The following is a 72,089-nucleotide window of genomic DNA, read 5'->3' on the forward strand; positions in this document are numbered from 1 at the left end:
TACCAAGAGCACACATAAAAACAACCAAATGGATTTAGGAAGTCAGTACAGAATATGAATGAGAATTTCCATAAGGAAATAGAGAAATTAAGAAAAAAAAAAAAAAAAAACAGAAGCCTTGGATATAAAAGGCTTTAAATCTTTTAAAAAAAATAACTAAAAATTGTTTTATAACATAGAAAGGTATGAAACACTTCCAAATTCATTTTATAAAGCTAGTCTCACTCTGATACCAAAACCAGATATAAACACCTCTAGGAAAGAAAACTACAGACCAATATCCCTGATTAACTCAATGGAAAAAAATCCTTAGTAAAATATAATCAAATTATCTTCAATTAGTATTTTGAGAAGATTGTACATTGACCAAGTTTGTCTTATCCCATGGATGCAAGGATGGTTTAACATACATAAATCAATTGATGTAATTCATCACATATATGGAATTAAGGACAAAAATTACATACACATTAGATGCAGAGAAAGCTTTCAAGCAGTTCAGCACCCTTTCATGTTAAAAAACACTGAAGAATCTAAGGATAGATGAAACCTACTTAACATCATGATAAAGGCCATATAAGAAAAACATAGTGAATGGGGGAAAACCGAAAGCATTTTCTTTAAAATCTGGAACAAAACAAGGATTCCCCTCTCACCACTCCTATTTAACCATAGTACTAGAAATTCTAGGTATAACAATTAGACAAGAAAAGGAAATAACAGAGACAAATGTATGAAAGGAAGAAGTCAAGTTATCACTGTTTGCCCATGATATGATCCTATCTTAGATGATCTAAAGAATTACATCAAAGGACTGTTAGAACTAACAAAACAAATTCATTTGGTAGAAGTTTACAAAATCAGCATACAAAAATCAATATTTTTTACACCAATAATGAAATTGCTGAGAAAAAAGTCAGGAAAGCAATCCCATTCACAATAGCCTCAAAAATAATTTAAGACGCCTGGGAGTAAATCTAACCTAGGAGGTGAAGGACCTCCACAATGAAAACTATAGAACATTAAATATATAAACTGAAGAAGGCACAGAAAATGGAAAGACTATCCATGTTCATGGATAGGCAGAATAAATAATGTTTAAATGTTCATACTACCAAAAGCAATCTATAGATTAAATACAATCCCCATCAAAATACCAATGACTTTCTTTATTGAACTAGAGAAAACAGTCCTAAAATCCATTTGGAAGACTAAAAGTCCCAGAATAGTCAAATTAATTCTAAGCCCCAAAAGCATGCCAGAGGCATCACAATACCTAACTTCAAATTATACTACAGAGCTATAGTAACAAAAACTGCATGGTACTTGACATAAAAACAGATGCATAGACCAAAAGTGCAGCAGAAGACACACAAACAAACCCACACAGATACAGTCATCTGATCCTTGATGAAGGTGCCAAAAACATGCATTGGAAAAACTACAGTCTTTTAAACAAATGGTTCTGGGAAAACTGGTTATCCATATGTAGAAGAATAAAATTAAACCTTATCTCTAACCCTGCACAAAAGTCAACACAAATGGATCTTAGACCTTGGTAATTAGACCAAAAACTCTGCAACTACTAGAAAAATGTAGGATCAACACTCCAGCAAATAGGCACAAGCAATAACTTTCTCAATAAGACCCCTAAAGCTAAGAAATGATGCCAGGAGTTCATAAATAGGATGGCATCAAATTAAAAAGTTTCTGCACAGCAAAGAAACAATAAGAATGTGAAGAAAGAACCTGTGGAATGGGAGAAATCTTTGCTAACTACTCTCTGACAGAGGATTAATAACCATAATATATACAGAACGCAAAAACTTAACACTAGAAACAAACCCAGTTTATTAACAGGCAAATGAATGAAACAGACACTTCTTAAAAGAAGAAATACAAATGTCAATAAATACATGAAAAAAAAAGTTTGACATCACTAGTAATCAGGAAAAGGTAAATCAAAACCACACTGAGATTTCAGCTCATTCTAGTCAGAATGGCAGCCATCAAGAAGGTGAACAACAACAAATGCTGGAGAAGATGTGGAGAAAAAGAAAAACTCTTACACTATTGATGGGATTGTAAATTAGTATAACCCAATATGGAAATCAGTAGGAAGGTTGCTCAAAAGACTAGGAGTGGAACCACCTTATGACCAACAATTATAATTATACTAAAGAGGTAAAGTTGTCATACTATAACAATTCATGTATACCCAGGTTTATAGCAGCACAATTCACAATAGCCAAACTATGAAACCAGGTTAGGTGTCTATCAATGGAAGAATGGATAAAAAATGTGGTGTAAATTCATCTATAAAGAAAAATTAAATTATGACATTTGCAGTAAAATGAATGGAATTTGAGAAGATTAAATTAAGCAACATAAGCCAAACTAAGAAGGTCAAGAGTCATGTTTTCTCTCATAGGTGGAAGCTAGAAAGGAAAAAGGAAAAGAAAAGTGTGGGGGAGGGGAGGGAGGGGTCTCATGAAAATCCAAGGGAAATCAGTAGATTAAAGAATATTCTGGAAAATGAAGAACAAAGTGGTGAGGAAAGAATATCTAGCCACACTCCATATTTAACAATTTTACAAACTCAGTGTCATCAGAACAATTTGGCTCTGCATGAACAGACAAACCAATGGAGCATAATAGAAAAACCCCAAAGATATTCAAATGCATAGCAACTTGCTCTTCCTTTAGTGACTTTAATTCTTTCTTGGACATCCTGACACCAAGTAAAAAACAGAAAATTAAAATCCTAATGGTAAAAATTACATAAGGTACAGCCTATACAAATACAAGATCCACTGATAAATTTTATAGATAGAAAGATCTTTTAATCAAGCAATTGAAATATTCTATGTAACTATGAAGAGAAACTTCAAAGTAATGTGCAATTCTTCCATAAACCAGTGTACTGACTTTGTGTAAAGATTCATAGTAAAAACTGCTTTTAAAACCACATTTCAGGAAGTAAAATTGTTAGAGGTGTCGAAGTATAAAAGATGCATGACCCCAAGATGGTTAAGAGATAAGAAGGGGGAGGATTCTAGGCCAGAATGTGCCTGTTTCAAAGACAATTCAAATTCTAGCCTTTAAAACAGGGAGTTTTTGTTTCAAGTCTAGCCTTTGTTAAGCTTGTGTGGTTTATTCTGTACTATGTTGGGAAACTTAAATTTTTGTTGGAAACATCTAGTAGTAGATGGCTAAAGTAATGCCTTGTTAAACTTTGATGTCTTGAAGAGTATGTTGAAGGTTCATTGAGTGGGGCGGGGTGGGGAGGAGAAAGTATGCAGAAAGAAGCATTCTTTGCTTCTTAGATTAGTTCAGTCTGTCTAGCCATTATCATTTGTACATTTTAGTTAATATTGCCAGGTATTAAAGGGTAAATTCTAATGCCCCAATTTTGTTAGAAGTAGCAAAATAATTCCTATATAAACATCATTTTGTTAGTTTTTAGGAAAAACTGTCTTCTGGGAATGACCTTTGTTAATCCACCTCTTGGAGCTAGGCATAGTCCTGAACTTAGTCACTGGAATGGTGAAGAGGGAGACAAGGAAGGGTGAGGGGAAGTGCTTTTTTTCAAGGATCTCCGTAGCCAGAAGACATTTTTGGATTATAACCATAGATCTATATGTACATTTTTGGTAAAGTATTCAAGTTCATTGTGCACAAAGTTCATAATTTATTTCCCAACATCTAAGCTTTCTAGATGTTCTGAAGTGACAGTGTATCATAAAAAGTAAAGCTAGTGAATTAGCCAACTTGTAAGAAAAGATGCGTCTTCGATATGAATTGTTTTATCTCTGGGCAGTGTGTATCAGGACTTGTTCATCAGGCTAGCAGCAGAAGGGCACACAGAAGCACACGGGGAAAGGTGGGAGCAAATGCTCAAGGATTTACATTCTGATGTGAGCCACTGGTGTGTGTGCATCTTCTAGCTGTACTATAGGAATACTTTAATTCACAGGGAACATGCATTCTTGTTAATATTTTAGAAGTAGAAATCTGATAATGAACACTCTTAAAAATATGCTTGGTATATTCTGTTGCTTTAGCTAATTTTAAATTGACCATTAAAGTATGCATCATTTGAATTGTAACTCTGTCGATATGTCTATCTAGAGGCCTGTTAACATTTCTGTCTTCAGTGAAATTTTAGTCCCCAAGAAAGTATTACAATTTTGTTCCAAGAAATTGAGTTTGAGTAGTTGTTTCAGTCAGCTTTTCATTGCTGTGACTAAAGGACCTGACCAGAACAATTGTAGAGGGGGAAAAGTTTATTTAAGAGCTCATAGTTTCAGAGATTTCAGTCCATGGACAGCCAGCTCCATTCCTCTGGGCTTGAGGTGAAGCAAAACATCATGGTGGCAAAGTGAGGCAGAGAGAGGCAGCTCACTTAATGATCAGAAAAACACAGAGACTCCACTCACCAGATACAAATATATACCCCAGGGACATACCCCCTTCAGCCACACCCAACTGGCTTTTAATTACCATTTGGTTAATCCCATCAGGAGATTAATTCACTGATTGGGTTAAGGCTCTCACAACTCAATCATTTCTCCTCTAAACCTTCCTGTATTGTCTCACTCATGAGCTTTTGGGGGGACACTTCACATCCTCCAAAAGCTTTTATGTGAGCTTCTACAGACTGTGAGTCCTACAGTCTAACCTTTCTACTGCAGAGTTTTTGGGGGACCCTTCACATCCAAACTGTAACAGTAGGTATTCTTGATTGTCAAAAATACCCATGTAGCTTTGGGATTTTGAGTTGGTGAATATTCATGATGTGTGGAAAAGCCTGATGTACATACAATACCAATTACACAAAATGGGATGTTATATATGTATATTCACAACCTGGAGAGATATATCCAACTAAGCTGCTTCTGACTATATGACTTTGTTTTTGCTCATGTTTTTCTGTTTCTTACAATGCACATATTAACTTTTAAAAAATAAAAACTATTTTAAAAACCTGGGTCTGGGGGAGCCTCAATGACTTCACACCCCAAGAAGGAGGAGGATTCATGATAGTAGGCAGATGTTGTGGGCTTAGTGTGAAGGAGTCTTAAATATCTACTTCTTTTCTGATCTGTAATAAATAACTTCTTCAGAAATGCAATCAATTCATGACTTTCATCTTTCATTATTTGTTAGTACCATATACACAAAATAACTAAGATAGAATGTAGTATTCTTTCTCCTTTTTAATACCCTTTATCACACACATACAGAGAGAGAGAGAGAGAGAGAGAGAGAGAGAGAGAGAGAGAGATGTGAAGAGGGGGAGAGAGAGAGAGGAATGGAGGAGGAGAGGGAGAAATGAGGGGGGAGGTATCTTTTGCTCAATAAATATCGGTCTTTCTTTGTTTTCTCTATCATTTTCTGCACAATTTTTTAAATCTTCCCAGTGCTCATGGTTGCTTTCTTTTAAACTATAGTGAAAAATAACTACGTAGCACAAAGAAAATTTAAGCCAAAAGAAGAGCAAAACTAGAGAGTGTTCCAAAGTACATGGCAATTGTTCTTCTTCACCAGATGGGGTCTAGGGAACACTGAGTCCATCCACACAATAAGGCCAGCAGTGGTTCACAGGAACTAAAATATCTCTTTGTAGTGATATGAAGGGATCTTCAGGATTGAGTAGGCTTATTCTGTGGGATTGTGTGAATGTGCGTGTGTGTCTGTGTTTCTGTGTGTATGCAGTTGGTACACTTGACAAATAATCTTTTTATGATTTTTACATCTATGTTAACAAGAAATTTAGCACCTATTTCTTTTCTGGTTGTATCTTTTTCTAGTTTTAGAATCAAAACTGTTATCATTTTTGAAAATGAGATGCACAGCTTTCCTTTAGTCTGTTTTTCTTTATTCTATGCATAAAATAGGAATCCCCTCTTTCTTAAATTTCAGTAAGAATGACCCATAAAGCATTCTGGGTCTGGAGACTAACTTTTCTAATGCAGTAGGGAGAATTTTTGAATGCTAGACCAAAGCTTATTGTGAACAATTAGTGCTCACAAAAAAAGTCCACAGGGTGTGGAATCTAAAATATAAAGATCAAGTAGCCTGCCTGAAGTCAACTGGTAAGTGGCAGGGCCAGAGTTCTTAGCCAGGTCAGAGGCCCCAGAAGTGTTCTAAGTCACCTGCTAGCCAGCTTCACTGTGCCTGTCTGATAATGAAGTAGGACAGAGGAGGCTGGACACTGAGGAATAGCTAGAAGCAGATTTATTGGCTGCAGTCAGGTTTGGAAGGGGGGCTTTTTCCCCTCCAAATCACCTCTCGGACCCTCAAGTTCAGAAAGTCTTAGAACTTTATACCCAGTGTGTAAGGGAAGGGGCTCACAATCTGTAGAAGCTCATGTAAAAGCAGCTTTTTCACTGTTTTGGGCACCCAATTCAGTTCAAGGACACTGGGTGAAATCAGTGTCTGGGAAAGGGAGAGTCCCCCTCCCCTTTCTTCTCACCAGCTGGCTCCCCCAGGACCTGACTACAGTCCTTTGAGATGCAAATGCCTCTGTGAAGGTTCCAGACCCAGGTTGGAGGCCTTGAGTCCCTTATCACATTCTGTCTCTGCAAACACAGCCTCCTCCTAAAAACTCTGTTGATTGATAGTCTAAGAACAATTATACTAAACAGAATTTTTTGAGGGTCTCTGGAGAGACTTAATTATGACAGGGGTTTTCTGGGTGGGGATCTCTGGCCTGCTTCAATAAGGTTTTGCATTTGAAATCAAGTCCATTTGGGTAATTTTCATTCACATCTAGAAAAATGTCTAAGGACTGGCAGGATGGCTCACGCCTGTAATCCTAGAAGCTCCAGAGGCTGAGGCAGGAGAATCACCAGTTCAAAACCAGCCTCAGCAAAAGCAAGGTGCTAAGCAACTCAGTGAGATCCTGTCTCTAAATAAAATACAAAATCCTGTCTTTAAATAAAATACAAAATACAAAATAGTCTCATTCCCTGAGACTAGGGATGTGGCTTAGTGGTCAAATGCCTCCAAGTTCAATCCCTGTTACCAAAAAAAAAAAAAAAAAAAAGATAGAAAAATGTTTCATCTGGTTTTCTGACTTTTGAGCATGAAGTTTTTTTTTTTTCTTTTCTTTTCTTTCCCCCCACCCCTGGGGATTGACCCTGCAAGTGCTTTACCACTGATCTGCATTGCCAGCCCCCTGCCCACACACACACTTTTAAAATTATTTTTATTAGGATCTCAGGAAGTTGCTAAACCTGGCTGCAAATTTGGGATCTCCTGCCTCAGCGTCCTAGTCACTAGGATATAGGTGTGCACCACTGTGTAAGGCTACATTTTGTTTTCTTTTTCTTTTTTAAATTTTTTTATTATTCATTTATTAATTTATTTATTGAATTTTGGGTTCTCATTTCACAGAAGAAATAAGACATAGTAGAAAACACAGAAGTTTGGTCCAATGGGAAGAGTATCTGTTGGGCTCAGAACCAGAACAGGGCCAGGCCACCGCCCAATGATGGCGACCACCCCTAGGGCTTTAGGCTCTAGGCTTCCTGTTCTTCTTCCTGTCTAAGAGAAGGGGCCCAGGACAGAGCCCACCAAAGGGCCATCACCGGCCCAGGAGCCCAATAGAAAACTGACCACAGATATGCCAGTCATAACCACGCACTTTCCGTGGGGGGTGATTTAAGTCCCTAAAACCACACTGCTGCAGATGCAGATGCTTCCTCCTCTACTGTAGCCTGTGCTGAATAAACTGATCTCTGAGGGACCTAGTGTGCTCCCTCACTGAGTAGTTGCGGTCTTCAGAGGTCTTTCAGTATCCAGGACTCATTCCTTCTATCTTTCCTTGAAGATCACTTAGATCCCTCCTCTTCAGAGATAGATGCCTCCTACTGTACATTTTACAGTCATCCAAGAGAAAATATTCAAATTCTATGACCCCATCACATATTGTGTTACATGTTCTGTCACATTGTTTGAAGAAGGAGAGCCAAATGTCCTATGTTCAGTTGCTGTTCACATAGAACCCTTCTCCACTTCAGCCTTCAAAGTTCTCATTTGAATATTTGCTACCCCAACCAAGATCTGCCCTACAGTGACTCCACCTGACCTGTGTCCTAGGCTTCAAGGCTCACCACAGCAGGACTCCTCTGTTGTTTTCATCATATCATTAACTTTCCCACTTTCTTTAATTAATTGCTTTAATTTTTAGTTTTGTCTTCATTATATCCTTTCTTCCTTGATATTTTTGTTGTATTATCTGTGTACTTTAGCACTCAACACTCTTATTACCATTCTTTATTCTTTCATAATAAATGCTTTTAAGACCATAAATTTTAATGCCTTTACATTTAAGTGCATTCATTATTGAGCCCTTTATAAGTATTCCATTGGTCCCGTTTTGAATCATAATTTTTTTGAAATTTTTAAAGTTGACAAATGAATCACTTCATGAGACCGTTGTTATCAGTACATAATTTTATTACATATCAGACATGCACTTTTCCTCTAAGCTACACCCCAGCCTCCTTCTACTTCTTACTCAACTCTGTAATAGAACTCATCTGAGGCAATAATGCTGCAAGGAAAAATCTCTTAGCTGCATGCCCTACCCTGACAGTCCTCTATTACAATATGCTTAAGGAAAAAAAGGAAAGGTTTGGCAAAAGATATGAAAATCTCCAGAAATTTCATCCATAAAATAGGGTCAACCCTCCAGCATATAGGCACAGGTAACAATTTTCTCAATAGGACTCCTAAAGCTAAGGAAATAACGCCAGAAGTTAATAAATGGATGGCATCAAATTAAAAAGCACAGCAAAGGAAACAATTAAGAATGTGAAGAAAGAATGTACAAAATGGGAGAAAAGCTTTGCTGTTCTGATGGAGGATTAATATTTAGAACATATAAAGAATTCAAAACACTTTACACCAAAAAATCAAATAACCAAATTAATAAATGAGTCAATGAATTAAACAGACACTTTCCAAAAGAAGAAATACAAATGGCCAATAAATATATGATAAATGCTCAATATCATTAGAAATTAGGGAAATGCAAATCAAACTACACTGAGATTTCATCTCATACCAGTCAGAATGGCAGTCAACAAGAATACAAATAGTAAATTCTGGAGAAAAGGGAACACTTTTACACTGTTGGCGGGATTGTAAATTAGTGCAACTACTATGGAAATAAATACAGAACTTTCTCAAAGAACCATCATTTGATCCAGCTGTGCTACTACTCAGTATTTATCCTAAAAAATTAAAGTCATCATACTACAGTGATGCATGCATGCCCATGTTTATAGAAGCACAGTTCACAATAGCCAAACTATGGAACCAGCCTAGGTGTCCATCAAAGGATGAATGGATAAAGAAAACGTAAGTTATATACACAATGGAGTTTTATTCATCCATAGAGAAAATAAAATTATGGCATTTTCAAGGAAATAGATGGACCTTGAAAATAGTATATTAACCATAAGCCAAACTCAGAAGGTCAAAGTACAACTATAATGCATCAATGAAAAAATGTGGAAAATTTTTTGATTTTTTTATATACCAACAATTTATAAAAACACATTTAATAGACCAAGTACTCATTTTTTCTTATGGAATTTAAGAGACCAAGAGTGCTTGTATGTATATTTAGCAATTGATTTTTTGGTATTTTAACTTACAAATAACACAGATGTTTTCTTCTAACAAATATGTTTATAAATGTTTATCCCATTTATATAAAATCTAATTAACCCATTTTTAACAGCTCTTTTATATTAACCTAAAAACCAAGATATCAGACAAGCAGAATTAATATTTTAAGATATTTTTCCTGTCCCACCCCATAAAAACCCTAAAAGCAATAGACAGTATACTTTAAACATCTTTCTCTGGGCTGGGGATGTGGCTCAAGTGGTAGCGCGCTCGCCTGGCATGCGTGCGGCCCGGGTTCGATCCTCAGCACCACATACAGACAAAGATGTTGTGTCCGCCAAATACTAAAAAAATAAATATCAAAATTCTCTCTCTCTCCCTCTCTCTCATTCTCTCTCACTCTTTCTTTAAAAAAAAAAATCTTTCTCCCTCCCTCCCTCCCTTCCTTCCTTCCTTTCTTTCTTTCTTTCTTTCTTTCTTTCTTTCTTTCTTTCTTTCTTTCTTTTTTTCATTATGTGGAGCTGAGGGTCGAATCCAGGGCCTTGCATGTGCGAGGCAAACACTCTACCACTGAGCCATAACCCCAGTCCCTACTTTAAACATCATAGATATCATCCCAAATGTTTAGTAACCTAGACAGAAAAAAAGTGCATGTGAATAATTTTAAAGTGTCTTTACTTTGTCTTACCAAAAATTTAAATTAATTCATTTATTTAAGATTTATTTAAGTGGGCTGGAGCTGTGGCTCAGTGATAGAGCACTTGCCTGGAATTCCTGAGGTCTTGGGTTTGAACCTCAGCACCACATAAGTAAAAGTAAATAAATAAAATACAAAGAACCATTGACAACTAAAAAATATTAAAAAAAAAAAAAGATTTATCTAAGTCATGTGAACTAATAAGTCATTGGATTTGTATCTTTTTAAAAATTTATGAGTACTCATTTATTTATCAGCCAATTTGGTACCATGTAGACACAATTATATGTAAACAAACATATATAAAAATGACAGAAAATAAAAATTGCACTTAGATTCATCATTTGTCATTTTTTCAAACCAATCTGTTGATGCAATTACCATAGTAATAAACAATTCCTAATTTTAAACCTGCCCTTCCAAAGATATAACTTGGTTGAAACAAAGCGGGATATTTACATCCCAAAGACACAGAATTTAATCTAAACATCATTGAGAAAGGTAAAGGCAAATGTCCAGTGTAAGTGAAAATTTTAAAGGTGAGATTTGTTATGCAGGCTTAAGATAACATTTTTCCCTATTTGAAGAGCTGATCAATAGCACACAGCATTTTTTGTAAAGGATTAGAAAAATCATATACTGGAGATCTAGTTGATAAGTCCTTCTGACCTAACCTATTTTCTAGTCAGATGTAGCCCTTCCAAGAGAAAGGCAAAGGGCACTTTCCAGGCCCATCTAACATGAGAAAGCCTGCTGTAAGCTCTCCAACGCTTTTTCTTCCTGCTTTAATTTATCACAGGTTTTTAGTCTTTTGAGAAAGATTTGTTTAAATTTTAAAACATGTCCCATTGTATCAGAATTTATATATCTTTTTGTGCTTTTATTTTACTGCCTAAGGACTCTAGACCAGCCCATAAGAAAACCAGTTTAAGATATTAAATGTTCCACATTTTTTAAGTACTTGCATTTTGAGGCATTGCAATCATCAAACATAAAACCAGCTGGAGTACCAGATTTTTTTTTCCTCCAAACACTCTCCCCCCTTGAATTTGTTTCCCATTTTAGCAGAGGTCCCCTTTCTCCCAAAATTGCAACCTTCGGAGTAAGTGGTGGATTTGTGTTTTGAACTAAAATGTGCAAGTTTGCAATTAGGAAAAAGAGACATAAAGCAAAAAGGCAAATTTACCTAATGGAGTGTGAGGAGAAAAAGACAAAATATGTTATCCAACAATGTTCTGACAAAGTTTATGAAACAAAAATATATTCAAATTAACCAGCTCAGAATAAACCAAGAATTGTCAGTCAAACAAATTTCCAGTAGAGATCGTCATTGCCAGCCATCATATTTTTTTTTCCTTTATCAAGTCAGTCTACATAAACACACACTAACAGATAAATAAACACATAAAACAATTACATTAAACTAGCATGCACTTTCAGATAAATAGGCCATACTGTACAAAAATCCAGCACAACTATAATGCCTGCAATCCTAATGGCTCAGGAATCTGAGGCAGGAGGATTGCAAATTCAAGGCCAGCCTCAGCAACTTAGTGAAGCCCTAAGCAATTTAAGGAGACCCTGTCTCAAAACTATTTTTTAAAAAAAGAAAGTAATTTTAAAAGGTTAGGGATGTGGCTCAGTGGTTAAATGCGTGGGTTCGATTCCTGGTACTAAAAAAAAAATATTTCAACAAAATCCTCCCACTCTCCATTCCTATGCAAATCATAACTGAGATCTCCCAAAACCAACCCAGTTTCTCTGTGTACCTTAGGTCTACTTGGCACCACAGAAGAATCCTAACTTCTCTTTCAGACAAATGGGAAAAGCCCAGAGGGGTTCAGGAAAGAGCCCCCAACAAGGAAAAGGAAGGACAAGGCCTGTCATGCACTGTCAGGGAGAATTTATCAGGGGTCAGACTTCAGGGGCCAGAATCCAGAAGTTTGTTTCTCTGCTTCAGTAAATGATGGTATAAAGCAGCCAATGTCATTCCACAGTAGAAAGGAAGGGAGAGACCCTATAATAAATGTAATTTCAGCAGCTGCATGGGTAACTCCTTTTCTGCCTCTCACTGGGAGAAGAGGTGTCACAGAAGAAGGGTTCATGGAGTTCCCAGAGAGAAGAGAGAACTGGACTTTAAGACCAACAGGATCCTTGGCATTTGTGATGGAAAACAACTTCAGCACATGCCTGTCAAAGGCATAGACAGAGGTTTATTTAGGAAAATAGATACACAGACAAGGGAGAATGTGGGCAATCTCCAGAAGGAGAGACAGTCACCCACTGGTGTGGGATGTTAATATTTATAAAGGGCCAGTGCTGGGGGCTGGACAACTGGTGGAGACAGGGTGGAGCTACACAATTTCCTGGCAGTTTTTCCTTTGGGTATTTCCCTCATTTTACAAGGGAATGTGCCAAAGGGCATATTACTCAATATTTACAAATGTGCTTTCCCATCTTAAGGACTTGTGGGTCTTTAGACTCTCTCTTTATCAAAAATCCCTATTTCATGCCCTCTTCTTTCAGGTCTGGCCGGCTGTAAGTGGATAATGTTCAAAGAGCATGCTCTCTCCTGGCTCATCTCACCTAAATTATTATCTGACTCCCATGCCAGAGGCCTGACTCTCTGAATCCAATAAATAAGATCTGGCCATTCACCCTAAAAAAACAAATCAAAAAAGTAATAATGAAAAGCAAGAAAGAAGCCAAGCATAGCAGTGCACGCCTATAATCCCAGCAGCTCGGGAGGCTGAGGCAGGAAGATCGTGAATTCAGGCAGCCTCAGCAACATAGCGAGATGCTGCCTCTAAATAAAATATATATTTAAAAAATGGCTGGGAATATGGCTCAGTGTTTAAGTTCCCCTGGGTTCAATCCCCATAACCAAAACAAACATGAAAGGAACCAAGGAATCTTAATCAGTGTATCTGCACAGGGAAGACAAGGGAACACATGTCGTTAGCCTCATCTAAACTGATAATTATATCTTCATTTTTGAAGGACAGTCTACCAGGAAAGAGAGTTTGTGGTTGACAGTTTTAGTCTTTCAGCCTATTCCATATGTCATCCCATTGCCTTCTACTTCAGTGGTTGCTGATGAGAAACTGGTTATTAATCTTAATGAGAACCCCTTGTGTGTGGTGAGTTTTTTCTCATTTGCTTTCAAGTTTTTCTCTTGTCTCTGCATAGTGTATCCTCTGCCTCTTCCCACTAGGACCATGCTCCACGAGGCCAGCATTTTTTGTTTCTCCTCTAATGAGATTCACAGATGCAAAAAATACTGTCACATATCTGACACACAATAAATGTCAATTGAATAAATGATCACTGTAGGGCACCTCCCTCTATCTTTATTGAAGGAGTCTCAGTCTCCGACTCCCCATGGCAGATGCAGCAAAACTGTCCTTACACTGACATTGGGGATGCCTGGGCTTTTCTCACAACCGCTGCCCTCCCACTTACACTCCCTCCCAAAACAGCCCTCCTGCTCCTGCTCTACACAGCGCATGCTCACACTTACACCTTCAGCAAAGAAAAGCCCTTGACATTTGGGTCTATTTCCCAAAATGTATATAAATAGGAATTATACTCTGTCCTATAAACCCTTCAGTTTAGACAGGAGCCAGCACTAGGATTACTAGAGCTAAAGGCATGGAGAGGGGTAGGCCAGGAGAGCAGAAAAAGAATTTCAAAAGGAATTTACCTAAAAAAAGAAACAATAGGATCTCTCCCCTTGACTAATCCTAGAATCTATAATTCAATTTTTAAATATTTGGGGAAAGAAGGAAAGAACACAAACAAGGAAGCAACCTTGTAAGGAGGGTAGAAGATCATACTGTGAAAACTCATCTCTTGATACCACAGAGACTCCTGTTTGCAGGGGCCTTATGAGAACAATGACAGGAAAAACTCCTCTTGCTGCTATCAAAAATGAAGGACACTAGAGGACAAGGAGACCAGCATCATTCCCAAGAACAAGAACAGACACAATCCTCTATGAGAAGCAAGAAATAAACACAAAAGTCATGGGCTGAAGACCACACCAGGGGCTGAGCTTAGGCTGGCCTAGTGTTGGAGCAGGCCCCAAAATGGCCATAATTAGGCTCCCTCACCTAGGCTTCTGGCAAGCTCTGTTGTGCTTTTAGTGTGCGACCAAAACCATGAATCATCTATACTATGGTCAGTGTAATCAAAGTCAGAAACACTCTGATTCAACATATATACTCAAAGTCATAAACATTCTGCTTGTGAGCACACACCCACTTATGTGACTAGTTGGCAGTGTGCCTTTGTTGTTGGCCTGCATATAAAAAGAGCCAAAGGAAAAGACTTGGGGGCTAAATGGAACTAACCAGGGCTAAACTGACAGGGGTAAAATGGAACTGGCTGGGGGCTAAAGCTGAAGCTGGAGGCTGTTGTCACCTCTGAATGAAGCATGTCTACTATCCTAACTGCTCCTTGCATCTTCTTCCACCTGTTGGGATACTGAATCTGTTTCCTGAGTCTGAGCCCCTACCCAACAACCTGGCCACAGAAAGCCCTTGCTACCCATGGTCCTGGCAATTCCTGTATCTCTGAGATCACAGATTGTAGAAGTTTTACCAGAGGGGCAAAGAGAAAGGAGCAGGGAAGATGACCAAAGTCCAGCATTGCCTGAGCACTGGCTGGGCACAGTCCCAATCACTCTCTGCTCCTCACAGTCTTCTGTCCCCACCTGCAACAGACTCAGCACAGCAAAAACAGACTGTGGATGGTTCTCAGTGCTCCAATTTATTTCCTTCCTCAAATTTCAGGCATCTTTTTCTTTCATTAAGCAATCAACCCCTCATTTCAAATAATCCCAACTGTTTAAAAATCAATTTTATATTTAGATTCTTATTTTCTGTACAGAAATAAAAACTTGAAGATCAGTGTACTCAAGTCAGTGATGGAGTCCTCTAAGTCATACCTTTGTTGGAACAGGAAAGTTGACTGTGGAAAAGAACATAGGTCAGTACTGGGATGGGGTCTTGGTGGGTAGGGGTGCTCTGTTCTCCCCAGCGTCTCACATTATGCCAACAAGGACACAGAGACATGTAGACACTTTGCAGGAAGAGAATCCAGGAGTTCTTAGAGCCACAAAGAGGAAGCTTAAACAAATCTTCTTTCAGTCCCAAACAAAGCAGCTGTCTCAGACTATAGAACAAAATAATCAAGAACAAATTCAGGTCAAGTGCTATTAGTGGCAACAGCTGAACAAAGCTTCACTCACTCAAAAGGGTCAAATTCAGAAAGTCCTGGAACCCAGTTTGGTCTTCTCTGTCCCATCCCCTCTCCTACATCAGGCCCTGCAGAGTCTCACCTTTATGCCGTGAGAGACGCATCAGAGCCCTGGAAACTGTCCCTCCCTGGAACAGAAAAACAACTAGATATATTCATAGGGCAAAAGAGAACTGGCTGAAGGAAGAATTATGGGATGGGTGATATTCCCCATGGACTTCTGCCTATGCAATCCTAAGGGTCATCCTTTTTGCCATACTTACTTGGAGCCTGAGTGTAGCTCCTCCCTTTTTTTCTACTTGTGAAAAGAAAACAATTTGTGAGAGGCCAGCAAGGAGGAGGGCCATGAAGGCCCTTTAGGAAGCCCCTAGTACTAACACTCAAAGGATGTTCCAGAACATGACTTCAGACCCAGGAAATGACCAGGAGGCATGGGGAAAGGAGATTACAGGCACTGAGCCAACTGCTCTCCCAGAGGTTTGCCCTCAGCAGGGACCTTCCCTTCTGACCTCTGACTGCTGGGAATCAGGTCCCCATCACAAAGATCATCAGGGTGCAAAATCTGTCTTTTATTTTTCATGTGCTTTATGATAGAATGTCAGCAAACAGCTCGAGGCTGTATAACATGTATGTGTGGGTGGTACTTCCTATTAATGAGGCAGGACACACTTCTACCTGGGGCCTGAAATAAGAAAATTCAGACCCAGATCCTCCCCTACCTCCTTTTTCCTCCACTTCATCACAACAACCACCACAACTCCAATGGCCACAGCTATGAGAAGAACCAGAACCAGGCCAACAATGATTCCCTTGGTGGAGACGGAGGGCTGAGGGGGTGGCTCTGTGAAGCCAACAGAGGGGAAGGTGAGGAGCTCTGACCCCCAGCTTTCAGCCCTGACCTGCGAAGAGGCTCCAGAATGGCTCCTGATTTTCATGAAAATAAGCTCTGTGCCCTCATCCCCTCCTTACCCCATCTCAGGGGAGGGGCTCCAGCAACCCCTCATGCTGCACAAGATATGTGAATTTCTGCTCCCCTCCTGAAGGCACCACCACAGCTGCCCACTTCTGGAAGCTTCCATCTCCTGCAGGCCTGGACTCTACAGGCTCCATGTCCTGAGTCTGATCCTCCCCATCCCGCTGCCAGACCAGAGTGACATCCTTAAGTTAGAAACCCAGGGCCCACCACTTCAGGGTGACAGCTCCTTCAGGGTTAGGGTGTGAGTCACATGTGTCTTTGGGGACCTGGGAAGAAGAATGACAAATTTTAGGTACTCTGAATTCTCTGTGGGTCACTCCAGCATCACTCAAGTGTCCAACCTGAGAATGAATAGGACAACTGGTATAGGGGAATGCCAAACCCCAACACTAAACAATACCTGCTCTGCTAAATCTGTATTTCCTACCACCACTTGAAGCTACATATAGCCACATGCCTGTTACCATCAACTGAACACGAACAGAAGTGAAGTATCAACTTAACATTTCATAACTGACAAGGATAAACTACTTGTAAGTGCTACTACTTCCCATGCTGCTGTACCTGAGTTTCAACTTGACCATGCAGATGAAGATAAAGAACCACAAAATGGAAGAAGCTATATCCTTAAATAACTGTGTGGAGTTGAACTTGCTTCCCATGTGAGATTTAAATAAGCCTCAGTGTAAACCACAATATTTTGGGACCCCACGTTATAATTGCTTTGCCTGTGTGTTAACTGCAACAATAGACTTCTGAAGAAGCCGTTGAAAATTGATTTGATAAAACAGTTCTTATACCAACTCTTTGCTGGAATTTACTGTGTTTTGAATAGTAAAAGATATACTTATAAGCCAAATACAAACAAACCACAACAACAAACCCCCACATGGTAGCCTACACACAGGCAAAAGGAATAATCTATTTCTTAGAATCAGGGCAGGAAGCTCCGGTTATTTGAGGGGTTATAAAGGGTCCTGACTGGGTGGAGGAGGCTGAAAGACTGAGAATCACTGCAATCAGATCTCCAAAGACATTGGGTGTAGCACAGAGAACAAGGCCTGAGAGAGGTCATGATTTACAATCTGTTCCCAGAATCAAAGGGAACCGCTGATTGGTTATTTCAGGAATCTACTCTCTTTTTCACAGTCAGATTCCCAATTGTCCTGAGAGAAGAAAAAGTGGGCCCTGAGGTGAGTCATTCTCTGCTACTGGATCTGAAAACCCAGGAGCATTCTATCTCCCCCCTGTTAGATAACTAAAGAATAAATGTTTTTAAAAAAAGAAAGAACTAATAAAATCATTCCCAGTACATAGGCAAATAAAATTTCTTCAGATTGCTTGCTGAGAAGATATTGCTACATTTAATTCCAGTTTTCCTGGTTTCTGGGTGGACTAGAAATCTATATCCCATTGAAACCACAACATTATTGCTCAGGCAAAAACAGATTCTGCTTGGATGTCATCTGTCCATAGTTTACAAAGGGTCTAACAGCTGGAAGGTAGCTGACTTTTTTCCAATGAAATCTCCCAAAGCAACACCAAAACTGAAGTTTCAGTGGTTGAGTGCATGGCTCCAGGGCAGAAACATCACAAGGAAGAACATGACAGAGGAAAACTTCTCCCCTTGTGGCAGCCAGAAAGCAGAGAGTGAGGAGCCAGGGACAAAATGTAATCCCCAAGGGCACACCACCACTGGCCTACTTTCTCTAGTCAAGCACTACCCAGTGATTCATTCAAATTATTAATTCACCCAATGGATTTATCCACTGTTGAGGTTATGTAATAATTTAATCATTTCATAATTTAATCATTTCACCTCTGAACATTACTATATTGGATATCACGTTTCCAGTACATGGTTTCAGATCCAAATCATAACCGTGAAATTGCCTTTTCTTTTCTTTATCACTCATTTCTAGTAGTTAGAACATAGAAAACTGTGCTTGTAGTAGTCAGGGTTCTACAGAGAATCACAACTAACAAGCTGTGTATCTACATGTATTTCTGTCTATCTGTTGAAGGAGATCCTTTAAGAAAATACATCTTCTTTGGGGGAGGACAATCTTTTTCTTAAGGTCTTCTATTGATTAATTGAAGCCCAACCACATTTTGAAGGGTGTCCTGCTTTACTCAAAGACTACTGACTTAAATGTGGATTTCATCTCAAAATGCCTTTACAACATCCAGACATGTTTGACAAATAACTGAGTATCGTGGCCCTAACCAATTTGACAAATAAAATTAACTATCACCAGTTCCCCCAACATCAATTTGGCACACAGAAGCATCTCCCTAAATCACAATGTACATCTAAATAAAGAGAATAATATACTTCCACCTAACATGATAAGACTCTCCTGCATACAACTGAACTACACCATCCCTTTCCTAACACAGGATGCAAAGTCCCTCTGTGATGTCCTCTCCTCCTCCCCTTGATAGACATCCCAAAATGCAAAACACTAAGACATACACTTAACAATGCTTAATACTATGATAAACAGTCAAAATTATTTATGTTACATATAAAAGCATGAGATTCAAGAAAATAAGTATATTTGATTAATAAATACATACCACAAACATATTCATAAAAAAATAAAGAAGATATGCAAATGAAAATTACAGTCCTCTCCTCTGAAAATGGTCATGTGTTGCTGCTGGTACTCATAACTATCTTCTTCCACCTCCCATTCCATATTCCCTTCAATTCAGCAAGTAGTTCAGCTGCCTGTGGCATTTCTCCTGCTGTGGTGATGCCAACCTTCATTCCTGAAGGGTCCTGGCCACTCTTAGTCCTGCCTGGGTTAGGATGATGTAGTTCCCATGGACATTAAGCACAGGGGATGTAACACTAAGAGGCACCCTAAGGGACTCCTGTATTCCAGACATTCTCTTCCCTCCCTCCCTGGGGAGCAGCTGTCCCATGTCCCCCTAGCTGCCAGGATCCATCACCCAGGCCCACCAGCTAACTCCACTCTTGGGCTCTTGACTCAAAGCAAGATGAGCCCAACGTGGCCAGTGACAGTTACCCTTTCCAATTCAGTGAACTCATTGTTGTCCCTTGATGGAAGCATTTCTTCTGTGAAACTAAGATCTCCAGGCCAGCAGGGCATAAGGTCATGGGGACAGGAAGCACATACATTGCTAGTGGGTCACTGGGGGCCATAGTGAGAGTTGCCACACCCATTCCCATTTCTTGATTCCTGGACCCATGAATCCTGGCTGTGGGGGAAACAGTGCCACATGTCAGACACTAGTTCAGAGCACGTGCAGCCTCCTGAGGGACCTGGCCCCAGCCTGCAAGGTGTCTCCATGTAGCTGCCACTGTCATGGAGTCTTCAAAAGGCTACGGCACCCCTCATCAAGCCAGCTACCTCAGGAGGAGGGAGAACAAACATATACATAATCCTCCATAGAAACTAAGGGACAGGAAATACAAAGGATGAAGGGGGACAGCCTGATCTGGCCACAGGAAGCCATTGATGCCTAGGGTCTGGCTGACGGCAAAAGGCTCTGGTGATGTCTGTGTCCCAGTGATCACAAGTCCTGGTGGGACAAGGTTCTCCCGAGTGACAAGGACAAGGGAAAACAGAAGATGACCAAGCTAAAGAGGGACCACATGAAAGCCCAGCATGGACTGAGCACTAACTGGACACAGCCCTGTCCATACTGGGCTCCTCACAGCCTTCTTCTGTCTTCAGCTGTAGCTGACTCAGGACAATGAAAACAGGTTCTAGAAGGTTCTCAGTGTTTCCATTTATTTCCTCTCTCTAATTTGGAATTTTCTCTGTTTATTAACCAATCTATCCATTGGATCAAGATTTTGAAAAATATTTATATTCTGATTCTTATATTCAGGATGGAAGTAAGAAGTTGTGGCTCAGTGCACAGTGATGTTGAGAGAGGGAAGGAGTCATCCCAGTGTCACCTCTGCTAGAGCAGGAAAGGTGAATGGGCAAGGGACGGTGCAGGACAGGGGTCCTGTGCACTGGTCTCACTTCTGCACATTATGCCAATAGGAATGTGGGTGGCTTAATAATCTATGACAGAAAGGGACTCCAGGGTTCTTCTAGTCACAAATGCTTGAACAAATCTTGTGTTGCTCAGTCCCACACAAGGCAGCTGTCTCTGCTACAGAACAAAAGTGTCATTAACAGAATCAGGGCAGTTGCTTTAAGTGGCAACATTCTGAAGAACCCAGCACTCACCCAAAGATCCAAGAGAATTCCCACAACCTTCTCCATTCCCCTCTATCACACCTTCTACCATTTTAAGCCCTCCAGAGTCTCACCTTTATGGAGCTAGAGAATATTGGAGTACTGGGCACTGATGTTGCCTGGGTCAGAAAAACAACAAGACAGAGTCAAAAGCCAAAAGATATGTGAAGAATGAATAAATTATGGGGCAGATGAGGGACCCTCCTTGTTCTCCCATCTACACTACTCCAAGGGTCTCAGGGACAACACCCTCTGAACAGTTATGGAATAGCTCTCTCTTTTCTACCTCTGAGAAGAAAACAACCTGTGTGTGCCAGGGAGGAGGCAGAGCTATGAGGGCTTGAGGATTCCCCCAGGCCTGGATCCCAGGGAAGACTCCTGATCTGTAACTGTAAACTTTAGAAAGGATCAAGAGGCATGAGGATAGGAGATGCCCAGGCACTTAACCAACCACTCTCCTGGAGGTCTGTATCCAGCAGGGACCTACCCCTTTGCCCTCTGAATGCTGGGATCAGGTCCCCACCATGACAATCATAATGGTGATCATTTTGTCCTTTATTTTCCTTGTGCTTTACAATAGAGTGAGTGTCAGCAAGTGTGTATGGATGGTGCTTCCCATTAATGAGGCAGAGCTCACTTCTACCAGGGGCCTAGACCAGGTACACCCAGAACCCTTGACTTCCCTACCTGTATTCCGCCACCACCTCATAACAGCCACCGCAGCTCCAGTGACCACAACTACAAAGAGAACCAGGCCAGCAACAATTCCCATGACAGGGATGATGGACACAGCAGGTGACTCTGGGAAGGGAAGGGAAGGTGGGTGAGGGACCCTGACCCCTAGCTCTCAGCCCTGACCCTACTGAGGGTTTTCAGAAGGGCTCCTGCTTTTCCTGCCAACAGGCTCTGTGCCCTCAACCCCTCCTTACCCCATCTCAGGGTGAGGGGTTCAGGCAGCCCCTCATGTTGCACATGACATGTGTATCTCTGCTCCTCCTCAGCAGGCACCACCACAGCTGCCCACTTCTGGAAGGTTCCATCCCCTGCAGGCCTGGTCTCCACAAGCTCCATGTTCTGAATCTGGTCCTCCCCATCCCTCTGCCAAGTCAGGGTGATCTTCTTAGGGTAGAAGCCCAAGGCCCAGCACCTCAGGGTGACATCTCCTTCAGGGCTGAAGTGATGGGTCACATGTGTCTTTGGAGACTCTGAAGGGAAGAATTAGAAAAATAAGACATGTAGGGGCTGGAGCTGTAGCTCACTGGTAGAGTGCTTGCTTAGCACATATGAGGCATGGGTTCGATCCTCAGCACCACATAAAAATAAATAAATTAAATAAAGGTATTGTGTCCATCTACAAGTAAAAATATTTTTTAATAAGACATTTTACATTACCTCCCATGGCCACTGAACCAGTGCTCATGTGACCATACTAAAGTACAGACAGGACAATGGAAGTGAGGAAGGAAAGCAAAACCCAAGCACCAGCCTGGACTCGAGCTTCTGAGATAATCTCCTTTTCCTTGGAAAGTTGTAGAATCAGACTGACCAGGGAAAGATGCCCCAGGTCTCTAAGAGGGACTTCAGGTTCTGACCTGAATGGAGGCCCAGAGATTCACAAAACCTGGAGTCCAACCCCAAACAATTTGAATGTGGAGCTGAGAACAAGGCCTGAGAAAGTCACCTTGTGGTACCCAAGGCTGCTGTCAGGGTCAAAGCAATGTGCTCTTAAGTTTGTTCAGAGATGTTCTCCCTCCCCATTCCAAGACAGACTTGATGCCTTAATTGTCTTGAGAGGAGGGAAGGCCCTCTGGTATTCTGTTAGCAATTCCATTTTTGTCCAAACTATGTCGGACTCCCTCATCCCCTGGTACCTGTGTGCAGCAACTTGTCCTTCCCTTTCTCCAGGAATCTGCGGAGCCACTCCAGGCACTCCTCCTGCAGGTAGGCCCTGTAGTGCTCTGCATCTCCTGAATCCTCCCATTTGCGCTGGGTGATCTGAGCAGCCTTGTTCCAGGCGGTCCAAGAGCGCAGGTCCTCATTCAGGGAGATGTAATCCGCACCATCATAGGCAAACTCCTCATATCCACGAAGGAGGCTTCCATCTGGCCCAAGGTCACAGCCAGAAATCCACTGGAAGGTGTGAGAGCCTGCACACACCCCCACCCCCCACCCCACCCCCACCCCCGCCCAAGGTCAGACTGGCTTTACTCCAGCTTTTACATCTGGTGCTTAACTCTGCCAGCACAACCCGGAGCCAGGGGACAGGGTGGATGGGTCTAAGGCTTTTTCTGCCTAAATGGAAAATGAAACCCCAGGGAATATCCGCGGGGTCTGAATCAAGAGGCCAAGTGGTGTCCGGGTGGTCTGGAAATGAGACACAGTCTCTGAGACTGTGGTGGACCTTAGCTCCTACAAAAGAGGTGGGGGCATTTGTCCCCTGCCGCCTGGTCCCGGGTCACTCACCGTCCTCGCTCTGGTTGAGGTAGCGGAGGGTGGAGCGCAGGTTCCAGCGCAATTTCTGCTGGTGGGCCTCAGCGACCTTGGTTTGCGCTTCCCAAAACGCTGGCGTCTCATACTCCATCCGCTGCGCGCGAGGCTCCACCCTGGGACTCATGGCGTCGCTGTTAAAGCGCAGGAACAGTGTGTCGTCCACATAGCCCACCGAGGTGTAAAAAGCCTCTTCGTGGCCAGGTCGGGACACGGAGGTGTGGAAATAACGCAGGGAGTGGGACCCTGAGGACAGAGAGCAGCTAGTGCGACCTCCTCCGGACCGGGGGTCCCTGGTTGATCGGGCCGTGATGGGAAGAGGGGACGCGGGGACTCGTGAGACCAAAAGGGGGCAGAAGGACCAGTAATTTAGGTCAGGACAGGACGAGTCCGACATGGAGGAAAAGTTCAGGCTTCACAAGGTAGAAATGCCGCTTCCCTGAATCTGCGACCCCGCTGGGCGGTCGGTCCCCTAGATCCTACCCACAGAGGCTGTTTCCCGTGGGACCCCGAACTCACTTGCCCAGGTTTGGGTCAGGGTTATAGGCCCCCAAAGCAGCAAGAACAGGGTTCTGAACTTCATGACTCACACCCCATAGACGGGGAGAATCCGAGTTCCTGCGGGTGTATGCAGCTTTTGTTACCAGGAATCGCGGCAAGGACTCTGATTGGCTTCTCTAGGAACCACTGGTGTGACAGTTCTGGGCTAAGAGATGAGCAAGTGAAGTTCCCAGGAGGTGGGGAATCCCCAGAATCTGGCTTCCTCCCCACACCTGCTATAGCTAGGTATTTGTTAAAAATCTATAAAACATACCGAAATCTGAGAATTCTACAACTTTAAAATTCTTTGCTCAGCTTCACATCCTCACCTCCTGTTTCTACAGCCCTGCTTTCCAGACTCTCTCATTCCTCAGGCCCTGCGCCCTCACTCACCTCCCGTGACTACTCTCCCACCTCTGTGAGCCATCCTGCAAATGTGAGTCAGGTTGTGCCATTTCTTCATTTAAAATGCTCCAGTGGCTCCATTTCACTCTGGACAAACCTCTAAAATGTAAGGCCCACACATAGGCTTAGGGCTGTTTTAGTCATAGTTTTATCCCCAGGATATAGAGCCATGCCTGGTTCATAGGACACTAAGATAATAGGTGTTCAGTGAAAGAATGACAAATTGGATTGTATTAAAGTTTAATAGCATCAATGAAATAATAAAATAAAAAATAGAAAACCAAACATTAGGAAAGATATCCTGCTCACTGAAGCCTATCTTTTTTTTTTTTAGAGAGAGAGAGAGAGAGAATTTTTTAATATTCATTTTTCAGTTTTCGATGAACACAACATCTTTATTTTATTTTATTTTTTTATGTGGTGGTGAGGATCGAACCCAGCACCCTGCGCATGCCAGGAGAGCATGTTACTGCTTGAGCCACATCCCCAACCCAAGAAGCCTATCTTTGATAGATTAACTGCACACTAAAGTGAGCTAGGGATGCACAAAACTCCCTCATCAAACAATCCCTAGTCTCAAATTATTGGGGCGGGGAGGGGGACGTGGAAATCACACCTGGAAGAGTAGTTGCCAGAAACACTGGCCACAAAAAAATCAGATTCAAGTCATTTCAGCTAACGTTTATATCTTCCTTAGATCCATTGGACTGCAATATTAACAAAATAAAAGAGATTACATGTGAAAGAGATAAGATATATGGAGCCCACATTCCAGAAGAGGCTATTTTTCAAAACACTGAAAAATTGAGGCACCTTCTGTCTGGGTCCTACATGTCTTCCCTTCAAAAATCATATAAAAGACTCTCTCTTAGGGAAAGTAGAAGGCAAAAGCCAACCATCTTCTAACAATGCCAGCTTGTTCCTAATAACGCTCTTTCTTTCTCTATCACTCTGCCTCTTGAATCACTGACTCCTTGAGGTGGCAGCAAACCAATCCATCTTGTGTAGTTACAAGCAGAGGTTGTTATCACTAGGTTCAATCCCTGGTATCAAAAATAAATTAAGTAAAAAATGAAAAACAAATGTATCTCAAATTCTCAGCAATAATCATCAAAAAGCTTCAGCATCAAGAGCCAAAGAAATTAAAATATATATTATTTAAACATCATATTTCAATGAGCGTATTCAAATTTTTCCTCAAAGTTCTAAGCATTGGGTGCATTCAAAGTGCCCTTTGTCAGTGCTAACTAGTTACCTATGAACATACATATTATAGTAAGATGCATAATAGTGTTTTCTTGAAACTGATTAACATAAATTTAAAAAGGCAATTAAGTTTTAAGCCCCAGAATACCAGATTCAAAGAATATCCTTCTTAGCAAAGATGTTACTTCATGCAAAGAGTGTACATGACAGTTCACAAGTTCATTTTAGTGTAGTGTTTTGTGCTTATTAATTGCACAGTGAAGCCTTGGTATTGGTTTCCTGTTTCCGTCTAACAAATTAGAGTAGCTTCAAATTTTACTTGCTCACAAATAAAAGCAAATTTTTATTTGCTTACAAATAAAAGCAAATTTTATTTGCTCAAAATTTATTTGCTCAGAGTTCACAAGGTGAAAAGTCCAGGCATGTTCAGGATTTCATCAGGCTGTGATGGGGTCCTCCACTGAGCTCATAGCTGTTGGCAGCTGTTGGCAGAATTCTGTTACTTGCACTTTTAGGGATCAGTGCTCCATTTCCTGCCCCAGCTGCTGTGGTACCCAGCATTCCTTGCCATATGGCCACTCCATTCTCAAACCCTCCCTTTTCATTGGGAAACCTCCCTCACTCTGAATCCCTCTGCTCTTGGAATCTCCTTGTTCTATACAAAGCCAGACCAGTGAAGGGCTGCTCTGATTAGGGCAGGATCACCAGGTTACTCACTCTGACTTTAATTTAACTAATTTCAAACTTAAGTATGTCTGTAAAATCCCTTCTCAGTACTACCTAGATGCCTGTTTGAATAACTGGGAAATATTGAATAAAGCCTAAAAGTGCACATAATCCCCAACCCCAATAAAGACTCAATTCTCCCAAGTTTCTGCTCTTGCCTGCTCTAGCTCTTAAAGATCACTGACCACAGAAGTCTTTTATAGATTAACTATACACTAAAGTTAGCTAGAGATGCACAAATCTCCCTTACCAAATATTTCCTAGTCCCAAGTTGTGAGAGAAATTCACACGTGGAAGAGTACTTGCCAGATATAGTGATCACAACAAAAATCAGGTACAAGTCATTTCAATATTTTCCTTTGCTCCCTTTAGGTCCTTTAGATCCACTGGACTGCAACTCTCATCAACCTACATGAAAGAGGTAAGATGTGTACAGCCCACATTCCAGAAGAGGCTATTTTTCAAAACACTGAAAAACTGAGGCACCTCTCTATCTGGGTCCTGCACATCTTCCCTTGAAAAATCATATAAAAGATTCTTAAGGAAAAGGGTAAGTTGGTCATTGAAGGCAAAAAGCCAGCTTGTTCCTAGTAACACCCTTTGTTTCTCTGTCACTCTGCCTCTTGGATCATTGACTCCATAAGGTGGCAGTGAACTAAACCTCCTTGTGCACTTACTAGAAGAGGTTGTTATCATAGGGCATCTTAGATTCTGCCTAGCATGGCCTGGGGCTTCATTTTGTGTTTAACTGGATCACAGTCAGAAATCAAAATTCAAATAAGTAGATTGTTCTGAATGTTAATAAAATATTTTGTTTCTACTTAGTCATGGAATCTCTCCTTCCCTCTTAAAACTAAATGACAATGGGTATAATATCTCAAGCTATTTAGGACAAATTCAAGTGCAATAGAAATGTAAATCCTAATTAAAGTACATTATGAAGATGATGGAATATGATGTCCCCCTTTTTGTGCCCCCAGCAACAATAGTTTGGCAGTCAACTATAGACAAAAGCCTTTGCAGGAGCTGTGGGATCCAGAGAGGGTATTAAACACTCTGGTGAGAGAGACCATTTGAGAGAGTAGACCCATGCCATGGTGAGACTGGCTGATCGTGGTCCCAGCTAGAGACTCAGAAAGTGTCCCATCCTCTCTGCACTACGTAAAATCTCATTTGGCCTTAGTCTTGCCACCAGCACCATCCACCAAGAGATTTTGTAAAAATAAGAAGTTTCTGCACACAAATGTAACAATCAACAGAGTGAACAGACAGCATAAATGATGGGGGGAAAATGCAAACTATTCACTTAACAAGGGATTAATATCCAGAATATATAAGGAACTCAAAAATCTCAGCAGTAACACCCAAAAAATCCAGTTTAAAAATGGGCAAATGAATTTAGTAGACATCCTCAAAATAAGAAATTAAAATAGCCAGAAATCATATTTTTAAATGCCAAACATCACAGACCACCAGGAAAATGCAAATGAAAATTACAATGAGATCTCTTCTCAATGCATTCTGAATGCCTCTTGTCAAAAAAACAAAGCATAATACATCTGTCAAGGAGGCAAAGAGACTTTCCTATGCTGCTGGTGGGAACATAAATTTGTATAGCCATTGTAAAGAACAGTAAATACTGAGTTTCCTCAAAAAGCTAAAAAGATGGGGCTTGGTTTGTGGCTCAGTGGTAGAGCACTTGCCTGCCACGTGTGAGGCACTGGGTTCTATTCTCAGCACCACATATAAAATAAAATAAATAAAGGTCTATTAAAAATTGAAAAAATAAAAATGAAATTTAAATTTTTTTGTAATTGCAGATGAACAGAATGCCTTTTTTGTTTTTTTTAATATTTATTTTTTAGTTGTCATTGGACACAATACCTTTATTTCATTTATTTATATTTATGTGGTGCTGAGGATCAAACCCAGGGCCTTGCATGTGCTAAGCAAGTGCCCCTTTGTTTTATTTTTATATGGTGCTAAGGATCGAACCCAATGCCTTACACATGCTAGGCAAGTGCTCTGTCACTGAGCTACAGCCTCAGCCCAATAAAAATAATTTTTTCAATAAAAATAATTTTTAAAAAAACTGAAAAGAGGGGCTGGGGATGTGGCTCAAGCGGTAGCACTCTTGCCAAGCATGCTCGGGGCACTGGGTTCCATCCTCAGCACCACATAAAAATAAAATAAAGATGTTGTGTCCACTGAAAACTAAAAAATAAATATTAAAAAATTCAAAAAAACTGAAAAGAAGTCTATTGCATGATCTATCTATGCCACTTTGAGGTGTATATCCAAAGGAAATGAAATCAGCATATCAAAAAAATACTTGCATTCCCATGGTTTATTGCAACACTACTCACATTAGCCAAGATATGGATCTACCAAAATGCAGAAGACGAATGGATAAAGTAAATGTGGTACATGTTGGAATATTTTTCAGTCACAAAACTAGAATAAAATCCTGATATTTGTGACAACATAAATGCAACTGGTGAGATTATGTTAAGTGAAATAAGCCAGGCACAGGTTGGCAGGTACCACCTGTTTTCTCCCATCTGTTGAAGGTTAAAAAGTTGATCTCAAAGTAGAATAGTGGTTATTAAAGACTAGGAAAGGAAAAGAGGTTGCCAGAATAGGGGGAGTTTGGATAACAGGCACCAGAATACAATGACATTGGTGGAATAAGTTCTAGTTTCCTACAGCACAATAAGGTGATTATAGTTTACAACACCAATTATATATTTTATGAAAGGCTAAAACAGAGGAGCTCAAAGTCTCGAACATAAAGAAATGGTAAGGAGATGGAAATGCTAGTGGCCATGATTTGAACTGGATATACTATATATACATATACTGAAATATTAAACTTCAACCAATAAATTTGTAAAAGTTTTACCTGTTAATGGAAAAAAATTAAAATTAAAAAAATTAACAAGCAAACAGTGATGAAGGATCAGAAGAAAAGGGGCTAACCCTGTCTCCTTTTATGGATGATATGATTGCACCCTGAAATTCACAAAACAAATGTTGGGAAGCTACTTCATGTAATAGGAGCATTTAGCAAGTTAGTAGCATATAAATTACTCAACAGTAAACACTTGCCTTTATTTATATAAACAGTAGCAAGTTAAGTGTGTGTGTGTGTGTGTGTGTGTGTGTGTGTGTGTGTGTGTGAAACCAAGAGTCTCACACATGCTAGGCCAGCACTGTACCACTGACTACATCCCCAGCCCACAAGTTAAAATTTTTGGAAAGATGACTTCATATACAATAGGAACCATAAAAAGATTTTTCAAATGAAATAAATAAGAAGTATGCAAATACAATTACAACTAAATGAGAAGTATGCAAATCCTATATAAGGAAAACTTCAAAGCACATATTTTACAAATTACAATATTAAAAAAACTATATCTGAACAAGTGGAGGGATATTCTTGGATAAGAAAATAAATACAAAGCTGTAATAGACTGCATTTACAAATGCAACACACCCTGATAAAATGTCAACAAGTTCTCATCTCTCAAGCTGGTTATATTCATTATAAAATTCACATGAGAAAATAAATGCCTAAGAATAACCTGGAAAACCTTGAAAATGAAGAACAAAGATATAAAGGGTAGGTAACTAGCCATACTAAAAATTTAAAGATTTTTTTTTCCGTTTTTTGGTACTGGGGATTGAACCCAGGGATGCTACCACTGAGCTACATCCCAAGCCCTTTTTGTTTTTTTTATTTTGAGACAGGGTTTCCCTAAATTGCCTACAGCCTGGCTAAATTACTAAGCCTGGCCTGGAACTTTGATCCTGCCTCAGACTCTGGAGTCACTGAGATTACAACTGTGCACCACCACACCCAGTCAAGTCACCATTTCTCTTTAACATTGTATTGTGGACCCAAAAAGCAACAACATAAACCAACAAATGGAGATTACATGAGAAATATTCACAGACAACATGATTGTATTGCAGAAAAATATAACACACTCTATGAATACATTACTAAAAATAACAAGTGTCGATGCAAACAAAAAGTAATATTTCCACGTTATAAACAAAGAGGAAGAGCATTGACATTCTTTCAACAATATTATCTACAATACTAGAAAGAAACATAAAAGTGTAGAAATAATTTATAAAAAAGATACATAGAATCTCTAAATTCAAAATTATAGGAATAATATTGCTATCAATTAAATGATATTATTTCATATTTGTGGATTAGAAGACTCATTACTTCTAAACTGCCATTTGTCCACAAAATGATTTACAAAATTTTGCAATTCCAATGAAAATCTCAGCCTATGCTGTTGGGAGATTGACATGCCCTTTATAAAATGTACTTGGGAAATCTTAAGGACCAGCTACCATGGAAAGGAACAAAATTGGAGGATCTGAACTACCAGATAGCAAATGTTACTCTAAAGCTACAGTAATTATAAGAGTGCAATATTGTTTTCAAGGATTGACATAGGTTAATAAAAGTAAATTATATTATTTGCTTTTAAGAGTATTACAGTTTCAGTGCTTACAGTAGAGTCTTCAATCCATTATGAATTAATATTTGTATATGCTGTAGAGTTTCAACTTTTTTTTATTTTTTGCTTTTGTTTTTTGTTTTTGTTGTTTTGTTGTTCTGTTTTGTAGTGCTAGGTATTGAATCCAAGGGTGAGCTCTACCAGTGAACTTCATTCCCAGCACTTTTTAATTTTTATTCAGGGACAGAGTCTCACTAAATTGCTGAGGCTGGCCTCAAACTTGCAATCCTTCTCTGCATCAGCCTCCTGAACAGCTGGGATTATAGGTATACAATACTACACTCAGCTCAACCTCATTCTTTATTGGATATCCAGTTCTCCCAGTACCATTTGCTGAAGAGTTTATACTTTCCCTCACTGAATGGTCTTGACACCTTGACTAATGTTATTTTTTTATTGATTTTTTGAAAAATAAGTGACAGCAGAATGCATTACATGCCCATGAAAAACTGTCTAGTGTCTTTTTAGTTCAGTCCAAATGACTCACTTTAGAATTTCTTGTAAGTTAGGTAAATTAATAATAAATTCTATCCATTTTTAATGATGGAGAATGTCTTAATTTCTCTTTTACTTATTTTAATTTTCTCATTATGATAAAATAAACATAACATAAAATCTATCATCTTAACAAGTATGTAAACACAAAGCTCAGTAATGTTAAGTTCATTCATACTGTTGTGCAACAAATCTCCAGATCTCTTTTCATCCTGTAAATCTAAAAATGTGTATTTTCATTTTTGAAGCATAATTTATTGGGTAATAGAATTTGTGGTTGACAACTTTATTCTTCAGCACTTCCATCACCCCATTTCTTTCTGCTTCTGTGGTTGCTGATGAGAAACTGGCTATTAATCTTCATGAGGACTCCTTGTATGGGATGAACTTTTTCTCACTTGCTGCTGACAATGTTTTCTCTGTCTTTCAACAGGTTGATGGTCTTGTCTCTTAGTGAGGATCTCTTGGAATTTACCATCTTTGGAGTCTATTGAGTTTCTTAAGTAAGTAGCTTAAGGTCTCTTATCAAATTGGTGGCTTTTAACCTGTTATTACTTTAAATACTCTTACTGCCTCTTCTTATCTCTCCTCTCCTTTGGAGTTGCCTGTTAAACACGTGTTAGTGCACTTGATGGTGTCCAGAGCTTTCATAGGTCCTACCCATTTGCCTCCATTCCTTTTCCTTTCTGCTCCTCAGTCTGGATGATTTTCATTGACCTACTGTCAATTTGATGATTCTTCATGTCTACAAACTTGGCATATATTGGTTGAATTGGTGGTATCCTGTAAGTTCCTGAGACCCATTCAATTTCCTTTATAATTTTTTTTTTCTGTTTTGACATTCAAACTTGATAATTTCAAATGAATCACCTATGGGTTTGCTGATTCTTTATTCTGCCTGTTCATGTTTGCTATTGAACCCCTCAAGTGAATCTTACATTTCAGATACTATACATTTCTACTCCATTAACTGCTGTCTAGCTTCTTATTATCATTTCCATCTCTTCATCCATAATTCTACTTAGCAGTTTGTTGTTTTAGTCTGTTTTGCACTGCTATAACAGAATAAATACCACACACTGAATTATTTTTTATTTTAGATTGAATGATTTATAATAACCATAAATTATTGATTCTCAGTTCTGAGGACTGCAAAGTCTAATATCAAGGCACTGTCAAGTTTTGTGATTTTTGATTCCAAGATAGCACCTTGAACAGTGTCCTGTGAGTGGGAGCCATGCTTCATCCTCACATGGCAGGAAGCAGAAGGGCAGGAGAGAAAGGACCTCCCCTTCAGCCTCAAACCCCATCTACAAGGTCCCTAATACCATCCATGAGCGTTCTACCCTCATGCATCACCTCTTTTTCTTGTTGGTTCCTTTGGGTTTCTGTTTGTTTGTCTTCACACAGTTTATTCAGAAGTTTAAACATTAAAATGTGGGCATTTCCCCCTAAAACAAACCACCCCCTATGACTCCCAGAACACAGAGGCTACACCCTCGCAAAACACACGTGAGTCAGCATCTCAACTGTTTTTTTAAAATATTTATTCATTTATTAGTTGTAGTTGGACACAATATATTTTATTTATCTACGTGGTGCCGAGGATAGAACCCAGGGCCCCGCACGTGCTAGCCGAGCGCTCTACCGCTGAGCCACAGTCCCAGCCCCCCTCAACTCTTTGATAATACATAGAAACTACAAAACTACACAAAATAATTTCATTTACATCCTTTCACTAACAGGCTATGAATGAAAGATTAGGGGATAAACATGCTACCTTCATCCAGATTGAGACTTCTCTGACATTCTTTTTTATCATCAACTAAGATGTTAAAATCCAAGCAGTTTCACTTATGACTGTACCTCTAATCTCATACTCTTCTCTTCTGAATGTCTAACCTGGGGCAGAGTTCCCTTTCAAAGCTGATCTTCTCAACCTTGAGACTGAAGAAAGCAGTCTCCCAGCTGGAGCATGGCCATGATGCTTTACAACAGGCAAAGTCACCATGCAGGTGCAAATGATGCTTCAACAGTTATCAAAATTTAAAAACAGCTGGGCACAGTGAAGCACACCTGTAATCCCAGTGGGTAAGGACGCTGAGGAAGGAGGATCTCAAGTTCAAAACCAGCCTCAGCAAAAGCAAGACACTAAGCAACTCAGTGAGACCTATTTCTAAATAAAAATACAAAATACGGCTGAGGATGTGGCTCAGTGGTCAACTGCCCTGAGTTCAAACCCCAGTGCCAAAAAACAAAAAACAAAAAACAAAAAAAACCTTAAAACCGAAATGAGCAATGCATTAATATGGAACTTCCACATTTTTGGATGCAGCAAAAGTCCTCTGAAGGTGGCAGAACTGTGACAGAAAAGGCACTTTGTTCTAAATTTCAAAGGATCGCTTGTGAGAAAATGCCACAGAAGAGAAGACCAGTCAGTCCAAGCTGCAGGTGACCTTTTAGGGTGGGGGAAGTATGCCCCAGAAAGGCATCAACAAAGGAAAAATTTGTAATCATGATTCCAAGTCATGATTTGGAAAAATGGCTGCTTAAAGTTAGGAGAGGGAAACACCAAGAGAGAAGACAAAATGATTGCACCAGGGATCAAGGAGTGAACTTCACAGGGATTTATCAGCCAGCTATGCACTTTCTATTGAGCTGGAATCTTCACACTTCCAAGGAGGTCCTGCACACTTCGCAAGAGAGGAACCCTAGCCAGCGCTTTCCTTGCTGTGATCCCAGAATACAGTGCGTTCCGGCTGGCAGCACTTACAGGTATGGCTAGTTCATAGCAGCATCCGTCTTAGGGATTTCCTGATATAGCCTGAAGACAATGTGAGGGTTTCCACCTGATCCAGAACTCCTTGGCAATGCCCAGTGGCTTTGGGGGCCTTCTAAGAGCAACAACAGATCAAGCTAGCTATTGTTCTCCCATCAACACTCAGAACATCAACATGAATCTTTATTTTTTTATTTTTTTTTTAATTAATTTTTATTGTAGGTTGTTCAAAACATTACATAGTTCTTGATATATCATATTTCACACTTTGATTCAAGTGGGATATGAACTCCCATTTTTACCCCATATACAGATTGCAGAATCACTTCAGTTGCACAACCATTGATTTACATATTGCCATTCTGGAGTCTGTTGTATTCTGCTGCCTTTCCTATCCTCTACTATCCCCCCTCCCCCCTCCCCTCCCCTCTTCTCTCTCTACCCCCTCTACTGTAATTCATTTCTCCCCCTTATATTTTCCCTCCTTTCCCCTCACTTCCTCTTGTATGTAATTTTGTATACCCCTGAGGGTCTCCTTCCATTTACATGCAATTTCCCTTCTCTCTCCCTTTCCCTCCCACCTCTCATCCCTGTTTAATGTTAATCTTCTTCTCATGCTCTTCTTCCCTACTCTGTTCTTAGTTACTCTCCTTATATCAAAGAAGACATTTGGCATTTGTTTTTAAGGGATTGGCTAGCTTCACTTAGCATAATCTGCTCTAATGCCATCCATTTCCCTCCAAATTCTATGATTTTGTCATTTCTTAATGCAGAGTAATACTCCATTGTGTATAAATGCCACATTTTTTTTTTATCCATTCGTCTATTGAAGGGCATCTAGGTTGGTTCCACAGTCTTGCTATTGTGAATTGTGCTGCTATGAACATGGATGTAGCAGTGTCCCTATAGTGTGCTCTTTTTAGGTCTTTAGGGAATAGACCGAGTAGTGGAATAGCTGGATCAAATGGTGGTTCCATTCCGAGCTTTCCAAGAAATCTCCATACTGCTTTCCAAATTGGCCGCACCAATTTGCAGTCCCACCAGCAATGTACAAGAGTACCCTTTTCCCCACATCCTCGCCAGCACTTGTTGCTGTTTGACTTCCTAATGGCTGCCAATCTTACTGGAGTGAGATGGTATCTTAGGGTGGTTTTGATTTGCATTTCTCTGACTGCTAGAGATGGTGAGCATTTTTTCATATACTTGTTGATTGATTGTATGTCCTCCTCTGAGAAATTTCTGTTCAGGTCCTTGGCCCATTTGTTGATTGGGTTATTCGTTATCTCATTGTCTAATTTTTTTAGTTCTTTGTATATTCTGGATATTAGGGCTCTGTCTGAAGTGTGAGGAGTAAAGATTTGTTCCCAGGACGTAGGCTCCCTATTTACCTCTCTTATTGTTTCTTTTGCTGAGAAAAAACTTTTTTGTTTGAGTAAGTCCCATTTGTTGATTCTAGTTATTAACTGTTGTGCTATGGGTGTCCTATTGAGGAATTTGGAGCCCGACCCCACAGTATGTAGATCATAGCCAACTTTTTCTTCTATCAGACGCCATGTCTCTGATTTGATATCAAGTTCCTTGATCCACTTTGAGTTAACTTTTGTGCATGGCGAGAGAAAGGGATTCAGTTTCATTTTGTTGCATATGGATTTCCAGTTTTCCCAACACCATTTGTTGAAGATGCTATCCTTCTTCCATTTCATGCTTTTAGCCCCTTTATCAAATATAAGATAGTTGTAGTTTTGTGGATTGGTTTCTGTGTCCTCTATTCTGTACCATTGGTCCACCTGCCTGTTTTGGTACCAGTACCATGCTGTTTTTGTTACTATTGCTCTGTAGTATAGTTTGAAGTCTGGTATAGCTATACCGCCTGATTCACATTTCCTGCTTAGAATTGTTTTTGCTATTCTGGGTCTTTTATTTTTCCATATGAATTTCATGATTGCTTTCTCTATTTCTACAAGAAATGCCGTTGGGATTTTGATTGGCATTGCATTAAACCTATAGAGAACTTTTGGTAATATCGCCATTTTGATGATGTTACTTCTACCTATCCATGAACAGGGTATATTTTTCCATCTTCTAAGATCTTCTTCTATTTCTCTCTTTAGGGTTCTGTAGTTTTCATTGTATAAGTCTTTCACCTCTTTTGTTAGGTTGATTCCCAAGTATTTTATTTTCTTTGAGGATATTGTGAATGGGGTGGTTGTCCTCATTTCCATTTCAGAGGATTTGTTGCTGATATACAGGAATGCCTTTGATTTATGCGTGTTGATTTTATAGCCTGCCACTTTGCTGAATTCATTTATTAGCTCTAATAGTTTCTTTGTAGACCCTTTTGGGTCTGCTAGGTATAGAATCATGTCATCTGCAAATAGTGATAATTTGAGTTCTTCTTTTCCTATTTTTATGCCTTTAATTTCTTTCGTCTGTCTAATTGCTCTGGCCAGTGATTCGAGAACTATGTTGAACAGAAGTGGTGAGAGAGGGCATCCCTGTCTTGTTCCAGATTTTAGAGGGAATGCCTTCAGTTTTTCTCCATTCAGAATGATGCTAGCCTGAGGCTTAGCATAGATTGCTTTTACAATGTTGAGGTATGTTCCTGTTATCCCTAGTTTTTCTAGAGTTTTGAACATAAAGGGATGCTGTACTTTGTCGAATGCTTTTTCCGCATCTATCGAGATGACCATATGGTTCTTATTTTTAAGCCTGTTGATGTGGTGAATAACATTTATTGATTTCCGTATATTGAACCAACCTTGCATCCCAGGGATAAATCCTACCTGATCATGGTGCACAATTTTTTTGATATGTTTTTGTATCCGGTTCGCCAGAAGTTTATTGAGGATTTTTGCATCTAGGTTCATTAGAGATATTGGTCTGTAGTTTTCTTTCTTTGAAGTGTCTTTGTCTGGTTTAGGAATCAGGGTGATGTTGGCCTCATAGAATGAATTTGGAAGTTCTCCCTCTTTTTCTATTTCCTGAAATAGCTTGAAAAGTATTGGTGTTAATTCCTCTTTAAAGGTTTTGAAAAACTCTGCTGTATACCCATCCGGTCCTGGGCTTTCCTTAGTTGGTAGTCTTTTGATGGTATCTTCTATTTCCTCAATTGATATTGGTCTGTTTAGGTTGTCAATATCCTCCTGACTCAATCTGGGCAAATCATATGACTTAAGAAATTTATCGATGCCTTCACTATCTTCTATTTTATTGGAGTATAAGGATTCAAAATAATTTCTGATAATCTTCTGTATTTCTGAAGTGTCTGTTGTGATATTGCCTTTTTCATCCCGTATGCTGGTAATTTGAGTTCTCTCTCTTCTTCTCTTTGTTAGCGTGGCTAAGGGTCTGTCGATTGTATTTATTTTTTCAAAGAACCAACTTTTAGTTTTGTCAATTTTTTCAATTGTTTCTTTCGTTTCGATTTCATTAATTTCAGCTCTGATTTTAATTATTTCTTGTCTTCTACTTCTTTTGCTGTTGTTTTGCTCTTCTTTTTCTAGGATTTTGAGTTGAAGTATTAGATCATTTATTTGTTGGTTTTTTCTTTTTTTAAGGAATGAACTCCAAGCAATAAATTTTCCTCTTAGAACTGCTTTCAATGTGTCCCATAGATTCCGATATGTTGTGTCTGTGTTTTCATTTATCTCTAAGAATTTTTTAATTTCCTCCTTGATGTCTTCTATAACCCATTGATCATTCAGTAACCTATTGTTCATTCTCCAAGTGATGCATGATTTTTCCTTACTTCTTTTATCGTTGATTTTCAATTTCATTCCATTATGATCAGATAATATGCATGGTATTATCTCTACTCCTTTATATTGTCTAATAGTTGCCCTGTGACATAATATATGATCTATTTTTGAGAAGGATCCATGTGCTGCTGAGAAAAAAGTGTAACTGCTTGATGTTGGGTGGTATATTCTATATATGTCAATTAAGTCTAGGTTATTAATTGTGTTATTGAGCTCTATAGTTTCCTTATTCAACTTTTGTTTGGAAGATCTGTCCAGTGGTGAGAGAGGTGTGTTGAAGTCTCCCATGATTATTGTATGGTGGTCTATTAGACTCTTGAACTTGAGAAGAGTTTGTTTGATGAACATAGCTGCACCATTGTTTGGGGCATATATATTTATGATTGTTATGTCTTGTTGGTGTATGGTTCCCTTGAGAAGTATGTAGTGTCCCTCTTCATCCCTTTTGATTAACTTTGGCTTGAAATCTATTTTATTTGAAATGAGTATGGACACTCCTGCTTGTTTCCGAAGTCCATATGAGTGATATGATTTTTCCCAACCTTTCACCTTCAGTCTATGTATGTCTTTTCCTATCAAATGCGTCTCCTGAAGGCAGCATATTGTTGGGTCTTGTTTAGTGATCCATTCTGCTAGCCTGTGTCTCTTAATTGGTGAGTTTAAGCCATTAACATTTAGAGTTATTATTGAGATATGGGTTGTTCTTCCAGCCATATTTGTTTATTTATGTTACTAAACATGGTTTGTTTTCCTCTTTGATTATTCCCCCCCACCTTTACTGCACTACCTCCCGCTGTTGGTTTTCATTGATATTTTCCATTTCCTCTTCCTGTAATATTTTGCCGAGGATGTTTTGAAGAGCTGGTTTTCTAGCTGCAAATTCTTTTAACTTTTGTTTATCATGGAAGGTTTTAATTTCATCTTCCATCCTGAAGCTTAATTTCGCGGGATACACAATTCTTGGTTGGAACCCCTTTTCTTTCAGTGTTTGAAATATGTTATTCCAGGATCTTCTAGCTTTCAGAGTCTGTGTTGAAAGATCAGCTGTTATCCTGATTGGTTTACCCCTAAATGTAATCTGCTTCCTTTCTCTTGTAGCTTTTAAAATTCTCTCCTTATTCTGTGTGTTGGGCATCTTCATTATAATGTGTCTAGGTGTGGATCTCTTATGATTTTGCACATTCGGCGTCCTGTAGGCTTCTAGGATTTGGGATTCTGTCTCATTCTTCAAGTCTGGGAAGTTTTCTCGTATTATTTCATTGAATAGATTGCTCATTCCTTTGGTTTGGACCTCAATACCTTCCTGTATCCCCATGACCCTTAAGTTGGGTCTCTTTATGTTATCCCATATTTCTTGAATGTTCTGCTCATGGTTTCTTAACAGCTTTGCTGAGCTGTCTATGTTCTTCTCCAGTTGAAATACTTTGTCTTCATTGACTGATGTTCTATCTTCTAAGTGTTCTACTCTGCTGGTAGTATTCTCAATTGAGTTTTTAAGTTGGTTTATTGTTTCCTGCATTTCCAGGATTTCTGTTTGTTTGTTTTTTATAACCTCTATCTCCCTGTATAATTGATCTTTTGCTTCTTGGATTTGTTTATGTGATTTATTGTCGAAGTGGTCGAAGTGGTCTTTCATTGTCTGATTTTGCTGTCTAATGTCTTCCTTGAGACTCCAGATCATCTGAAGCATGTATATCCTGAATTCTTTGTCTGACATTCCATCTGCTGCAGATATTACCTCTTCTAAAGTTGAGTTGACCTGCATTGCTTGTGGTCCTTTCTTTCCTTGTCTTTTCATACTGATCGCGTTTCTTCCTGCTTGGTGAAACTGTTGTGTTATTGATTTTTCCCCCTATATATTTATATTGCTCTTGTATAGCTGCAAAGTCTCCCTCGCAGGCTTTGGCGGTGGCTCTGCCCCTCCTCCAATTGAGGCAATGTGCCTTCCACGCCAGGAGGCCGCTGTACCTGTACTTTCAATGGGCCTGTTCTTTCGGTGGTCACAGGTCCGCCTACCTTGCAGGCGTGAGCAGCGGCTTTGCCCCTCCGCTGGCCACTAGGCCTGTTCTGTCTGTCGGTTGCAGCTCTGTCTACCTAAAAGGCGCTGGTGGCGGCTCTGCCCCTCCCCCGACCGGGGCGATGTATCTGGCGGGCCACTGGGCCTGTTTTGTTGGTGGTCATGGTTCCGCCTACCTTGCACACGCGTGGAGCAGCTGTTTCATTAGTGCCTGGGCACACTCTCCTTGTTTGCCTCCCTCAGGCCCTAAGTTTGTAGAGCTTGGGGCTGAGAACCCCCAGCAAATTTGCTTAACTTCTGGTAGCCACGCCCCCGTATCTGGTGCAAGAGACCTCAGTTGTCAGCACTGGTGGGAGCTGTAGCTGGGAGACCTGCGCCGCGCGGCTCCCGCCGGCTCCTGCGTCAGCGCCGCCTCAGCTCCCGCCGGTTCCCGTGCCGCTGCCGCGGTTCCCGCCAGCTCCGGCCGGCTCCCTCGCCGCTCCTGCTAATTTAGAATCCGCTGGGAAGGAATCTCTTTGGCCGATCTTTGGTGACTTCCCCTCTCTGCTATGGCGGGCCCCTGGCTCCTTGCCGGAGTGACCGAAGGGAGAGGTGGAACTGGCTTGTCTCTGGTCTGACACAATCTCTGGTTTTAGATCCCAGTTCGCTAATTCATAGAGGCTTGGTTAGATTTCCTTCCCATCCTCTCAAGGGGGGGAGCCCTTTCCTGGGTGGGCAGGGCCGTTAGCAGAGCCGGAAGGGCACGTGCCTTCTATCGGGCCAGGCGGGGACCCTTCTGGCTGCGCTGGGCCGCCGGGGGCGCCCACAGAGCCAGGCAGATGGCGCCCGCGTGGCTAAGAGCCGGGCGGGGTGACCCTTCGCAGAGCGGGCGGGCCGCCAGGAGTGCCGGGATGGTGGGAGCTGTCTGCCAACATGAATCTTTAGATGGATGGGAAAAGGGAGATAAATCAGTGGACTGAGGGTCTTTATCTTAGTACCATCAAGTGCACCATGAATGGACGCTATGAAAAGTCACTCGTTCAAGGCTGAAGTATAGGGAGAAACTATCATCCCTGTCCAGTGGGATGGTGGGTCATTTCCCTCAGTCAAAATGTTGGCTGCTGAGATTGTCATTATTGCTTTATTTTCTTGGTACTCTAGAACTTTTACTGTAAAGAAAAAAGGAATACTTGGTGGGCAAAGAAGTGTGTCACCATATATCAGGAATTGGCTGATATTTAGGGAATGTACATTAGAATCTCAATAATGTTGAATGATGGCTGCTTTCCCCTTTATTCTGATGAATTTGGGGAAATAGTAATTATTTTTTTAAAAAATATTTATTTCTTAGTTGTACACAATACAACTTTATTTTGTTTACTTATTTTTATGTGGTGCTGAGGATGGAACCCAGGGCCTCGTGCGTGCTAGGCGAGCGCTCTACCGCTGAGCCACAACTCCAGCCCCAATAGTAATTATTTTTAAAAACACCTATCCAATTGGCTCATGATACTTCTTAAGAAGCCTTGTAGCCAACGTAGTAAAAATGGCTGTCACTGTTCTTTCAGATTTCAGATGCATTATGGAAAAAAATCCACTTACTATCACATTTCAGGAAACTTGACTATGATAAATTGATGGCTTTTATAAACTTCATGAAAGTTCTTTCAAAAAAGTGTAAGAGGAAAACTCTGATGTTGTACAAAGAACTCTGCTCCACTCAGAATTCCATGACAAGGGTTCTATTTTGCTGCTTCCATTTCACCACCCTCCCCCTTTGCAATCAGGCCCTTTAAAGGCTTGTAGGTATAATTGATGAAGATCCAGTCTTTGTTCTTGTAGTCAGTCTGCAGATGATTACTTGTGGCCACTGTTAGCATAAGCTGTGGAGACCACACCAACACTAATCAAGTTTGAGGGAGGCAGAGAGGGCAACAAAGACAAGCTCAGGGAGCCATCATATCAAACCACACAACCATATTTCTTAGAGAACAAATCTATATACCTCCTCTGATATTAGGAAACGGTACCAGGACTGTGGCACTCAGAGCTGGTGGGAGGGAGGAGGTAAGTAAAAATGCTTTCTTACCAAATTTAGGAGCTTCTTCATGCATTAAGCACTCTCTTAATTGTTGTAAGATTTTTTATTAGTCTCAAAGTTCATAAGTTAATAGCTGCTTTAGTGGATGAATGAGTTGTTGGAGTACTCTACAACACTATTCTTGGTGAAGTCAAGAAATATTAAGTTACTGGATACAGCAGCACACACCTGTAATCTCAGTAGCATGGGAGGTTGAAGCAGGAGGTCCTCAAGTTCAAAGCCAGCATCAGCAATTTAACAAGGCCCTAAGCAACTTAGCAACTCAAAACATAAAAAAGAGCTGGGGATGTAGTTCAGTGGTTAAGCACCCCTGGGTTCAATCCCAAATTACAAAAGAAAAAAAGAAAGAAAGAAAGAAAAAGAAAAGAAAATAAGAAAGAAAAGAAAAAAAAGACATTCCCTTTTAAAGAGATTTTTAAATAATAAGAAAATCTTATGTATCTAACCATGTACCTTTCCTTCTAGTATGATTTTCTTTTGATCTGAAGGACATACATTACAGTGCAGTTTGTCTGCTCATTATGAATTCTTTCACCCTGAAATACCTTCATTTGTGAGAAATACTTTTGCTGGGAAAGAATTCTAAATTTACAGCATTTTCCTTTTAGTCCTTCAAACACGTTGCTGATCAGTGTTGTCATTTGCTTTGATTCCAATACAAAAGCTGCTGTCATCTTTATGATTTTTCCCATGAAGTATTTTCTTCTTCCTCTGCTGCTTTTCACATTCTTTTCTCTGGTGAACAAATACAGGTTATTTCAGTCCTTAATAAAACTTAGCAAAAAGTCTTTGGGAGAACTGCCTGGTGGGTTTTTGTTTGTTGGTTGATTCTTCATAAATTCTCAAAAGCAGTTGTTTGTCCCTTACTTAATTGATTCTCATATAAATTTTCTTAGAATATTCTTGTCCTGGGAAATTTGGTAATTATATGTCAACTTGGCTGGGCCATAGTGCCCAGATATTTGTTAAAACGTTATACTAGATGTTTACAAGAGGGTGTTTTATGGATGAGATTAACAATTAATTTAGTTTGAGTAAAGCAGAATGCTCTCCTCATTATTACTGGATTTCATTCAATAGTTCAAACCTTGACTAGAACAGAAGACCTGAACAACCGTGTCTGGAGAGCTTCCATATTGCTGATCCACGTGCTGTGAGGGTGGTATATCCACGTGCTGTGAGGGTGGTATACCCCAAATTCATGGGAACAGAGGCTTCTGCACTTGGACCACTTCTAGATCTTATCTGTATACCTCTACCTCTGGATGCTTGTTTGTGCCCTTTATAAACTATAATAATAAACGGCCTTTACCTAGGTTCTGTTAGGTTTTCTACGAAATTATCAACACTTAAGAAAGAGGCTACAGAAACCTCCAACATTGTACCAGATAAAAGAGAAGTGTAGGTAACCTAGGGTCTCCATACTTGTTCTGGCATGTTAAATGAGGGAAGCCTTGTGGGAAGAGGCCTTAAACTTTTAGAATGTGACATTAACATAAAGTAGTCTTAGGATTCAATAGCAGAACTCCCAGTTGCTGGTGGAGAATCACATACTTGGATGGTTAGAGGGAAAAAATTCCCTTGCCATCTCACAAAGACAAATTCCAGAACAAAAGATGAGCAAAATATGAGGACTTACTTCATGTCCTCAGATCTGCTAAAAACAATGCTACCAGCTAGTCATGGTCCAGACTGACTGTAGCACCATATCTAAACTGTAAGATTCAGGTTTTTAAGTCCTTTGCAGCACTAAATACAAAAGACTGATAGATGTTAGAGGTTCTCTCCCTAGAAACATTTTCATGCACAAGAAAATATAAATATTCCTAGAAAATATCAGTGTACATGCAGATTCTCTGAAGAGTACAGACCTGGCTATTTTAACACTACTAATAAGAGACAAAGGCTAGGAGGTGTTTTAGTGACCATTCACCATCCCACAAAGACACTTTAATTGTCTCAAGTATAAGCTGATATAGACCAAAACTGGATCTAGTAACACATTTTCAAGGGAATGTATGAGAAGATGTCATTCATTAGTTACTTCTTCATATCCAAACCTGAGAATCTTCAAACAACACATGAAGTTCTAGTCCCTGATCACTGTTCCAAAAATTAAAATGTTCCATTCTTTCTCCATTTCTCAGCCCTGGCACTAAAACCTCTTCTTAAGTTAGGGTAATTCCACACTTTTGTCTTGTTAAGAGTCAGAAACCACTTCTCTCCATAAAAGGACAAACTCCACCTCCCAGGCATTATTACAGGGGAACATGACATGAGGCTTCAGCTCCACCAGTCAGATGACCACATGCTGGACTCTGACCAGGACATGATGACAGAGGGGCTGGGGAAGGGCAGACACATTTGGGATGGTGGCTCAAGTGGAAGTAGAGATGACCAGTTCCCAGCATCAGCAGCAATGACAGTACCAGTCACAGAATCCTTTGTTAGTCATCAGAGTATTAGTGGTGTGATCAGTGGCACTTGTGCCAGCAGCAGGGACAGTGGAGCCTACATGGGATCTGTCCTAGGTTAGGATTGTAGTTTCTGTCCTTGGCTACATAACATTAAGCCTGGTTCTGTGGCCTTCCCAAACATGTAATTAGCTCCCACTATGATACTTACTTTACATGAAAGTGGAAAAATTTTGGATTCCATTATTTACTCTAAGAAGTGATAAATGGGTTTGGGGAGTCATTTCAGAGAGCAGCAACAGAGATATTCTCCATGCTGAGCTCTGATCCACTTTCTGCATAGTCCACCTGGTTGTACTTCATGGGGTGAGAACAACATGATCTTCCAATTCACTATTATGATTGACAACATAAGTCAACCTTTTCTTTCTAAGGAAAAAAACTTTAAGGTTTTAACACATATCCCACCCTGGGATAGCTCTGATCACACACCTCAATCCCACTGAGCACCAAGATGGCCTCTGTTAAAAAGAGTATAAGTTATACTTCCACCTAACATGATAAGACTCTCCTGCATACAACTGAACTACACCATCCCTTTCCTAACACAGGATGCAAAGTCCCTCTGTGATGTCCTCTCCTCCTCCCCTTGATATACATCCCAAAATGCAAGACACTAAGACATACACTTAACAATGCTTAATACTTTGATAAACAGTCAAAATTATTTATGTTACATATAAAAGGGTGAGATTCAAGAAAATAAGTATATTTGATTAATAAATACATACCATAAACATATTCATAATAAAATAAAGAAGATATGCAAATGAAAATTACAGTCCTTTCCTCTGAAAATGGTCATGTGTTGCTGCTGGTACTCATAACTATCTTCTTCCACCTCCCATTCCATATTCCCTTCAATTCAGCAAGTAGTTCAGCTGCCTGTGGCATTTCTCCTGCTGTGGTGATGCCAACCTTCATTCCTGAAGGGTCCTGGCCACTCTTACTCCAGCCTGGGTTGGGCTGATGTAGTTTCCCATGGACATTAAGCACAGGGGATGTAACACTAAGAGGCACTCTAAGGGACTCCTGTATTCCAGACATTCCCTTCCTTCTCTCCCTGGGGAGCAGCAGTCCCATGTCCCCCTGGCTGCCAGGATCCATCACCCAGGCCCACCAGCTAACTCCACTTTTGGGCTCTTGACTCAAAGCTAGAAGAGCCCAACATGGCCAGTGACAGTTGTCCTTTCCAATTCAGTGAACTCATTGTTGTCTCTTGATGGAAGCATTTCTTCTGTGAAACTAAGATCTCCAGGCCAGCAGGGCATACGGTCTTGGGACAGGAAGCACACAGTGGGTCACTGGGGGCCATAGTGAGAGTTGCCACTCCCATTCCCATTTCTTGATTCCTGGACCCATGAATCCTGGCTGTTGGGAAAACAGTGCTACCTTTCAGACACTAGTTCAGAGCACGTGCAGCCTCCTCAGGGACCTTAACCCAGCTGCAAGGTGTCCTCATGTAGTTGCCACTGTCATGAAGTCTTCAAAAGGCCACAGCACCCCTTATCAAGCCAGGTACCTCAGGAGGAGGGAGAAGATGGTAGGAGCAGAGATTCCGAAGTTCCGGGTGTGGTCACACTTCTTTGGCTGTGAAGGAATTTCTGGGGCAGAAGCAGAGCTCTGTGGACACCATGACAAGGCATTTGTCAGATGAAGCCCAAGCTTTCTAGGGCCTGTAGGCTACAGATATGGAAGCCCCTCTCACATCATCTCAGTCTTTCTCTTCTCTTTTATACACACACACACACACACACTCTTACACACTCATTCCGCCCTGTCACTTGCAGTGCAGCTTCTCCTGGCATAGAAAGAACTCCTCCAGGTGTCCTCATAGCTAATTACCTCAGATCCTCACGTCTCTCCTCAAATCTCACTTTCTTCATGATCCCATGCTGCCCACCCCAGCACACAGCCCTCTTTGCTGCCTCACATCTTTGCTAGATCACCTTCCCTATATTACTTGCCACTTCCTGCATTGAAAACTACCCATTGCCTAGATGAAATTTTCTACCTCTACCCACTAGGATACCTGCTTCTCAGAGAGGACAACTGATTTAATTTCACTCATGTTTCCCAGGTACAGAAACAGTGTAACAGATCTGACACACAGTAAGTATCAGTTGGATGAATGATCACTCTGGAGCATCTCCCTCTTCTAGAGACACTATCATTATTAATGGAGCCTCAGGCCAAAGGCTGCTTGTGGCAGCTACAGCACAATGTCCTGTCACATATAAGTGCAGGCTGCCTGGGCTCTTCTCATAAGAGCTGCTCTTCCTCCCTCCCTCCAGCCACACCAGCCCTCTTGCACTCCACAGTACATCATTTCATTTTCCCCTTTAGAGGAAAAAAAACCCTAAGCAGATGGATTTAATTTTCCACCAGATATAATTTAAATTAGATGCAAAGCAAGAGAGCAGAACTCATTCACAAGAATAAGAACAGGCATAATCCTCTACAGAAACAAAGAAACAAACCCCAAAAATTTCAGCTAAGGGTTGAACTCAAACATGATCCACGCTGATCTGGCTACACAAACCCTTCCTGCCTTTGGTCCTGGACACAGGACAAGGCCCAGGAAATATCTGAGTCCCTGTGATCACAGGTCCTAGTGAACAAGACTCTATTGAGGTACAACCAGCTGTTGAGTGACCACTTCCAAGCCCACAGAGGACTGAGCACTGTCTGGCTGCAGCCCTGCCCATACGCAGCTCCTCACGGCCTTCTCCTGTGCCCACTGCAGCAGACTCAACACAGCAAACGTGGATTCTGGGAGGTTCTCAGATCTCAATTTGTTTTCTCTCACAAATTGTGGAATATTGTGCCCCTTGAATAACCTCGCCAATCTCTCTATAGGTCAAGAATTTAAAAAAACCACATTCATTCCCAGATTCTTATTTTCAATGGTGAAATAAGAAGATGCAGCTCAATGCAACATAAAGTTAAACCAGGGCTAGAGACATCCTGGTCCCTTTTCTGATACACAAGGGAACACAGGTTAGTATAGGGAAGAGGGTCCTATTGGGCAGGGATAGGCTGGTTATTCCACCTCTTCACATTTTACCAATAGGAACTCAGACACATTCAGAGCCATTTGCAGAAAAACAATTAGGAACATTCACTAGAAGTGGCAACATTCTGAACATCACTCACTCAAAAGGTCCAGATTCAGAGTCCCCAGAACCCAGCTGTGCCCCTCCATTCTATCTCTTCCCCCTTTCCCACCCTCCTTTAGAAATCATGAGACTCATTAAACCCCTGTGACTCTTTCCTGCCCAGGGTAGAACAAGAGCTAAAGAAAAGAAAACTACTCAGAGTCCAAAAGAGCTATAGCTAAAGAGAATCATAGGGTAGGTGAGCTCCCCACTGGGCTTCTGTTCATACTACTCCAAGGGTCTCAGTGATCATACTCCAACCCATACTTATTTGTAGCCTGAGTGTAGCTTTTTCCTTTCCAACAGTAGATAGAAAGTGTCCTGTGAGAGGTCAGGGAGGATGCAGGGCCATGAGGTTCTAGAGAAATCCCCTGGTTCTAAACCAGTGACATTTCCAGGACTGTGACTGCAGACCCAGGGAAGGATCAGGAAACATGAGGAAAATGACCTGGGACTGCTGGGAATCAGGTTCATATGGTCATGATCATCAGGGTAAAAAGTTTCATGTTTTTCACTTGTGCTTTTTAAGAAAGTTTCAGCACACAGGGCCTCACTCTGGGTACACATGCATGTGAATGGTGCTCCTCAGTAATAAGGCAAAAGACTGGAAAACACCTGCCTGTGGCTTGAAACCCATACGGGGACAAAAAAAAAAAAACAAAAAAACAAAAACAGACTTCACCTCATTTTTATCAGCCAGTTCCACTTCACACTAGCAAACCCAACTCCAAAGAGAAGGAGGCCAGGAAAAATTCCAATCATGGAGAAGGTGTGCTGACGAGATAGCTCTGGGAAGGGAAAAGAGGGAAGATGAGATGCTGTAACCACCAGCTCTCAGACCTGAGAATGGCTCCTGCTTTCTTGGCAGGAGGCTTTATGCCCTCATCCCCTCCTTACCCCATCTCAGGGTGAGGGGTTCAGGCAGCCCCTCATGATGCACATGGCATGTGTATCTCTGCTCCTCCCCAGCAGGCACCACCACAGCTGCCCACTTCTGAAAGGTTCCATCCCCTGCAGGCCTGGTCTCCACCAGCTCCATGTTCTGAATCTGGTCCTCTCCATCCCTCTGCCAAGTCAGGGTGATCTCCTTAGGGTAGAAGCCCAAGGCCCAGCACCTCAGGGTGACATCTCCTTCAGGGCTGAAGTGACGGGTCACATGTGTCTTTGGAGACTCTGAAGGGAAGAATTAGAAAAATAAGACATGTAGGGGCTGGAGCTGTAGCTCACTGGTAGAGTGCTTGCTTAGCACATATGAGGCATGGGTTCGATCCTCAGCACCACATAAAAATAAATAAAATAAAAGTATTGTGTCCATCTACAACTAAAATTATTTTTTTAATAAGACATTTTACATTACCTCCCATGGCCACTGAACCAGTGCTCATGTGACCATACTAAGTACAGACAGGACAATGGAAGTGAGGAAGGAAAGCAAAACCCAAGCACCAGCCTGGACTCAAGCTTCTGAGATAATCTCCTTTTCCTTGGAAAGTTGTAGAATCAGACTGACCAGGGAAAGATGCCCCACGTCTCTAAGAGGGACTTCAGGTTCTGACACCTGAATGGAGGCCCAGAGACTCACAAAACCTGGAGTCCAACCCCAAACAATTTGAATGTGGAGCTGAGAACAAGGCCTGAGAAAGTCACCTTGTGGTACCCAAGGCTGCTGTCAGGGTCAAAGTAATGTGCTCTTAAGTTTGTTCAGAGATCTTCTCCCTCCCCATTCCAAGAAAGACTTGATGCCTTAATTGTCTTGAGAGGAGGGAAGGCCCTCTGGTATTCTGTTAGCAATTCCATTTTTGTCCAAACTATGTCGGGCTCCCCTCATCCCCTGGTACCTGTGTGCAGCAACTTGTCCTTCCCTTTCTCCAGGAATCTGCGGAGCCACTCCAGGCACTCCTCCTGCAGGTAGGCCCTGTAGTGCTCTGCATCTCCTGAATCCTCCCATTTGCGCTGGGTGATCTGAGCAGCCTTGTCCCACGCGGTCCAAGAGCGCAGGTCCTCATTCAGGGAGATGTAATCCGCACCATCATAGGCAAACTCCTCATATCCACGAAGGAGGCTTCCATCTGGCCCAAGGTCACAGCCAGAAATCCACTGGAAGGTGTGAGAGCCTGGCCCCGCCCCGGAGGTCAGACTGGCTTTGCTCCAGCTTTTACCTCTGGTGCTTAACTGGGCCAGCTCAACCCAGGAGCGGGGGAGGAGGAGGGGTGGATTGGTCTAAGGCTTCTGCATAAATGTAAAATGAACCCCCAGCTAACTTGCCCAAGTTTTCTAAGTCGAGGGGCTAAGGGATGTTGGGGGCCTGGAAATGAAACTAAGTCTCGGAGACTGTAGTCGACCATGGCCTGTCCCAAAGAGATGGGGGCATTTGTCCCCTGCCACCAGGTCCCGGGTCACTCACCGTCCTCGCTCTGGTTGTAGTAACGGAGGGTGGAGCGCAGGTTCCAGCTCAATTTCTGCGCATGCGCCTTAGCAATCTTGGTTTGTGCTTCCCAAAACTCTGGTGCCTCAAATTCCATCCACTGCACCCGCGGCTCCACCCTCGGATTTGGGGCGTCGCTGTCGAAGTGCAGGAACAGTGTGTCATCCACATAGCCCACCGAGGTGTAAAAAGACTCTTCGTGGCCAGGTCGGGACACGGAGGTGTGGAAATAACGCTGAGAGTGGGACCCTGAGGACAGAGAGCAGCTAAGACCCGATGCGACCACCTCCTGGGACAGGACCAGGGTCCCAGGTTGACGGGCCGTGATGGGAGGAGGTGGCGAGGGGACTCCTGAGACAGAAACGGGGCAGACCGAAAGGACGGTATGGTAGGTGATTCAGATAGGGACAGGGCGAGTCTGAGATGGAGGGAATGTTCAGGCTTCACAAGGTAGAAATGCCGCGTCCCTGAATCTGCGACCCCGCCGGGCAGTCCCCTAGATCCTACCCACAGAGGCTGTCCCCCCCCCCCCCCGACCCGGTACTCACTCGCCCAGGTTTGGATCAGGGTTACAGGCCCCAAAAGCAGCAGGAACAGAGTTCTGAACTTCATGACTCACACCTCCATGGACAGGGAGAATCAGTTCCTGCAGCGGTGCCTGGACCTTGTCACCTGGAATCGCGGCGACAACTCTGATTGGCTTCTCTAGAAACCACTGGTGTGAGAGTGAGAACTGTGGACGCATCATGAGTCACCAGGCAGAAGAATTCAGGTTGAAAGAGGAGGAAGTGAAACTCCTGGAAAGTGGGGATTTGGTTTCCTTCTGGTTCCCCAACCCCAGAAACCTCCTTCAGGCCTGAGACCTTGAGCCACGCCCAGGACCTGCGGTTTTCTTCTGACCTTTCTCCTCCAGCACCAAGCTGTCTTTCTCACATCATCTCTCTGAGTCCTGGCCCAGAGGCTGTTTGAAGAAGCCAAGGATAGACCTAAAAGAAAGCACCTCCCCAGGGCATATGATGTCAGAGAGTGAGCAGCCCTGGGGAAAGGAGGTGGAGAAGCAATGGTTTCCCTTTCTATCTTAGAGAAGTGCCTGGGAAACCACACAGAGATTCCCAGAGACTTTTTTCCTTTGATTTACCCACTGAGGGAAGCACAATTTTCACAGTCTGCAATGATCTGGATTCCTATCTACCCCTAGTGATTTTACCCTTCATATGTAAATGTGTCTGAGCCCACACTGTGGTCCATGCTGGTAATCCCAGTTCTTAGGATTAAACTAAGGTTTTAACCTTACCTTAGGTCCTCTCATACTGAAATCTGGAATGATTGGGCTTTTCTCACAAGTGCTGCCCTCTCTCCCTCTCCCTCTCTCACCAGCCCTCCTCCCTCCACTTCATAGCACAGGATCAAGTTTCTCCAACACAGGATAATTCTTAATTTATGGGTCCTATTTTCCAAGTAAATATAAATCTAAATTAGACTCTGCCTTATATATTTTTGCATTTACTTTGAAGCCAGTACCAGGATTACTGGAATTTAGGGCTGGGAGGGGGATAAGTAGGCAGAGCAGAAAAAGAATTCCAACAAGAATTAACTTAAGATGAGAAATTGTGGTATCCCTCCTCTCTGCTAATTCTAAAATCTGATATTCGATTTTTAAAGATTATGGAAAAGAAGGCATTTAAGTAACAGCTCTGGAAAGAGGTCAGGACCTCATGAGTCTGAAGATTCATCTCTTGATAATATAGAGTAATGATGTGTAAGAGCAATGATGTGAGAGGGAGTAGCTCTTGCTAATGTCAGTGTATAGGAAAATCCAGAGAAGGTTTTCAGAGCCTTTATTTCTTTAGAAATGTCCTTCAATTACTTGATCAACTCCTCAAGTCTAGAATTTGAAAAAAAAAAAATGGTGTTTCCATTCTTAGTCTTCTGAGGAATCTCCATCCTGCTTTCCAAAGTGGTTGTACTAATTTGCAGTCCCATCAACAATGTATAACTTCTTCCCCTCATACTCACCAGCAATTATCAATATTTGTTCATATCGTATTGGTTTGTTCATTTTGTTTTGTTTTATTTTGTTTTTGGTTCCAGGGATTGAACTTTACCACTGAGCCACATCCCCAGCTCTTTATTTATATTTTATTTAGTGATAGGGTGTCACTGAGTTGCTTAGGACCTCACTAAGTTGCTGAGGCTGGCTTTGCACTCCCAATCCTCCTGCCTCAGCCTCCCAAGCTACTGAGATAGCAGGTGTGTGCCACCACGCCTGCTTCATTATTTGTATTCTTGATGATTGCCATTCTGACTGGGGTGAGATGAAATATCAATGTAATTCTGATTTAAATCTTCCTGATTGCTAAGTATGTTGAACATTTTTTCATATATTTTGTGATCATTTGTATTTCTTCTTTGGAATAATATCTATAGATCATTCATTCATTGGTTGAGTGGGTTATTAGGGTTTTTTAGTGTTAAGATTTTTGAGTTCTTTTCATATTCTGGTTATTAATCCCCTGTCAGAAGAGTAGCTAGCAAAGATTTTGTCCCATTCTGTAGGCTCTCTCTTTACACTCCTGTTTCCTTTGTTATATAATCCTTTTAATTTGATTCTATTCCTATTTTTGATTCTTGGTTTCATTTCTTGTGCTTTAGGAATCCTAGTAAAGAAGTCAGTACCTTCGCAAATGTGTTGGAGTGTGCTCTTCTGGCAAGTTTCAAATGTTTCTGCTCTATTTCCTTTGATCCATGGTGAGTTGATTTTTGTGCAGGGTGAAAGGCAGCAATCTAATTTCATTCTTCTACACTTGGCTTTCCATATTTTGCCAGCACTATTTGTTACAGAGGCTATCTGTTCTCCAATTAATGCTTGGAAAGCAGTATGGAGATTCCTCCAAAGACTAGGAATGAATGGAACCACTATATGACCCAGCTATCCCACTCTTTGGTCTTTATCCAAAAGAACCAATATCAACATACTACAATGGTACCTGTATACCAATGTTTATAGCAGCACGATTCACAATAGCCAAGTTATAGAACCAGCCTAGGTACCTATCAGTAGAGAAATGGATGAAGAAAATGTGATATATATACACAATGGAGTTCCACTCAGCCATAAAGAACAATGAAATGATGTCATATGCTGGTAAATTGGTGGAACTGAAGAACATCATGCCAAGTGAAATAAGCCAGACTCAGAAAGTCAAGGACTTGGACTTAGAAAGTCAAAGTAAATGTTTTCTCTCATATGCACAATCTAGAGAGGGGGAAAAAAAGCGGGTGAGGGAGATCTAACAAAAATACAAAAGAAAGCAATAGAGTAAAACAAGGGACCAAGTAGAGGAATCTGGGGAGGGAAAGTGCTGAGAGCCATAGCTAAGTAAGAATGACGCATGGCAATTTCCTTGTCAGCCTACCCCATGTTGCTTAGAGGGAGGATTCTCCATTGTGGAAATGGGCTTGTCTTGGACCTAAGTCATTTGCAGTGACATTGCATGAATGTTTGAGTAAGGTGACCCTGCTCAAGGACCAGGGTGGATCCGGGTTTAGAGAGGATCCTGCTGGATTAGGGTGGGTCCAGGTTTAGGGTGTATCCTGCTGGGAATAGGGAGTATCCAGCTCCTTGGGTTTAGGGGGGTTCCAGGTTTAAGTGGATCCTGCATATCCTGCTGCCTTAGGCGCCCGCCTGCTCCTTGAGTTCCCGTTGAGTTCTCGCGGGATTCAGAGAGTATTTTGGGATGCAGAGCCCAGTGGAAGTGTGGATTTTCCCCAGAACCTGCTTGTAGAGTGCAGGTGTGAGTTCGGGAATAAAGAATTGCTGTTTGAATCTACAAGGCTGTGAGTGGTTCGTGATTTTGTGCCCAGCCAGACTGCGGCAGGAAAGGGAAAAAAATCAGGGAATAAAGTTAACAAATTATACTATGCGCATGTACGAATATATCACAATGTGTTGCAATTATATATATATAACTATAGTGCACCAATTAAAAAACAAATAAACAGAAGGAAAACCAATAGAGTAGAAAGAAAGGATCAGTGGAGAGGGAGGATGGGAGAGAGGAGATAGAAATGGAGAAAATTGCATTAGATGCAGTTATGAATATGTCAAAATGAATCCCACTATTATGTACAAATAAATGCACTAAAAATCAAAAAATAAAATTAAAAATCAATAAAAAGAATTTGAAAAAATAAATTTATGCTCAGGTTCATATTTTTACTACAGAAGTTAAGAAGCTGTAGCTCAGAGCACTATGATGTTGAGACAGGGATGGAGACAACCCAGCCCTGCCTTTGCTGAAGAAGAAGGTTGATTGTGAAAGGGAACACAGGTCAGTGTGGTAAAAGGCATCCTGGTGGGAAGGAGTATGCTGGTCTCTCCACCTCCTCACATTATGCCAGTAGGAATGTGGGCATATTTAGATACCTCTGCAGAAAGAGATCCAAGATTCTTCAAGTCACAAAGAGGAGGCCTAAACAAGTCTTATGTAGCTCAATCCCACACAGGCAGCTGTCTCATGCTACAGAACAAAAGAATCAGGCACAAATTCAAGGCAGTCGTTACATGTAACAACATGTTGAACAACCCATCAGTCAATCAAAAGGTCCAAATTTGGAAAGTTCTTATACCCAGTCCTGTCCTCTCTGCCCCACCCCCCTTTTACTTCAGTCCTCCAGGTTCTCACCTTTACAAGCCATGAGAGACAAGTTAGAGCCCTGGGCAATGTCACTACCTGGGGCAGAAAAAGAATATTAATCACCTTTTCATCGCCATGACAAAATACCTGAGAAAACTGAAAGGAGGAAATATTTATCTTGGCTCACAGGTATAGAAGTTTCAGTCCATGATCCACTGCTCCATTGTTTCTGGGCCTAAGTTAAAACAGTACCTCATAGGGGCTGGGGTTGTGGCTCAGTGGTAGAGCGCTCACCTAGCATGTGCAGGGCGCTGAGTTCAATCCTCTGCACCACATAAAAATAAATAAAATACAGGTATTATGTCCAACTACACTAAAAAATATATTTAAAAAAACCAATACATTATAATGGGAGGAGCATGTGATGGAGGAAGCTACTCTTCTCATGGCAGCCAGGAAACAGAGAGAGCAAGAAGAGACTAGGGAAAAGGACATACCCTCAGTGTCTTATTTCCTCTGCCTATACCCTGCCTCCTACAGTTTCCATCATCTCTCAATAATCCATCACCTCCAGTAGTCCATTCAGTTGTGAATCCATCCATGGGATCAGAGCCTTCTTGATCTGATTACTTCCCAAAAGCCCTAATGGGAACCAAGCCTTTGACACATGAGCCTTTGAGAGACATTTCAAATCCAAACTATAACACAAATATAGCAGAGCCCATAGAAGGTATAAGTGAGTGAGCTGCCCCATGGGCTCCTGACTGCACAATCCCAAGGATCATCCCTTCCAGCATTCTTACTTGGAGTCTGAACATAGGTCCCTCTTTTTCAACCTTTGAGAGGCCAGGGAGGAGACTGGGCCATGAGGGCCCTAAACCTGGACTATAGACACAGAGAAAGATCAGGAGGCATAAGGAAAGGAGATGTGCAGGGTCTGAATCAACATGACATCTGTCTTCGGCAGGAATATTCTCCTGACCTCTAATTGCTGGGAATCAGGAGCCCCTGTTAGATGAGTGTGTGTGAGTGTGTGTGTGTGTGTGTGTGTGTGTGTGTGTTGCTTCCTATTAGTGAGGCAGTACTTAACAAGAGAAAACTTACTTCTTCCCTTCTATGGTTCATCTTCATCCAAATTGCAATAACAACCACAGCTCCAAGGACAACTAGACCAGCAATGATTCCCACAACGTAGATGATGAGCTGAGGACGTGGCTCTGGAAACAAAAGGCAAGCGAGGCTCAGGCCCTTGACCCTGCAGAGAACAGGTCCTGCTTTCACTGACAAGCAGCTCTGTGCCCTCATCTCCTTACCCCATCTCACAGTGAGGGGCTCAGGCAGTCCCTCATGATGCATGGCATGTGTATCTGTGCTCCTCCCCAGCAGGCACCACCACAGCTGCCCACTTCTGGAAAGTTCCATCTCCTGCAGGCCTGGTCTCCACAAGTTCCATGTCCTGGGTGTGATCTTCCCCATCCCTCTGCCAAATCAAGGTGATCTCCTTCGGGTAGAAGCCCATGGCCCAGCACCTCAGGGTGACATCTCCTTCAGATCTGGGGTGGTGGGTCATAAATATCTTTGGGAGATCTGAAGGGTAAAGTTCAAAATTCAACCATTTTGCATTCTTTGTGGGTCATTCCAGTCTTATTCATGTGACCTTACTAAACGGACACTAATCCAGCCACAGATTATCTGGGATAATCTATTCATTGTTCTAGACTCAGGGTGAGCCAACCCATGGTAGAAGACTCCAGATTTCTGTGGGAAAGAAAAAGAACTACTGGTCCTGACTGAGTGGAGACCGAGAGACTCAAATAACTGCAGTCAGACCTCCAAAGACATTGGGTTTGGGGCAGCGAACAAGACCTGGAACAGGCCATGGTTCACCTCTGCTGCTTGAGTCAAAGAGGACTGCTACTCAGCTATTTTGGGGATCTTCTCTCCTTCCATTCTGAGACAGATTCTTAATTGTCCTCAGAGCGGTCCCTCCAGCGAATCTAGTGTTGGATATGAAAACCCAGGAACACTTATCTGGGTTCCAAAGCAAAAGAGAGTGGCAGTATTTTGGAGATGATCCCATTTTCCTCTCCTCAGCGGGAGATGTCGGTCCCAATCCCAGGACAGATGGGGAGGTTCCCTGAGGTCCCTTGCACCTGTGCGCAGCAATGTCTCCTTCCCGTTCTCCAGGTATTTGCCAAGCCACTCCACGCAAGGGCCCTCCAGGTAGGCTCTCCATGGCTGGGAGGCACCAGCCGCCTCCCACTTGCGCCGGGTGGCCTGAGCCACTGCGTTCGCTGCAGTCCAGGAGCTCAGGTCCTCGTTCAGGGCTATGTAATCCGTGCCGTCGTAGGCTGACTGACGGTACCCGCGGAGCAGGCGGCCTTCAGCATCCACGTTGCAACCAGAAGAGATCTGGAGGGTGTGAGAGCCCGGCCCCGCCCCCTCGGTCAGTCCAGTCCGCCTGGCCCCGCCCCCCGCCCTCCGCCCCCCGCCCCGCGCCCAGACTAACCCGCGAGGATTTTTACTAAAACTGAAAACGAAACCCGGTTAAGACTTCCTGGTTCCGGGGTCTCCGCGGGTCCCGCAGCCTCGGTGTGACCCTCTAACCAGGGTACCCGGGGCTACTTGGACCCGTCTGTGAAGATCCGTCACGTCCCACCCGGGCCTGGGGTCACTCACCTCCCTCGCTCTGGTTGTAGTAAACTCGTAAATTGTTCAAGCTGCCCCAGTAAATCTGAGCGGCGTCCTTAGCCTTCCTGGTCTCCCGGTCCCAATAATCCGGCCCCAGCTGCTTCATCCACTGCACCCGCGGCTCTGCCCTCGGCGTCGTCCCGGAGTCGCTGTCGAAGCGAAGGAACTGCGTGTCGTCCACGTAGCCCACGGAGATGAAGCGGGGCTGCTGGGGGCCGGGCCGGGACACCGCGGTGTCGAAATACCTCAGAGAGTGGGAGCCTGGGGAAGGGAAGCGGCTGAGTCCCGGTGGACCCTCCTCCCGGCCCCGGATGAGGAGTCCAGGTCGTGGGATTGGGACGGGGCTAGGGGCTTGTGTGACCTAACCGGGGCAGCGGGACTGGAAGGCCCTGACGTAGCCGGAAAGGAGGAAGCGGGAGACTAGGAATAAGGACAGAGAGTGGCTGGGATGAGGCAGGGTCTGGGCCGGTGGCGGCGGGACGCAACTACTCCAGGTCCTGGGCCTCTGCCTGATGGTCCCCTCGCTCCTTCCTCGTGGAAGCGGTTTTCCTCCCGACACTGCACTTACCCGCCCAGGTCTCGCTAAGGGTCAGCCCCCCCGAGAGCAGCAGAAACAGGGTTCGGGGAGCCATGACCCCGACCCGTGGGATTTAAGGAAGAATCAGTCTCTGCAGACTTTCCAGTCGGAAACGCGGGCGAGGCTCCGATTGGCTTCCCTAGAAACCCTACGTGCAATGGGAATGAGAACTGGTGCAGCGTCATTAGTGTCCAGGCAGAATAACCTGGCACAGTTTGGAACCCAGGAAATGGTGCATTCTTATGCATGGCTTCCTCTTCCCAGACACTGCCCTCGGGCCTACTAAGTAACAATTAAAAGTTATAATAAATGTTATGAGATCTCTTTCAAAATAGCCAATTATATTTGTTATGGTTTAGATGTAGTGTTCCCCCAAAGCTCACGTGTGAAACAATACAAGAAGGTTTGGAGGAGAAATGTTTGGGTTATAGCCTAAACCTAATCAGTAAATCAATCCCTGATGGGATTAACTGAAGTGGTAGGGTGTAGCTAGAAGAGGTGGTAATTGGGGCGTGGTTTGAGGGTATATATTTGTATCTGGAGAGTGCAATCTCTATCTCTGCTTCCTGATCACCATGATGTTAGCTGCTTCCCCCAACTACACTCTCCAGCCATGATGTCCTGCCTCACCTTAAGCCAGAGAAATGGAGCCTTCTGTCAACCTCTGAAATAGTGAGCTCTCAAATAAACTTTTCCTCCTCTACAATTGTGCTGGTTGGGTCTTTTAATCACAATTTCAAGAAGGCTGACTAAAACAATATCGTGCTCACACTTCTTGTGATGATGCAAAATGACACAATGCCCACTGATAAATCAGATGAATGTTGTAGAAATTGTGGGACAGTGGATCTGATAACCAGTTGACTACTAAGCAACTAAGAGGTGTATAGCATATACATTGTGAATACCTGAAACTGTGAAAAGTAAAACTAATGGATTGTGGGGGCTAATATAAAGAGAAACACAGGAAAGCACAACTAGAACTATAAAAAATTTAATCACCTCAGAGTTGCAAATGTTCAATACTGTCAATATTCTCTTCACTAGTAGCTATACATTGACTGTTTTATGAATCATCCACATCTGTGTTATTCAGCTTTTCTTTGCTGTGACTAAAATACCTGACAAGAACAACATAGAGGAGAAAAAGTTGATTTGGGCATACAGTTTCAGAGGTTCAGTCCATGGTGGGCCAACTTCATTCTTTGGGGCCCAAAGTGAGTCAGGACATCATGACAGAAGGACATGGTAGAAGAGTGCTGATCCTTTCAAAGCAGCTGGAAAGCAGAGAGAGAAAGGGGAAAGTGCTGCAAAGAAAATGAACCTTTCCAGGACGTGACCCCAGTGACCCAACTCCTCCAGTCATGTGCCACCTGCCTTCAGTTATCACCCAGTTAGTCCAAAGAGGAGGGACTGATTAGGTTACAATCCTGACAATCCAATCATTTCCCCTCTGAATGTTCCTGTGTTAACACAGAAGTTGGGGGCACCTCACATCCAAATCATAACAACATCTAAGGGATGTGCTTATTTTATTGGAAAACTTGGTTGTGGTATTTTTTTAATGTGATTAACATAGGAGACAATTAATTTTTAGGCAGCCCCACTGAATATATTGAATAATAAATGCAAAATATATTGTGCTAGACTCTGTAGTTACAAATATTAACCTATTAAACTTATAAAACAATATACTTAAATCTGAGAACATTGCTTTAAATTTTTTTAACTCTGCTTCTTTTCCTCACCTCACTCTTATCTAACCCTTTTCTGTCACTCCCATCCTAAAGGCCATCTTCACCCCTTAGTCCCCACCACCCCATCATTCCTAAACTGTGGCACTAGCACTGTCCCCTCACCTGCCATGACTACCCATGACTATTGTCCTCACTATGGTCAGCTCCCCATGAATGGGCTGCCTCAACTTGAGCCCAGAATGATGGAGTCACCATCTATGGATTGAGACCTCTGAAACTGTGAGCCACAAATAAACTTTTCCTCCTCCAAGTTGTTCTTGTCAGGCATTTTGGTCACAAAGACAAAAAAAGCTAATTAAAACATGTCCCCAGAAAATAGAGACATTAATTTTTGTTGAATAAATAAATGAAATATGACTATAATAAAATGAAATTGTATCACACAAAAGTCAAAATGAAAAATACAAAAAATTTTAGGAAAGGTTTTATTTCATGTACCTAGTGTGTATAACAGTTCATAAAGTCATTCCAAGGGAGAAAGCACTTATCTGTGCTTACCTATTGCATAAATGACCCTGTTTATTAGTCTTTTTTTTTTTTTTTTGGAGACAGGATCTCACTAAGTTGGTTAGGGCCTTGATAATTTGCCTAGAGTCTGACTTCAAACTTTTGATCCTCCTGCCTCAGTCTCCCAACTTGCTGGGATTACAGGCATGCACCACTATTCATGGCTGTTTATTAGTTTTTGATGACTGCATAGCAAGTTACTACAAGCCTATTAGCTTAAAAGAATACCTGTTTTTGGTTCACAGTTCCTTGGTCACAAATCCAGGCATGGTGTTCACAGATTGTTTAGGGTTTCACAAAGCTGTGTTCTCATCTTGAGTTATGAAGTCCTCCTCCAAACTTATACAAAGCTTTATGCAGAATTCCATTTCTTAAAGGATTGAGGTCTTCTATCTTTGTGGGATCCCAACTCCAGCAACTACCAACATTCTTCACAACACTGATTCTCCACACCCCCATCAGCTTAAATGCCCACATTGCAAGAAATCTCTCACACTATGAGTTTATTTGCTCAGGAAGAGCCTGGTCTTTTTCAGAGCTCCCCTCATTAGGACAGTCCAACTCACCAATGGATTCATACATTCATGTATCATAGCTGAATGGACTACTGGGGGAGTGGAAACTATAGGGTGTGGGACCCAGTTGAAGGGAGTAGGTACTTGGGAGCATGCCTTTGTCCTGAGTGTCTGTCACTCCCTCTCTCCTCCACTACCCCATCACTTCCTTCCCAGCTGCCCTGAGCTAAGCAGCTTTGCTCTGCCATTTTCTTCTGCCATAAAGTTCTGTTTGCCTCACCCTGGGCCCAGAAATAAAAGAGCCAGCTGACAATGGACTGAAACTTCTGAACCATGGGGCAAAATGAATCTTTCCTCCTTTAAGTTGTTCTTATCAGGCATTTTGGTCACAGGGATGGAAAACTGACTAACACAGGAGCAAGATGCAACCAATGCCTGTCTCTAACAACTAGACCCCCAAACTTCAGTAAAGTGACCACTCCTGAATCTCCATGAGGTTCATTGTCCACATTCTGGAATTCACATGTCTTACCACGACATGCTCATCCATCCCAGACAATCTAGTGTTATAATGAAATGAACAGATTTCATATTCTAATGAAATTCAAGATGTCCAGATAGCTTCACACTGATAGAGAGCAGGGGCTTCAAATAGTCCAGAGAAAAATTATTAGCAGGTGTCATCACACTTACATCCTTCAACTCTATAATGGTGGCTCCAATCTCCACCTTTATTACCTTTATCCCCAGCCTGCAGAGAATAACATCCCAAACTTCCTAGCAATGCAGGTCAAAGGTTTCCATTTGCTTCCTAGCAATACAGGTCAGTGGGCAGTGTCAGAGGTTTCCATTTTGCTTTAGCACAGTGAGATCCTTTCTCCAAAGCCAAGGGCCTAGTGTGGGGTTCATCCAATTTCAAGGGTTAATTATGCACTTGAATAAATAACCTGGGTGTTTGCAGACCCAGGAGCCCCATGGAGGGCCAGATTTTGTTCATGTTAATTACCTGGTCTGCAGGCCCCCACTGTAACATTCAGACCTGACATTATGGGTGGCTGGTGTCTATATCAACTCAATCTCAATGCACAATACTCCTTAGTATTCTGCCTGTTTCTTTCCTGTCAAGTCCCATGACTAAACACTCCAGGTGAACTGGGCTGGCACAAAAAATCACACAGAGACAGAGAAATACATTTTTTGGGGGGTCCTGTGATGGCTCCTCTGACCTTAGGGATCTGTGGAAAGAGAGAGCCACTGGAATTCTTTATTCTTATATAGGAAGGTTCCATGGAACATTCTATCCCAAAGGGCAAAGGCATAGGATTACAAAGGAATAGTTGAGTGTAATTCAGCCCTAGGGGGTGCCACCTACTCCTGGAGCCACACCTTGATATTCGAGCTGGGCAACCCCCAAGTTACTGAGGCCTGTCACTATTGCCAGACTAATGCAGTAATTGTTCAGAGCCTCCTGCTTCAGGAATTCAAAGTGTCTGCATCCAGTGCAGCTCCCGACACGCTCCCCTGGTATAGTCTCCCGGACAAATCAGTGGGGTTCCTTGGTAGAAGGACTCAGGATATTGTCACTGTATATACTTACCATGATATTCCAGGTCCTTCTTCCTTCGGATGTGGACATCATCACATTTTCAGATATGGACAACATCACAGTTTGGAATCTAAACATTGGCTCAGATTTGGAAATTGAGAATGGAAACATGATTTTTTTTTTAATTGGCTCAAACTCCTTCAGCCATATGATCTTCAACTGCTTTTTTATCACAGATACTGAGCACTGTTCTGTGGGCTGACTGTCTGTTTTGACCCTAGGGACACCACCCTCCATGAACCTTCTCCACAGCCCTCTGAATGTGGAGTGCTCCTGGCCTCTGCTCTGTGGTTACTGTGGTGGCTTCCCCTCACTTGTGCTAGTTAACTGCCACCACTTGGTCTCCAGCTCTTCAGGGCCAGGATTTCTCCTTAGGTATTAATGAGCCTAACTCATGGCCTGCTGGGTCTCTTACAAAATATGGGTCTTATGCCTTCACAAAATCTCTACATTCCACACCTCACTTCCCTTAGCTTCTGTATTCCATCTGTTGAGAGTTGGACATCATTTTTTCCAGTCTTCACAGAGCTCCTGGAGCCACACAAATTAACACAACCTAAGCAGCTTTAGCCAGCACCATTTATGACCTGACAGTTATGAATTCCCAAGTCCAGTAATGGGTCTCACAGGGCTAAGGTCAAGGTGTCAGAAGGTCTGTGAAACTTATGGTAAGCTCTAGGAATAAATAAGCTTCCAAGCTCATTCAGGATGTTAGAATTCAGTTCCTTGCAGATGTAGGGCTAAGACTCCCAGTTCCTTGCTGACAGTAATTTGGGAGCCACATTTAGCTCCTAGAGCTCTCTTCCTAGCCCTCACACATAGCCCCTAGAGCACATACCAATCCTTCTCTCACTGAAACCTCTGACATCCTCTCATTTGTTTCTGATGTCCCCTCTGCCTGCCTCTTCTGCAGCATCTCTCTGATTCCAGCCAGAGAAGGTGTCTGCATTTAAGGATTCATGTGATTTGATGGGTCACCCAGATAATCCAGGAACATCTCCCTATTTTCAGGTCCTTAACCTTAATTATATCAGCAATGTCCCCTCTGGCATGTGATGCATCCTATTCACTGTTCTAAGGATTAGGGCCTAGGCATCTTTGGGGCTCATTCTTCAGTCACCAATTCTGCTTGTGTTGAAATCCATGAGAATCAAGGAGACTTTGCTGCTGGAGAGGAGACAGGGACCCAGGAGCAAAGAGCCCAGAAATAGGGCAATGAATTGGAGAATAGTAACAATGAGGGGAATGGGAGCTCTACTCTGGTGACAAGTTAGGCAATGTTAGAAATCAAAGAAACAGAAAGGTCTGAGAACCACAATGGGGAATAAGATCTTCACCTCACCTCCTAACCCAGGAGTGTAATGTCCCCAGGGAAGCACCATGCAGAGAGAACTTGAGAGGGGCTGGGTCCTCGGGAATACCCAGGCTTCTGTTAGGAGGGACATTCTGAAAGGATGCACAATAATTTATTCCTGTCCTGTAAGAAGAGAGGTCACCCACCCTAAGGCTCAGGTCCTCTGGCACCTGCTGTTGGAGATGAGACTTCTGGGAACATGTCTGACTCCAGAACAGGATTTTTTTCTGCCCTGCTGTGGGTACCAGAGGCCCAAGGAGGAGAGAGGCTGTGCCCTTTGTCCTGATAGCTCCAATGTGCATGTTCACATTCTAGGATATTAGGTGGATATTAAGACATTGTTCACAAATAAGAGGTGATTTTATTGAAAAACCTAGTGAATAGGGAGATTCTTAAAACTGAGCTTGAAAAAACAGAAATAGGGAATAGAGGAAAATGTTTCTCCTTGTCATATGTAATGGGGTGTTGCCAGAAAGCTAAAAAGATGAGTAGCAGAGAGAAGATAGAAGCCTTTGGGAGAGCGTAAGTTCTCTTGATCTTTCTTCTTCAGTCTCTGCCACATCCCTGACCTGGACCTCGAGGAGTCCAGAGCTCCTCAGAAGCTTCTTCATCCCCATTGACATCCAACCCCAGAGTGGCACCTCCAACCCACTCACAGCCCAGCTCTCTCCTGGGTGCTCAGGCAAAATTTCAGAGTAATGTGACACCGCCCCCGTGTGGCCACAACGCTGAACACAGAAATCCAGTTCAGCTTTTCTTTCCTACAAAGGATACTTTGGGATCCCAGCACCAGGACAGAGCTCTGCACTCTGGGGTCCTCCTATCCCCCATGGTACCAGGTGCAACCCGTTTCCTAAAACCCCAGTGGTATTCATATTTCCGGTCTACTGAATGAGCACAAGGCAGGAAAGGTCTCCAACCCATAACATCTGGATCCCAGTTCAGTGTAGACCCACAAAAGTATTAGTGCCCTTAGTCAACTGGATGGGAACTTAGAAGCCAAGTTCCTGTCATTTGTTCTGTCTGGGAACTGGAACTTGGGCTGCCACATGAATCAATCCAGTGATTCTCCCACCCTGAGGTCTTAGGAGGAGTCTGGGGACATTAGCTTTAAGGAATTCTGGTCATGGTGCTTTCTCATTGTTTTAGTCACTTTTTCCATCATCGTGACCAAAAGAATTGGCAATAACAATCACAGGAGGAAAAGTTCATCTAGAGCTCATAGTTTCAGAGGTCTCAGTTCATAGATGGCCAACTTCATTGCTCTGGTCCAAGATGAGGCAGAACATCATGGCAGAGGAAAGCAGCTCAGGTTATGGCAACAGAAAGCAGAGTTCTGCTCACCAGGGACAAAATATAAACCCCAAAGGCATTCCCCCCAGTGACCTACCTCCTCCAGCCACACTGTTCCTGCCTGCAGTCACCTCACCCCCCCAGTTGTTGATTAATGCACTAATAGGGTTAGGACTGACATAACCCAATCATTACATCTCTAAACTTTCCTCCATTGTCTCACACACGAACATTTTGGAGACACCTCATATCTAAACTGGAACATGAATTCATTTCATACTTTCATTTCTCTGAACTTAACCTTAACCATGAAGGGTATTGGCAAGATTGGGTCTAAACTCAAGGGATGAAATGCATATGGAGAATTCAAAGTCCTTGAACACCAAAAAAATAAAGGATTCTCAGTAGTATATCTAATCTAATGAAGTATGAGCTGAAAACTGAGTCAAGTGGGTGAGTAAACACAGTTTTATATTATTATCCTCAGGAAAAAAAAACAATAACAATAAAAAAATAAAAATGAACACAAAAATTTTAAAACAAATTGCTTCCACTAAAAGGATCTACCTTGTCCAAAAATTTAGATTTTTACTCTATAGTTATTTATTTTGATGAGCACTTTTGATGTGATCAATATATCAAAAGTAAAATATATTCAGATTCATTCATTAAACAAATATATGTATACACACACAATCTGGCAGGGAATATTGTAAATGTTCTGGGAAAACAGCTTTAAAAAATAACAAAAATCCATACTTCATGGGGTGTTCATTATAGTTTTAGGAGATTAGGAGACAAAGAATAAATTAAATGACAGTGGCGTGGTTTATCAGGTCATGATTTATGCTGTGGAGAAAAATCAAGACAGGAAAAGTATGTAGAAGGTAATAAGTATGAGAATTAGAATTTTCTAGAAGTCAGGCAACACTGAGACCAGAGTCAGGAGAGATGTGAGGGAGGATGCCTTGGGAGACCTGGGAGAAGCCCTCCAGGCAGGAAGGTCAGCAGTGCCAAGGTCGTGAGAGGGGTGCATTGCTCAGACTATTTCCATGGAAAGCAACTCACTGCGGGGTGGGGGTGGGGGTGGGGGGGGTGGGGGGGGTGGGGAATCCCTTATTGGGGATTTTAAGACCAAAGTATTCCTCATGGGCCATGTGCCTCAGACAAGGAGGAGTCTAGGATCCAGACCTGTGCTTGAACCTTGATCCAGTGCAAGGATGTTGGTTTAGCCTCAATGGCACTTCTGGCTCCCTGGTTCCTCTTCCCAGGGGTTGAAGGTGCAAGGTTATTCTGAGTGAGAATCTGAAGGAGGCATAGAGTGATTCCCAGTGACTGGCAGCTCTGCAGCTCTCACTTCACCTGGGATCCTGAGCTGCAGGAGTGATACTCTCAGTGAAAACTGTCCATACACCAGCACGTTCCACTCCAGACTCACCATTCCTGTGAATTCATTCAGATAGTGGAAAGGACATTTCCTAGGCCATATTTCCTTAGATCTCCACAAATAGGGCTTCACCAAGTTAAGTATTAATTGTTTAATTTCAATCTCTCTCTAGAAGATGTTTCAAATAAACATTTTTTACAGATTTTATACTTTTTCTGCCTAATAATTGTGAATATTTTCATTTTTTCACACAATATCATTTTATTTACAGATATACAGAGTTAGTTCTTCTTTAAATCACCATAATTTTTTCTCCCCAGGAGATTTTCTGCACTCCCCATTTGTTTCTCTTACCCTTCAGGTGCCAGAAACCTGAGAACCACAGCTGGTGCTGAACATCATGCTTGACTGTGTCTCACACCTTCAGAGTATCAAGATCTCTACTCTGTAATGTGGATTTTTATTGTTTACTTCTAATTTCCCCACTATAATTGTGCATTATGATATAAGCTATTCAAGTCCTTTGTCCAAGTAAGAAAATAAACACTCCCATGAGATGTTTCCATCTTGTCCTTCCTTCTAAAGTTCACTGGGCATAAACTCTAGGTCAGGTGCCAAGTCTCATTTCCACCCCATGTCCATTGTCTAGAATGAAGATGCTACTAGTAGCTACTTCCTCCCATTTTGAATGAACTGCATAAAATTTATTTTTCTTTTCCCATCACTTGCCTAATTCTTAAGTGGAGCTGGTGGTCAAGTCCCACCAGCCAGCATCCAGACAGGGTCTCTGGTCTCTGCTAGTAACTGAGGCATTGTCCAGGGTTGAGTTGGGAACAGGGCATGGGACCTAGGGAGTGGATCTGCTCCAAAAACAAAGTTTAATATCAAATCTAGTGAAAACCTCAGGGCAGAACTTATCTTAAGTGTTCCCTAGGAAATACAATTGCTGTCATGGTCAGAGATGAGGGTCACCCTCATGCTAAGTCACTGCCTGGGCTCCCATAGGAACAACTCATTGTTTGAAAGGGCAATGAGTAGCACCAACTCACATTTCATCAAATTCCTCAGCAATTCACAAATCCTGATGGAAATAATCTTTTATCAATTAGGGAACAGAATAGGGGTTTAAATCCATGCTTAATCTCTGGAAATATCCATAAGAAACAATAAAAAGCAGTTCCTTAGGAGATGGCAATAGGGTGAAAGTATGAAGCCAAGCATGAAAGTGCACACCTGTAACCCCAACTACTCTACAGGCTGTGGCAGGAGGATGTCAAGTTCAAGAACAGCCTAGGCAATTCAGGGAGACCCTATCTCAAACTATGCTAAAGATGGTTTAGTCTTAGAGCACCCCTGGTTTCAATCCCTACTACTGGGGGAAAAAAAGAAACTTAGGGGGACTGGTAGTGGTGTAGCTCAATAGTAGAGGATAGTTTTAGCATATTTGAGGGCCTAGGTTTAATCCCCAGAACGAAAACAAAGCAAAGAAATAAATGACAACCACACACACACACACACATAAAAACAAAAACAAAAACAAAAAACAATGAGAGTGAAAAGACAACTCATGCAATGGGAGAAAGTATTTACAAATCATACTTCAGACAAAGGGTTACTGTCCAATATATACAAGGAACTCTAACTTTCCAAAACAAGTAACCATATTTAAAAGTTACCAAGGAGGAGAGATTCAAGATGGTGCATTAGAAGATGTCTGCATTTCCAGCTGCTCTGTGGATCAGGATTCAAGCAGTAGGAGTAGTGCTTCTCAGTGAGGTGGGTGAAAGAGGAAATTCACCCAGATTCAATATCAGTCAGGCTCTTAGAGACTCAGAAAATTTTGTGCAACACAATGTACAAATACAACACAATGTACAAATACCAAGCTGCTTGTGTCAGTGGCACTGGCTCACCATAGAAAGGAGGAAAAACACAGAGAAAAACATTTGGCCCAGAAACATTGGAGATCAGAAAAGCAGTATGTATTTAGTTGACCCAGAAGTTGCACAGTGAACAGGTGTTTGAAAAGAGTTCTATGTTTCTCAACTGGCAAGCAGACAGTTGAGGTGGGAACCACATTGAGGAGGCCATGCTACAGCTTGCTGCTGCCAGAGCCCAGGAGATCCTAACAAATATCTCTATACTGTCCGGATGAGTACCCACAGTGTGGCCTGGGTTGAACCTAGAACAATGAGTGAAATTGGCATAGAGAATACAGTACCCAGTGGGATTCAAGTCAGAAATACAGAGAGAACTGCAACTCACTGTCCCATTGAGTCTGGTGGATCATGTGACCAACTGAAGAGGGTTGGGAACCTGAACAGGTGGGCATGAGCACACTCAGGACTAACCTTGGAAAGGCCATGTTTGTGGGCAGCTGAGTGTGTGTAGGGTTGGTGCTCCTGCCCCACAAGTAGAGGTCTTGGGAGGCTCCAGAGATCCAGACTCCAAGGAGAGATTCTCATCTGCCTGGCCATAGAGTATGTTGATCTAATCTCTCCAGAGCAGATACCATCCAACCAAGTTCCCAAGGCCTGAACAGACCCAAGCCACAGCCACCAGATTTCCCCAATTGGATCTCTATAGTAGGCTAAACTATGGGAGTGTTATCAGTCTGGTCTGTGAGAGAAAACTCCAGTCAACAGTCCTTCCCATTCCATGGCCCCTTACACTGGTAAGAAGCTGAGAGCTATTTCAACCAGCTTCAGTTTTAGACCACTCCTGCTGGCAACTGTGAGAGCAATTGAAAAAGAGGAAGGGGTTAACCCAGTGCTTGGTCTCTGTCTCTTCATGTAGCCTCAGAAGAAATGGAAAGAATGACACTTGGGCTTTGGTCACAAAGGTAGTGACCTTCCATTCTTATCAACTGTTTTGACCACCTCAGTGGAGAAAATTCTTTCAGTTTTCATTAAGAACTATCTTTTTTGGGGTGATCTTGCTGTTCTGATTATTTTGTGAATATATTCCCCCATATATATTTGTTTCCTTTATTCTCAGTTTTAGCATTTTTAACACTATTTATTTTCCCTTTCTTTTGAGGGTTAGGTTTTTTTAAATTTAGTTTTGATTTATTTTCATTTGTTTATGTCTGTTGTTTCTCTTTTTCACCCCTCTTCTCTAACAGCCAAATTCTCTTGTTCTCTTTCTCTGTCCTTTCACTATTTTCTAATTTATTTTTTCTCATCCTTCTTTATAACCATCACTTGCTACATCTCTTCTATATTCCCTCTGTTCACATTTTGAGCATTCTAAACTTTTCTTTACTATCCTACTATATTTTCTTCTCTTATACTGAACAGCATTTTCACCATCTCTTATAATACCTTATTTATACAACTCCTGCTCACACCATTCACCTTGTTGCTTTAATTAGTACTGTGGATGGCATGGTCGACTCTTGTTGTTTATTTAATGCCAGACCTATTTATATTTCTGCTGTTGGCAATTGCAGTATTCCCGTTTTTGTGGTAATTAGAGTTGTAGATGTCATAGGAGGCACCAGGTATTGATTTTAATGTTTGTTTCAGTTGTTGAGATACTTGGTTTCCCTTTTTCTGTGAGGGACTGGGAATCTACAGGGACACTACAGTTCACAGGGTAGATGCTCTGCTGCTGAAATAAACACAGCAAAGAGACAGCACACCTTGGTACACACAAATGAATCACACTAACTTTAACAATATTTAGAGCAAAGAATAGAAGAGAAAAAAATTTAGTTAAACACAAGATGCCATGAGGGAATACCTAGGGGTATGCTATAGGGCATCCACTCCTACAGCAAAAAGAGAAAATGAACACAAAGGCTGTGGGTACCACATTGCTGAGGGTTCCCAACCTAGAGCACTCTAGGACACTGTGGCAAGAGAGGTTGTGCCCTAAAAAGGCCCACACATAAGAGTGAAAGAGAAATCCATCCCAACACATGCATAAAATCCAACTAAGGAATAAAATAAACATGAAAATCAAGCTAACACAACACCTGCTAAAGTTCATAATTCATCAGAAAATAGCACTAAAGATATTCAGGTAGATGAAATATCGGACAAAGAATTCAAATGAATGATTATAAAAACGATGAATGAATTTCAAGACAACAAAGGAAAACCACTGAATGAATTAAGGAATTCAGTGAAGGGTATGACAGAGAAGTTCAATCAGGAGATAGAGATATTAAAAAAGAACGAAACAGAAATCTTGGAAATGAGACAAATTAAGTCAATAAAATCTTCTGTTGAAAGTCTAAGAGAGTAGACTCTGCTGAAGACAGAATCTCAGAGCTTGATGACAAGGTGGCAGGCCTCAAACATTCAGACAATATTACAGAGAATAGTAAGGTGACCAGAATATACAAGAACTCTGGGATGGGGCTGGGGTTGTAGCTCAGTGGAACAGTGCTGGCCTAGCATGGGTGAGGCACTGGGTTCAATTCTCAGAACCACATATAAATAAATAAAGGTACAGAGACCAGAGTTGTAGCTCAGCAGTAGAGTGTTTGCCTAGCAAGTCTGAGGCCCTGGGTTCCATGATCTTCGATTTAGTCATTGGTGGATATATATATATATATATATATATATATATATATATATATATATATATATATAGAGAGAGAGAGAGAGAGAGAGAGAGAGAGAGAATTTCATCCAACTTCAGCTAAATACACCTTATCTAAGATTCTTATGGACCTTTCCCACAAACAGATCATATATGAGGCCACAAAGCAACCCATATATATATATATATATATATATATATATATATATATATATATATATAGAGAGAGAGAGAGAGAGAGAGAGAGAGAGAGAGAGACAGAGAGACAGACAGAGATAGAGAACATACTCTGGGACATCATTGAGAGACAAAATTTAAGAATCTCTTGAATTGAAGGGGGTTATGAGAAGCAGGCTAATGGTGTAGATAACCTCTTCAAGGAAATAACAGAAAATTTTCCAAAACATGAGAATGAGAAGGACATCCAATACAGGAGGCAATAAAAACTCTAAACAGACAACATCAAAAAGGAACCTCTATAGAACACATTATAATTAAAATGCCTAACATACAGAGCAAGGATAAAATGGTAAAAAGCCTCTGGGGAAAAATGTCTCTTTAAATGTAACATTTAAGGGCAGGTCTATCAGAATTACACCTGATTTTTCAGCAAACAAACTCTAAAGCCCAAACATTTTGAATGATGTGCTCCAAATCCTGAAAGAAAATACCTGTCAGCCAATATGGCAAAGCTCTCCTTCAGAATTTAAGTGGAAATAAAATCTTTCCAAGATAAGCAGAGACAAAAAGAATTCATGAGTGCTCAGCTGGTGGCATAGAAAATATTTAAGCACATAAATCACACAGAAGAAATTAAAAAAAAAGAGTTCACGAATGGACAAGTCTCATTTGAAGTGGCACTACACAAATGAGAAACAGGACAAATTAAACTTTAGAAATAAATCAAGATGGCTAGAAAAAATAGTCATCTCTCTGTAATAACATCAAATGTGAATGTCTCACCTCTCCAATTAGAAAACATAAGCTGTCAGAATGGACTAAAAAACAAGGCCCAACTAGATGCTGTTGGTAAGAGGCTCACCTGACAGGCAAAGATAGCCACAGGCTGAAAGTGAAAGGACGGAAATCGAAATATTGTGCAAATGGAGCCCCCTCCCCACAAAGCATAAGTTTATATTGTCACACCCAGCAAAGCAGACTTCAAGCCAAAATTAATCAGGAGAGACAAAGGTCACTTCATAATGGTAAAGAGAAAATCCAACAAAAATATAACTATAATTAATAGTTAAAACCCAAAAGGTGGTGCAGCTAATTATATAAAACAGTCGCTACTTACATAAAGACTCAGATAGACCCCAG

At 41.8% G+C, this 72,089-nt stretch overlaps 2 protein-coding genes and 1 pseudogene across 3 annotated transcripts; all 3 read right to left on the minus strand.

The window, feature by feature from the left end:
* Positions 1-20,580: 20,580 nt before the first annotated feature.
* On the minus strand, positions 20,581-23,873 carry LOC143401470 (saoe class I histocompatibility antigen, A alpha chain-like). The gene is made up of 7 exons (XM_076858991.1): positions 23,807-23,873; positions 23,264-23,533; positions 22,672-22,947; positions 21,730-22,005; positions 21,488-21,601; positions 20,875-20,919; positions 20,581-20,714 (listed from the first exon to the last, which is right to left on the minus strand). The coding sequence occupies exons 1-6, from the start codon at positions 23,868-23,870 to the stop codon at positions 20,885-20,887; spliced, it is 1,035 nt and encodes a 344-aa protein (XP_076715106.1). The 5' UTR covers positions 23,871-23,873; the 3' UTR covers positions 20,581-20,714; positions 20,875-20,884.
* Positions 23,874-45,101: 21,228 nt separating this feature from the next.
* LOC143401471 (popy class I histocompatibility antigen, alpha chain E-like) lies at positions 45,102-55,710 on the minus strand. Its single transcript, XM_076858993.1, has 7 exons — positions 55,636-55,710; positions 50,443-50,566; positions 49,874-50,143; positions 49,308-49,583; positions 48,367-48,642; positions 48,152-48,257; positions 45,102-45,934 (listed from the first exon to the last, which is right to left on the minus strand). Exons 2-7 carry the CDS (start codon positions 50,504-50,506, stop codon positions 45,835-45,837), a joined length of 1,092 nt encoding a protein of 363 aa, XP_076715108.1. The 5' UTR covers positions 50,507-50,566; positions 55,636-55,710; the 3' UTR covers positions 45,102-45,834.
* On the minus strand, positions 50,510-57,863 carry LOC143401472 (patr class I histocompatibility antigen, A-126 alpha chain-like; annotated as a pseudogene). Its single transcript, XR_013091653.1, has 7 exons — positions 57,791-57,863; positions 57,214-57,483; positions 56,685-56,963; positions 55,845-56,118; positions 55,636-55,748; positions 54,580-54,627; positions 50,510-50,691 (listed from the first exon to the last, which is right to left on the minus strand). The product of XR_013091653.1 is annotated as a patr class I histocompatibility antigen, A-126 alpha chain-like (transcript).
* Positions 57,864-72,089: the final 14,226 nt, after the last annotated feature.

Source organism: Callospermophilus lateralis, chromosome 6 (assembly GCF_048772815.1).
Source record: "Callospermophilus lateralis isolate mCalLat2 chromosome 6, mCalLat2.hap1, whole genome shotgun sequence".
NCBI lineage: Eukaryota > Metazoa > Chordata > Mammalia > Rodentia > Sciuridae > Callospermophilus > Callospermophilus lateralis.

Bases quoted from the DNA above. Each gene is read 5' to 3' on its own strand.
- LOC143401471 (XM_076858993.1), bottom strand. From the start codon at position 50,506: ATGAAGTTCAGAACTCTGTTCCTGCTGCTTTTGGGGCCTGTAACCCTG. The intron at 48,258-48,366 runs GTAAGGAGGGGA...TTCCCTTCCCAG, and splicing joins ACCCCTCACCCTGAGATGGG to AGCTATCTCGTCAGCACACC. The intron at 45,935-48,151 runs GTGAAGTCTGTT...TGGTGTCCACAG, and splicing joins AACTGGCTGATAAAAATGAG to AGCTCTGCTTCTGCCCCAGA.
- LOC143401470 (XM_076858991.1), bottom strand. From the start codon at position 23,870: ATGAAGTTCAGAACCCTGTTCTTGCTGCTTTGGGGGCCTATAACCCTG. The intron at 22,948-23,263 runs GTGAGTGACCCG...GGGTGTGTGCAG, and splicing joins CCTCAACCAGAGCGAGGACG to GCTCTCACACCTTCCAGTGG. The intron at 21,602-21,729 runs GTAAGGAGGGGT...TTCCCTTCCCAG, and splicing joins ACCCCTCACCCTGAGATGGG to AGTCACCTGCTGTGTCCATC.